General features: G+C 40.4%; 1 protein-coding gene across 3 annotated transcripts; it reads left to right on the top strand.

The window, feature by feature from the left end:
- Positions 1-558: 558 nt before the first annotated feature.
- On the top strand, positions 559-48,894 carry stac (SH3 and cysteine rich domain). 3 transcript variants are annotated; one of them, XM_012857750.3, is made up of 12 exons: positions 568-1,064; positions 3,180-3,212; positions 10,640-10,973; positions 19,824-19,957; positions 28,781-28,862; positions 29,333-29,439; positions 31,473-31,554; positions 31,676-31,743; positions 37,747-37,844; positions 42,520-42,571; positions 43,003-43,140; positions 48,039-48,894. In XM_012857750.3, the coding sequence occupies exons 1-12, from the start codon at positions 951-953 to the stop codon at positions 48,135-48,137; spliced, it is 1,341 nt and encodes a 446-aa protein (XP_012713204.1). In that variant the 5' UTR covers positions 568-950; the 3' UTR covers positions 48,138-48,894. The 3 variants fall into 3 exon arrangements, with proteins under 3 accessions (XP_036006709.1, XP_012713204.1, XP_012713205.1); XM_036150816.1 differs by lacking the exon at positions 48,039-48,894 and having other exon boundaries at positions 559-1,064; positions 42,520-42,575; positions 43,003-43,131; XM_012857751.3 differs by lacking the exon at positions 3,180-3,212.
- The last annotated feature ends 10,557 nt before the right edge of the window (positions 48,895-59,451 follow it).

Raw genomic sequence — 59,451 nt, 5'->3', positions numbered from 1 at the left:
GACTATCAGGTTAATTAGTTGCTTTAATCTGCCCTTGGCTGTCCCTTGTGTTTCTGTAGTTGCCCTTTGATGGACGGTCTCTCTCCCAATGACCGCTGGAGAAAGGCACCAGCTGCACCGATCAGCGGACAGACGTTGGATGAACTTTGACAGGTATTGACAGACAATCAAACAAACAGGTTTCCACCAGGACAGCAAATTACGGCCTTAGAGATCCTCTTATTAAAGGTCTGAGACTGTGGACATCATCTGTGGGACAGGAAGTTGATCTGTCCAGACCTACAGCTGTTTTGAAAACTTGTATGAAAGTGATTAACTGAGTGAAAGCTCAGATCTGAGGTGTTTGCAACCATAAAAAACACGCCTGCAGTGCAATAAGACCGATTTCTAAAATTATTATTATTTTTTTTTATTTGTTTACAGAAGGGTAAAGCAGACGAACTGCAGGTCTGCGTTGATTGACAGTTTATCTCCTTGACAATACGAACGTGTCCTTCTGAGAAAGTAGTTTGTTCTAGAAAGGAGACACGCGTGGAGTGGACTCACCATGTTTGTACTTGTGGGCGTTCTGCCTCGGTGTTCTGGAAGTCTAAATTTTGACAACACGCAGTGACGGTGTTGTGTTTCTCCTCCTTCTCAGTCCCGTCGCTCCTTAAAGCCGGCGGAGCAGGCGCTGCGAGGCGCAAAGCGCACAGCGTGTTCTTGGAGACGTCCTGGGAGGTTTTACGCACGACGCCACGGCAGAGGCTGGAACAGAAAGCGGGACGCTGTTTACTTCACTTTGGGATCCCCGCCACCAGCCGCATCTTTCTGGTTGTACCTCGTCGGTTTCTCCCCCCTCGGATCTTGCCCTCTCTCGTTCGGCTCTGGGTGACTTCGGCGCGGCTTGAACGGTCTCAGGCTGGGGGGAGTGGAAACGCGCTTTTTCAACCCGAGCACAGAAAGAGAGGATGATCCCGCCGGCAAACGCAGTTCAGGACGACAGCGGGGGGAAAGAGGACGAAAGGGACCAGGATGAGGCTCCGAAATCCCCGACGATGAGCGCCAGCCAGCAGGAGACAAAGGTCTGCCCTAAAATCCGATTGTTTCCTATTCAGAAAACGGGGTTTACAGCAGCATGTCTTAGAAAGTGCGCAGAGAACAGAAACTTCCTGCAGCAGAGCCAGTTCAGCTGCGACCAACTCTTAAAACATGTTTGTCTTCGGTTTCAATTCTAAACAGCAACAGTAGCTTAAAGGTCATTTTGTAACCAAGCGATAAAATACGTGGAAACCTTTTTTATTTTTATTTTTTACAGTTTTAACCATGGTTGACAGGGATTTATTTACACCCTCGGAATATTCTGCAATAACTAATAGATTGGGATTTTATCCAAATATATGATGAAATCAAACCAACACTTTACATCAGGGTAAATAATATTATAACATGTAATTGTTTATCATTATTTATCATGTTAGAGTTGATTGGATTATTTTGTAATGATGCGATGACTTCGAGAGAAAAAGTGCACCACCTTTTAGTTTTGGGGTTTAAGGATGTTGAATAAAAGGAAATTTGTTTCAAAATATATATTTAAAACTAATTTAAGTGTGCAAACAACAGATTCCATGCTGCCATTTTTAATGAAAGAAACGAGAAGCCAAGCTGGAGAGAATGTGTTTGTAAAACTGAGTCCATCCAATGATCCGACTTTCAAAAGCACTTTTAGCTCAAAATCTCACTTTAGCTTTTCTCTGCTTGTCTTTCTCAGTCCCTCACGTCATTGTGGGACAATCCGGGTCCACTCTTCTTTCTAACCTTGCTTCCTGCACAACTTTCCTCAGGTCCCACCATTTACGTTTGCATTTTTGCACCACAGCATTTCCTACGAGTTAAAGTCTCTAACTGGGTTGTGGCGGCATTTTGATTCCTAGTTTTTCCTCTGCTCTGTTATAGATTGGCATCTGTGTTTGGTCTCATTGTCCCCATGCTGACCCAGTTTGGATCAAGCCTCAGCTTTCAGACAGCTGGCCTCACATTTGTCTCTAAAATATGTTGGTATTCAGAGAAGGTCATGCTGGACTAGTGTCTGGAAAACAAGCCCAAATCAACCGCCCTCCACCGCCGTGCTTAACAGCTGGTGCTTGAGCTCAGAAACTGGGTGGATTTCTCCAAACATGGTTAAAATCCTAATTAGGGTCTAATTTGTCCAAATTAACTCTTTCAAAGGATTATTTAGACGGGCCTTTGCAAAAGTGGCAGTTTCCTGGAGCGCCAACTCCAGTAAACTTGCTGATGATCTGCGAGTCGGTGCGTATAAACGGCAACACCTCGTTGATCCGCTCCTAATCTCGAAAGAAGCAGCAGGATGAACGTTCAAATTCATCTCTCTTTAATAAATTATGACAGTGTGGGATCTGTTGTGTGTGTGCGCGTGCGCGTGCTTTTGGGTAGATCTGATTTTAGAAACAGATCGTGTTTATTATCTCCTGTACACCCCTAGACCTGAAAGAGTGTGAGTTTTCTTTTTTTTTTTTTTAAAGGAACCGCAACATGAGGGCTTTATATCTCACAAACGTCTTCTAAAGACCCAGGAGAGGGAAGGCAAGGGGAAGAAAACAAAGTTAGAAGGACACTGCTATTAGTGCCCGTTTATTAAATGTCATGTTTTCTTAATCAACTGCTTACAAAGAACGCCTCAAAGCTCCTCATCACAGTAAAATCTGGTTATTTCTGTGTCAGACGATGTCCGAGTAATTTGTGTCCGGTCGAAAGAGATAGTTTGTACGTTCTGCTTGTGCCTGATGGAAGCGGAGCAGCAGAGATTTATAGCTGCCTCCGGCATTCTCCATTTGGGTCACATGTTGGCCAGCCTCCTCCAATTAGCAGCACATTATTGGACTGTAGTCGTCAGTGTGGCAGCAGCCGTCCGCTCTTCTTCTCTGCTGTCCCAAAAAACTCCCACACAGGACCCAACAGGTCTGCTCTCGCTCCAGATGACGGTAAGGGGTCGGCCCGGTTCAGTTTCCCCCCCACCGTAGGGACGGAGGCAGGTTTTAAAACCAGTTTGAAGCTCCGACCAAATGGCCACGCTGAGTTAAAACGCCGAAAAGGTTTTGCTTTTAGGAAAAAAGTCGACTAAGTTCCCCACGAGCATCAAGTAAAGCTGTGTCTTTGTTTTCATTCCTCCTTTTAAGAATACTGTGAGACCTGAACATCACAAGCGCAAGGTGAGCCTCCACTCTTGTGTAAACTCAGCTGATTTTAGCCCTTCATCATAAAAGCATACCTGCATGCACATACAGATGAAAACCTGTTTCACGTGATTAACCTGCCGATGTTTAGCACTTTTGAAAGCAAAGCCACTTTTAAGGAATCCATCATCACCCATACTTTTAGATGGCACCTCTTCTGCATGCGGATATTTACATTTACAGATTTTTTTTATCTATAACGGCCTAAGTAGCTGCTGCGGTTTGTTTAGCGGCGCTCCACATGACCCCCATTAACCCTCCCTGCTTTATTATAGCTGCCATAAATCTGATGTCATGAAACTACGCATGAGCTGCATGCACACGTTTCCCCCTCGCTGCTCTGCATTCATCGCTGCAACAAAAAGAAGCCTGCTGTGATAACATTACACAAACAATGATTAGTCTAACGACTACATAGCTGGAAATTTGGGGAAATGTTAAAAATTAAAGGAAATTAGCACTTAAATCTGTTCCATCTTATAGAGCCCAGAAGAAATATCTAAACATGTACAACACCTTGCAAAAGTATCCTTCTTTAAGAAGGAAGGAAGGAAGTCTGTTTTCGGGTTTTTTATTAATAAAACCCCAAACCTCCGTGTTTTTGTTGGGGCAAATCAAGGAGAAAGGTGGAGAGAAGCTCTACAGCTCAGGAGGGAGAACATGTCCGGCTATTAGCTGTGTACTCCACAAAGTTTGGCCTGGGTGAAGGAGTAGCCAGGAGGAAGTCCCTGAGAGTGAGTCAGGTGAAGCCTGACGCTCTGTATGGCTGAAATCTAACCAATCAGATCACCCTGACACCGTCCCCACAGGCAAACATGGTGGTAGCAGCGTCATGCTACGGGGATTGTTCTCTTCACCATGCAGGGGCCAGACTTATATAGAGGGAACCCACTGAAAGGAACTGCCCCCAGGTTCTAATCTCCATTTTGATTTGGTTCCCCCTGGCCTGCATGTTTTAGATGTGTCTGTATCGCTGCATACCTGGTGCAAATGATCACATGACCTCCTCAGCAGCCAGCTTGATCACCTGTTCATTTACAGGACTGTCTCAGAAAATTAGAATATTGTGATAAAGTTCTTTATTTTCTGTAATGCAATTAAAAAACATGAAATGTCATACATTCTGGATTAATTACAAATCAACTGAAATATTGCAAGCCTTTTATTGTTTTATTATCGCTGATTATGGCCTACAGCTGAAGAAAACTCAAAAATCCTATCTCAAAATATTAGAATATTTCCTCAGACCAAGTAAAAAAACAAATTATAACAGCAAAACAAAATCAAACATTTGAAAATGTCCATTAATGCACTCAGTACTTGGTTGGGAATCCTTTTGCACAGATTACTGCATCAATGCGGCGTGGCATGGAGGCAATCAGCCTGTGGCATTGCTGAGGTGTTATGGATGCCCAGGATGCTTCAATAGCGGCCTTTAGCTCATTTGCATTGTTGGCTCTGGTGTCTTTGAGCTTCTTCTTCACAATAGCCCACAAATTCTCTATGTGGTTCAGGTCAGGGGAATTGGCAGGCCAATCAAGGACAGTAATGCCATGGTCAGTACACCAGTTACTGTGAGAATCTGATGTCGTCTCTTAACCACTACCATACTTGTGATTTAGTTTACTGAACCAAGCTGAGTGTTTTTCAAGGCTCAGGAAACCCTGCAATGTTTCCAGTTAATTAGACGATTCAAGTGATTAGCTGAATAGCATACTAGTATACTTTTTCACAATATTCTAATATTTTGAGATAGGATATTTGGGTTTCTTAAGCTGTACGCCATAATCAGCGATATTAAAACAATAAAAGGCTTGCAATATTTCAGTTGATTTGTAATGAATCCAGAATGTATGACATTTCATGTTTTTTAATTGCATTACAGAAAATAAAGAACTTTATCACAATATTCTAATTTTCTGAGACAGTCCTGTAAGTCAGGTGTGTGTCGGTTAGAAGGCACCTGAAACATGCAGGACAGGGCTACCTGAGGACCAGGGTAGGGGACGGCTGGGTTAGAGCAGGGCTCTCATGCCCTGGAGAGGATGCAAGTTCCCAGGTTCAAAACCCTGCAGACCACTGCTCTGGGTCCCTGAGCAAGACTCATAGCCCTAGGATGCCCACTGCTCCCTAAGGAATTGCTTAAATGCAGAGGGAGGAATCTGCAAGGTTGTTATGACAGCTAAAAAACGTGATTATATATCATTATCAAGCACAGGTAGGCCAGTCAGAGTTGATGGTTAGGTGGATGGAGCTAAATCCTGGAGGAAGACTTGAGACTGGGGTGGAGATTCACCGCCCAGCAGGGCGACCACCCTGAACACGCAGCCAGAGATGCTGGGATAAAAGCAAATCCATGCGTTAGAATGGCCTAGTCAAAGTTCAGCCATAAAGCCAACCCGAACTGTTTGAGCTTGTCTCATTTCACAAACAAATCCAGAGTTCTTTCTGCCGTGATTTCAGTAAAAGTTGGTTTTACAAAGTGTTGAGTCATGCTGACTCAATACAAACGTGAAGCCCACCTCCTGCATGACAACCACCTGGTTTTGGTCCGTCAGATGAAATCCCAGTAAATAAGGTTATAAAGTTTGTGGTTTTCAGGTGAGAAAATGTCAAAAAGTTCAAGAGATGTAAATATATCTGCAAGATGCTGTAACTTCTTGGCTTAACACCTTCTTAACTTGCCTAAATCAATAGTGGTACATCACTCTTAGATTTGAATTCACCTTTTAATTTAAAAAGTATTTAGAAACTCTATAAATTAAGATGTCCTTCTCTTAAAGATTCAGCCAGGACTTTGTGCTTATCGCTGTTTGAGTCTCATCTCTGAGATGCAGATTACGTTGCTAATATAGAGCAGATAGGAACATCCACGGAGCCGCGATCCTGTTACTTATGCAGGAGTTTTAGTCTCGTCCTGCTGAAACAACCAACGTCCACACAGGCGTTTCCAGTTCCTCTTTAACAATAACTACTTCTAAAGTCCACTTTATCTGGTTAAACAGCAGTAATTTATAGTCACATTTTAACACTTAAAACTTTGAACTAAGTTTGCACAAGAAGAAGCTTTAGTTCATTGATCATTTTGAAAAAAAATGTCTTTAAATTGTCACGATCAACAGCCATGGGTCTAATATTGGTTATGTTTTGACACGGGATTGGCACCCTGCCTATATTTCTCTTATTTTCTCTTTGCTCAAACCTGTTGTATTATAATTTTTTGCCTGTTTTTGGGTCAGAATGCAAAATCCCACCCAAGTTGCTGCAGCTGATGAAATCCACACTCAGGTAAACTAAAGACGGCCTCTTTGCCGTCATTTCATCCATAGCGACCTCTAAGGTGGTTGGAGAGGAAGCGAAAGATGTGAATTTATGCAGTAAGCTGCAGCTTCGTTCCTCCTGGGGCAGCGGCTACAGAGATGGGGCGCAGAACCATCGCAGCACCATTCATCAGTTCTGATTGTAATTCATTTCAACGCAAAGTAGAGAGTTATCTCTATGTGTGGGCATAATGTAGGTGTCATAAAGACTCCTACATGATGCCCACACAGGCTCTGGGCTTTAAAGAGAAATGTTACAACTTTTTATTCTGAGGAAAAAAAAAAACAGGTTTACCCAGAATATTTCTTAGCTTAGAAGCTTTGGGTTAGATCAAGTCAGGAAAGTAAAAACCAAACATTAAGATGTTAACAGCTCGCCTGATGCCTTGATTCATGGGCGGTTCTGTAGAACTGGCCCCTATTATGGCCCCTGGACTGAAGACACAATGCTAAATCAATTTCTTATGGTGATATGAGCCGGCACAGATTGTTACTTTAACAAGCATTTAAAAATGAAGGTGTTGCCCTTTTAGCTTCGGCCGTATTGAGATCAGGATGTAAATCTCGTCTCCTCGACCAACCTGATGTTCCAGGGCCGCAAGTGGCTCTGGCTCACTGAATATATTAAGCGATAAAACATTGCCATGTTATTTTCATTCTTTTGTTCTGTGCCCCCATAAAAAGACCCTGCCCCCCTGGTAAATTTGGTTTTGGTATCTTGCAAATAAAACTTTTTAAGTGGAGATCCCTGAAGTTTAATTGGGCCCCGCTCACGCAGGTGGCAGCAGAAGGCTCTCCAAAAATGCAATGTTTGCATCTGCATCAGCAACACGTTCACAAGTAGAAAAATAGCTTTTAGGGACCAATGCATGGCTTTTGCACTTGCACATTTTTTCTTTCTGGAGCAGATTAAGTTCTCTTGAGATCAAGCTGAAAGCTGCGTGTCTGTAAAAATATTCATGAACAAAGTTTGCATGGATAGATGTGCTCTTCAGTCAGAGTACTCCAAAGCCCATGTGACTCTACTAATCTGTGTCGTAATAGTTTCTTAGCACTGCTTGAGAGCTCAATGGTCACGCTTATGCAATATTAGTCTGTGGCTTTTGTTTTTGCATGCTAATATTAAGCAGCTACAGTTTTGTATTGACAGATATGCAAAGTGGTGAGCCGAGGGGTGCTGCTTTTTATGGTGAAAAAATGTCCTGACTGTCAAAAAAATAGTTTTTCTTGTATAAAATCTAACATTTTCAGTCTTTCTTTGCCTCTCTTTACTGTTTTGTTTGTCACTGAAACCAAATTTGGAATAATTTCTATTTTCTAAATACAACAGAAGCGAAACGGCTTTGAGGTTTTGTAACATTTCAACAATCCTCCCAATTTTTCTGCACATGAGGTTTATTTTTAGAATTAATTAGTGTTTGAACGCCATGTGCAACATTCATGCACCAGTGGTTTGCAGTGGGAGGTATTTTTTGTTGTAGATTTATGTTTGTTTGCGAAAGTGTATGCATGTGTGTGTGTGTGTGTGTGTGTGTGTGTGTGTGTGTGTGTGGGTGGTAATGGCAGAGAAAGGCTCTAGATTGATTGTTTCCAGAGTGACCCAGGGAATTGATTCACTATGGCCCAGCTGCAGTGACTCAGAACGATTTGCACCGCCGCGTTCTGAAAACGACAAGCAAAAACGGTGTGCGTGCAACGTGTTAATTCAGCTAACAGCACTGCAGGGTTAGTCTTTAAACCGTGTCGCAGTTAACCTGCATCTGCCTGGCAAATGTATTCATACCCTTTAAACGTTTGGCCATGATGCAACCACAGACCTCAGTCTATCTCACTGGGATCTAGAGTGATCACAGTTGAAAAATAGGATGAACATCTTTACATCGTTAGTCGTGCATTTGTGTTTGTCTCGCCTCTCACTGCGAGTACCTTTTTTTTTTTGGGTGGTCTCTGCCAGTTTTGCACATGTGGAGAATTTTTTGGAACTTAAAAACACTGTCCTACATGACAAAATACATCAAACAGATAAAAATTAAGAAAATATTAAAATTTTTCCACACCTGAAGCTTAATCTGCTAATTAAACCACAGCGCCCCTCGTGGACAATATAGGAACCGCAGATTTTCAATTAAACGAAGTACACGGTTTTTTTTTCAATAATTGTTTTATCATTCTCTTCCTTTTATCTCCTCTTTCTTTTTTTTCTTGTTCTTCCTTTCCTCTCCTACTTTCCCATTGTAGTGTCCATATCATTTGAGATATTACCCGCATGAATAATAATAAAACTATTCACATTCATAAATCAAGCGGAGCACTATGGCAAAAGCAGTACTGCTCCACTTGTGAAAGTCAAATCTGATGAGCTTTTTTTTTTTTTTTTTTTTTATAATGATAATGCATTTAGCCCCCGGGCCGGACTAAATTGTTCGGCGGGCCGAATCCGGCCCGCAGGCCGTATGTTTGACACCCCTGCTCTAAACGATCCCCTTGTGTTCAGGGTGGTTCTCCTGCTGGAAGCTGAACCTCTGCACCAGTTTCAGGTCTTCTGCAGCCTCTAACAGATTTTCTTGTCCTGGTTTTCGCTCCATCTGTCTTCCCATCAACGTACTATTAAAGAAAAGCCTCCCCACAGCATGCTGCTGCCACCGCTATGTTAGCTTCCCATCACAGGCTGAATGTGTTGGAAATATTTGCTGTGTCCACCATCATGGCACATCTTTCTTTCAACAATGACCCTCTTCATGCCACTCTTCCATGTCCTCGACTGGTAGTTTCCCTGTGGACAGATTCTCCCACCTGAGCGGTGGGTCTCTGCAGCTCCTCCATATTCACCAGTTTATGTTGGCCTGTCACCTAAAAGCCCCAATGACATACATTGAAGTTTGTAAGGTGAGAAAATGTGAAAAAGTTCATGGGGTATGAATACTTTTGCAAAGTCAGCCTCAAGGTGACACATTTTTGTCTAGAATATCATAGTTTCTTCCTAACACCAGTATTTTGTACAATATTCTGCTCTTTTAACGTACAATTAAAAAAAACAAAACAAAAAAAAACAATGTTTAGACCTCTCTGAGATGCCATTTTGTCTCCGTTTTTACCTCCAATGGTTAGAGTATGCTCTTGTTTGGGCATTTAACAGAGCCTTATTTGTGTAGGAATATTATATTTAGTGTGTTTTTGTTAGCTCAGGCATGTTAATGAATGATTAATGTCCACGGAGCGAAGGAGTGGGCTTTAGGCTGAGAGAGATTCTTGCTCCACAGAAAACAGTTTGTAATGTTGGTTTAAAGCTGCCTCTAAAGGAGATTTTACTCTGTTAAGAACTTTACGTGGTGAGCTTCAATAGAAACAAACATTAATATTATCTGTAACACAAGTAATCTTAAAAAATCACCAGTTACAGGAAGCCATGGCAAATACTTAATAAATAAAACCCAGCTGGCTGAAATGAACGCCAGTAAAATATAGTGAAGTTTATCTTTGTAACATATTGGAAAACTAAAGAAAATGTGTGAATATTGTAAATCCCTGCAGGTTTTTTTTTTTTTTTTTACATCTGTGGGGCTCAATTGACAAAGTTTACGTTATTTGAAAGCATCTACAGGATAATTAAGAGTCCGCTCCTTTAGTCTCTTGCCATCTAATAAAAGCAGAGCATAAAATCAGTTTGGTTCCTGCCTGATCGTCGGCGTGAATATCCCAGGACAGGAAGAGCATGCTGGGAGGTGGAATGAGAACGAGAAAGTTGGCCATTATCCGTCATTTGAGGCAGAAGCCTGACGAGGTTGATGCCGTCTGCAGCCATAAATGGCAACATCTCGTGTAAGCGGCAGTTTAAATTTAATGCCACGACCCAAGCTGGAAATCACATTACATTCCAGGTAGGAAGCATTGAATCTCCCCCTCTGAGCGGTAATAAGTTGACCCTGTGGGAGGCTTTTTACTGCCCGCTGTGCTCTGAGTCAGTGACGGTCTCAGAGACTACACTTGTCGTTTATTGGGGTTATAATGAACTGATTCCCTTCACATCTCAGTGAGTTGCTCTCCATTGTCCTCCCCTCTTCATCTCCTCCTCTCTGCTTCCAGCTGCAGAGACTCAAACGCTCGCTTTCCTTCAAGACCAAGAGCATCCGCAGCAAGAGCGCCGACAACTTCTTCCGGACCAGCAGCGAGAACAAGACGGAGCTCCTCTCGGATGTGAGCAGCAGCACGGGCCATCTCTGCAACATCGGGATGGCCCCGCCGCACACCACCAGCCTCCCCATCCCTCCGGTGCCTCCGGCCATTCCCTGCGCGCCTCCCCCCACGTCCCGCTCCCAGGCCCGCAACCCGCTGCAGGTGGACTCCGCCGGACACTGCTTCATGGAGCACATCTTCAAGAAGCCCACCTTCTGCGACGTCTGCAACCACATGATAGTAGGTATGGTTCCAGCGCCACCCTCCGCTGACGTGGTCAAAGCTTCAGGCAACGTAAAGCTGAGGCTGCACTCCTGTAACTGTGTAGCAAGTCAAACAATGTTTCTGTCGTGATAGGGAGATAGGAAGAGAAATGCCTTTGCTGTGTAGATGCAATCTGAGTGCAATGTGCTGAAAGAAACAACTCAAGAAATAAGGAAGCAGTTGGCAAATTATGATTTGATTTGTTTAAAAACAAAATCAGATCCAAACCAACTTCACCCTATTTGAGAATAAAAGCTGCCCCCTTTTTTAAAATCAAGAATTAGTTGTGATTAACCACCTTTTCTAAAACACATAATTCAAATTCAGTAGCCAGATTACTGTCAGACATGTTGAATCAGAACCTGTCAACATGAAGTAGGCTGAAAATTCTTATCCCTTTAAGAAGAGCTTCAAAGACAGATTAGTAGTGAAACCATTTGTCAGTCTGGAAAGAACCACAAAGCTATCTCTGAGATCTTGGGATCAGTGAACCAAACTGAAAGCCATCTTCCACAGAACAGTGGAGAACCTTCCCAGGAACGGCCAACCCACCAACCTCGCTCCAGGACTGCGTCAACGACTTACGTGTCTAGGAGCGTCTAACGAGCTTCAGACCTCGCCTGCTTCAGTTTGGTTCAGAATTCATGATTCAGGAATCCGGGGGAGAGCTCCAAGGCCGAGACCACTGCCGACCGAAAAGAGCTTAAAGCTCCGTCTCACATTTTCTAAAAATATCTTAATGATCCTCCAGAGTTTTTGGAAACTGACGAGCATAAAGTGGAACATCCTGCCACGTGTGCGCTTCGTTTCCTCATGGTGTAAAACTAACAAAGCACTCCAGAAAGAAAACCCCGTACGGTTAGTGAAGCACGGCGGCGGCGGTGTGATGGTCTGGGGCTGCTTCTCTGCTCTCTTCCAGAAAATGTCCAGACAAAACTTTACATTCTTCATCTTAAGCACACCTGAGTTACAGAGCAGGAAAATAGTCTGAAACCCACCAGCAGGTCCACCTGCTGTCCACCACTCCATAAGAAAGGAAAGGTTTTGGATTTATCTATTTAAAGTCTGGACTTAAATCTGACTGGGATCTGTGGCGTGATCACAAACGTTCACACTGAAAAATTCATTCTAATGTGGCTAAATTAAAACGACTCCACAAATCAGAGTGGGTTAAAGTTTCTCCACAGCGCTGTAAAGGTTGCCACTTACTCCAAGTACTTGATGGAAGTTGTTGCGGCCCTGGAAAGTAAAAAAACAATTACCCTAGACCAGGTTGGCTTGGGTAGCCTCTGTGCTTGATAACGCCTTTGTACTTTATTTAGTCTAATATTAAAATTAGTTTGATGAACTGAAACATTTAAGTTTAACTCATTAGAAAAATGGCCAATTCAATTTCAATTCAATTCAATTTTATTTATATAAAAAATCTCGAGGCACTTTACAAAGTCAAATTCAATCATATTATACAGATTGGTCAATAATTTCCTATATAATGGAACCAGTTGATTGCATCAAAGTCCCGACAAGCAGCATTCACCCCTGGGGAACCGTAGAGCTACAGGGAGAGTCGTCTGCATTGTACATGGCTTTGCTGCAATCCCTCATACTGAGCAAGCATAAAGCGACAGTGGAAAGAAAAAACACCCATTAGCGGGAAGGAAAAACCTCCAGCAGAACCAGAACCGGGCTCAGTATGAACGGTCATCTGCCTCGACCCACTGGGGGTTACAGAAGACAGAGAATTCATATTTATGGATAAATATAGCTGAGTGTCATCAGCATAACAGTGGAAATTAATCCCATGCTGTCTGATAATTTTGCCAATCGGAAGCATATATATATAGCAAAGAGACCAACACTTGTCCAGCGCATAATCAAGTCCCAAACGGCTTCACACTGCATTCATTCATTCACTCACATGTTCACACCGTGACAGTGGTGAGCTACGTTACACGCCACAGCTGCCCTGCGGCAGACTGACAGAAAAATGGCTGCCTTACAACCAGCTGACCACCGCTGCCGGTCTGAGCGTGGGTTTGAACCGGCAACCCACCAATTAAAGGATAAACTCCTAGCTCCTGACCACACAAAAGAAAACGCTAGTCTAAATATTAGCAGGTTCAAACGTACAGTTAATATTTAGGCTGGAGGACCATTTTTTAATGAGCTGCATTGGCACAATGACAAAGATCCACATGTTGCATGGAGCTCAACGGAGAACTGGATAAGCTTTAAAGTGATATGTTGTTAACTGCATGGCAGCAAAAGCTGTGGACGGCAGCAGAGTGGGTGATGTCATCAGGTGCTAAAAAAAAGAAGAAGCTATATTTGTTTTAAAAAAAAGTAAAGGTCATGAAAATACGGATTATTTTACCATTAGCCTAATGCCATCTGTTTAAAAGTCAAATGATTTTGTTAGTGAAAGTAGAAGAAAGTAGTTGGCTTAAACCATTTAAAAGCTCTCATTCATTTTCTATTGGAAAATCTATTTCAAAGAGTTTTAAACGAGTTTAGATAATTCATGAGTACCAGTTGCCACGTATGTCCTCGCCTTCATTCATTTTCTACTAGAAGACAGAGTTGATAAAACGTGAGGGGAATGCAGACTGGCACCGTTTGATGAATCCGACACGGATCGTTCGACTAAACTCGACCAAAGTCTTTGTTGTCGGTGGAGTCCAGTTCCTCCATCTGTCTGCTGAGGCGTAAGGAGGCCAAAAGTCACAGAACAAGCTCCTCTAGCTGTCTTCCCTCGCCAGATAGTCCAGGTTCTCTGGCAGCAGATCTACTTGTTCTCCATGAATATTGATGGACCTTATGGCAGCGACACACGACTGCACAATACAAGCACTGAAAAGGTAGAGCAACACATGTAAATGCGGCCCTTTAATCAACTCACACACCACTCTGACTACAGCCCACAATGAGCCTTGTGCAATTTTTTATTTTTTTTTAATATTTTACATTTCATGGCAATAATCAGGGCTGTACGATTTTGGCAAACATCGAAATCGCGATATATTTCAACCATAATTGTGATTTAATTTTGACTTTTCTCTGCATTAACCACAAGCAACAAAAATGGCCTCAGCAACAAAAGCAACTAAAATGAGAAATTTAACAGTTTTTATTAATCAGAATATTACTATTCAAGATAATAGCTTGTTGAGTTGGACGTCCATCCTTGTTGAACATAAAGTGCAACCAACAAACAAGTCTATGTATTAAACAGTCTGACCGCTACTTAATGCTATGGGGAGATTTCTGAAAGTTTCTGGTAAAAAGTACTGATTATATTAAATAAATAATTAAATTAGATTATCTCACTGCTGCAACTCTCTTTCCTTCCATGTGGAGGCAAACCCGATTTAAACATTTTACCGACACCTAAAGGACACCTCTGATCCATTAATTGTTACATAACATAACCAAAAATTGCAGGGCTCTGCTATTTGGAAATTACATTTTTAAAAATTGTGATTATATTGAAAATGCGATTAATTGTCTGGATGAAATGTTTGTATTTGTTCATACTCTGTATTCTAATGCCAAGGTCATAATATTAAAGGACATAGTGTTTATCTCAATTTTCACAAGTTTTTCTTTTTAGCTGTTCAGGCCTGGAGTTTGCCATAGCTTGAATTATTTCTTTAAATCAAAAAATATTTACTATAACTGAAAAAAGGCTGACAAGAAAGCTGTGAAAAGCAGAACATGTCACAGTCTGACCGAGAAAATAAGAACCAAGCACCGTCTCTGTTTTTTTTTATTTGTGTGAAGGAGAATTGAGATCTAGGTGCAGTACTTTGGAGACCTAACAAACTGCCACTCTACCCCAACGGTTAAAAGCACTCTGTGGGGAACTTATTCTGTCTGTAATTCACCACAGGTAATAATGACTAAAACTATGTTTAAAAAAAATTAAAACAGTGGCAGCATTCAGGTACATGATGTAATATCTGCTCCAGTTCTGACTGGCATTGTTACTCCGATAAGTCAGCATTTCTCCAATTAAATGTGTTCCCAGGATACTTCCTATCAGGGATCCATGCAGTATTAATGCCCTCCTCCTCTCATCATTAGGCCACGTTTTACTTTACTCAGGGTTAAACTGCATCTGCCAACACATTATTCTGAGGATCCTATAAAACTCTACAAGTCCATCTACAGTATGTACGATGTCTTTGTCTATCTTCTAGACACTCTAGAAGATCCAGCACTTTAGAAAGCCTCTTCCCTATCCCCTCATCTGCATTATCTCTGCACTTTCCCTCTATGCACTCTATTTCTATGCTGTCACCACTTTTCCCTCCAATATAACCTATTAGCCTTCTTTCTAAGTACATTATTAACGTTAATATTAGCTGCATTGTTACGTCCTCATTTTTAAGTTGCTTTGAATGAAAGCGTTTTCCACATGCACAAACGTAAACACATTAGCATCTCCTACATTTTGCTCAGACACAGACAAAAAAAAAAAAAAACAATGCAGCTCCAGCTCCATGCTAAAAGAAATAATTTGTATTTCCAACAAACCTTAAGCTCATTAACAGCAACTCTCTTTATTCTACTGATCATTTTTTTTCTTGATCCTCACTACCTGTTTACTTCCACCTCTTTAACGCTGATGTGGAAAAATGAGGGAACTGAGAGTATTGTGACCATTAAACTGTAAAGGCTACAGGGTAATGAACATCATTGTAATTCCTCTTAAACAGATTGAGCAGAATATCTTAAAGTGAAACTATTTACAAATAAGGTAGGACTTTCCTACAGATTAGTAAAAGAATAAGAACTGTCCCAGTCTGTCAGCCCATTTCTTTTTTTATATTATTACACAGACAGACAATTATGTATGACATGAGACGCCACATCTGCATATTTCAATAGTTATTCACAATAACAAAAGCTTTACGCATTTTCTACTCTTTAATCGTGATTTTATGCTTTGATACATGACAAACCCTCAACTCTCCAGCACCAATGCTGCAATCTTTCTTTCTTGCTTGTCACGTCAGCGAAGGAGCAACTTTGTTTGCAAAGTGAGAACAAAACAGGAGCATAAACTGTATTTAAAGAAAACTAACTAACGATCAAAAAGCATTTTTTGATCACTGTGTTGAGGACATTGAGGGCAGCATACCCAATGAAGCTGCCATGAACACAGCATTTTAGAAAAGTCATCAACCAAACCAACACTTTTGGCGTGAACAGAGACTTATTCTCTTATCAGGTTAACGTCATAATGTTTCCTAACGAGAGCAAATCTCACCTCCTGGTCCTTCGTTTCCTCAGAGACAGACCAGCAGCTTTGAGGCAGCTTCCTAAAAGGTTCCCTTTGTTGAACGTCTGCTGACCTGTGGGGGTGTGAAACATGAGGTGCTCGTTAAAGGACATAATTACTTGATCCAATTTATAGTGAACTAAAAAAATGCTGCAGGTTGTGTGCATTGCCTCCTCTGGTGCTGCTGTTGTTGTGGTGATTAGAGGCTGACGGCCGAAGGTCTCAGTTTTCTCTAAGACGAGGAGAAGAAGTCTCATCAGACCTAACTTCACCTCCATGTCGGCGAAGATTTAAATGACGACCTTGTTGCTGCCCAGCAGCGCCTCAAGTTCCAGCAAGTGGAAACCAAGCAACAAAAAATGCTCTTCCTCATTTAAAAAAATAATGAGGTGACAGTTTGCATTGGCTTTTTATATAGTTCAACTTTACAGCCAATAGGATATCAATATTTACCATAATTATATTTTAGGTTGCTAGACAAATTAAAATTAAGAGCTAAAATGTTAAAAGTAATGTTTTTGCTTTGAAGATTGCGTCAGCCTCGCTGATTCTCTCTCTTGTTTATTTGTTTGTTCTGCTCTCTGCCTCCATTCTGGGATCACTTTTACTGGAGAGGAACTCATAAACACCAAACAGGCCTTTCTTGTTATTATCTCATCGACCTGAACTTCACTGAGATGTTAGTTGGTGCTGCAGACGAGCTAAATGGGCAGGTCTGTCCGTGAAGCTTTGGCAGCGGGGGACTCCGCACAGCCTTGTCCTTAATCTACCTCACTAATGTCGACTCGCTGGCGAACAAAGTGAACAAAACTGCTGCTTCAACTGCACAAACCTGGACTTTAGTGGATCTGCTGCCCTCAGTCCACACCTGGCTCAGTGAATATACTAAGGGCAGCGCTCCTCTGATGCTGGGCTTCCAGCTGTTTAATGCAGACCGTAGCCCAGAGGTCTTCAGGAAAAAGAGAGGAGGTGGTATCTGCTTTTACATAAACAAAGGTTGGTGTTCTGTGATAGGCCCCCCCGTCTGGATTTAAGGAAGATGTTAGTGGGCTCTTTCAGTGTCAGAAGGTCGTCTTCACTGGGATCTTAAACAAGTCTCTGGAGCTCGTGCTTCAAATGCTTCACCTTCATCCCAGTCCCCAAGAAATGCACCAAGACAGGGATCAATCAAGACTCAAGAAGCTTTATTAATGATGTTTTGATGAGACAGACATCAGCTCAGAATGCACATAAATACACAAAACAGGCAGACACATTTTTTTTGTGGGCATTAGGTCTCTATGTATGTATGTATGTATGTATGTATGTATGTATGTATGTATGTATGTATGTACATACATACACATACCGTATATATATGTGTGTGTATCTATCTATCTATCTATCTATCTATCTATCTATCTATCTATCTATCTATCTATCTATCTATCTATCTATCTATCTATCTATCTATCTATCTATCTATCTATCTATCTATCTATCTATCTATCTATCTATCTATCTATCTATCTATCTATCTATCTATATATATGACTTAGACTTAGACTTTCTTTATTGTCATTTTGTATGCACAGAGTGCATACAGAACGAAATTTCGTTTTCATACAGCTCAGAAAAAAAAAAAAAAAAAAATATATATATATATATATATATATATATATATATATATATATATATATATATGTATATATATATATATATATATATGTATATGTGTATGTGTGTGTGTGTGTGTGTGTATATATATATATGTATGTGTTCGCTTCACCCCAAATAAATAGATTATTTGGTACAATGTGAAAAAACACAGCATCACAAAATGCAGCTTATACAATTTCAGATCTCATTTACCTGTTTTTGAGTTCCTTAATGATGAAGCAGAGCATCCTTGCTCCTTTTTGCAGCAACAAAAAGTGTTCTCATTGCTTGTTAGTTAAGATACTAGCAAACTGGTCTGTGATCAATGTATTAGCAATATTATGACCTTTTACAAAGTTTTAACATAGACTTTAAAGTCAATCTTGGTAGTTTAAAAAAAGTATGCGTAGAAGTAAAGTTTTGCCTTTTTTTTAGTGTGCATTTTATCATCTTTATGGATCTTCATGATCAGTTGAGACTTTGTTTGGGTTACAATGTGCAGTATTTGCTGTTTTATTTGCGTCTCATTTACAACATAGAATTACATGTGCCGTTTAACTATTATATCTAGTGATGTCCTGTTTGCCAGTAAAAAATAAATCTACAGAACCTGACACTGTAACATTGATACATATTTGAAGAGATCATCTTGATTCCTCTCTGCTCTTCCAGTGTTCACCAGTGCAGATCAATTGTCCTTTTGCACAACTGCATTTTCACACACAAACGTACGGAGTGTGTGCCTTAGCAGGTCACGAGTTTATGGATTATTCTGTGAAGAGGCTGTACCATAGAGACTGTGGTAGTTTGACAAAGAGGTGCTATCTACTCCGTTTTAACTTTGTATTTTAGGGTAATACTTGTGTGAAGCCTTTAATCACTTCCAGACAGGTTTATATGAAGTGCACATATAACAAAAAATGAAGATTTATTTATTTAAAATGTGTATTGTAGCTGTGTTATCATTTTATCAGTCCAACTCCTGCTCTTTGTTCTGGCCTGAGTGAGATAAAAGTCCACAATGTGTTAATAGGACCTGCTTGCTTAAAGGTTTTGGCACTTTGAATTAACATCAATTATTTAAAAGTATAGAAAACAGTTGATCAAATCATCACAAAGAGAACCTATTATTCTAACTTAATAGCTATAAATCTTTAACAGGCTGAAGAGATTCAGACTCCATTATTATTTGTCTCAGCTGTGCAGCAATAACTGCAGCAAGACGGGTTTCACCTTCAGATTAACTGCAAACCGTGAAGTTGCGGCAGATCATGTTTCACGCTTCAAAATCATCAAATATTAGATTTAGATTTTTTACAATGGCACTTTAAGCACTCAATATATATATATATATATATATATATATATATATATATATATATATATATATATATATATATATATATATATATATATATATATATATATATTTATTTATTTATTTATTTATTTATTTATTTATTTATTTATTTATTTTATTTTTTCAACCATAATGTTTTTTGAGGCTAGACGTTTTTCAGTACATTTATCCCCATCTCTTCTCAATTGTATAGATACACATGAAAAGAGCCAATTAACTTGAGTTTTTGCAGGCTGAACTGATTTATTTTCATGGCAGAGGTAGTTCAACCAGTTTTTTTTTTTTTTTGTGGTCCAACTGGCTTACACAAGTTCAAATCAAAAGTTCAATTAAAACTTTTTCCCAGCTCACAGTTTGTTGTTGCTGCTCATACGTACTAGGAACTGATCCAGAACCGCTCGCTCAGAGGAACTGTGCAGGGATAATGAATGCATGAATGACGCAGCGTCGTGACAAATCTTTTCTCCGCCTTTAGTGTGGAGTTTTCAGTTACCTTAGCAGGATCATTTGATGTCCAAACCTTTTCCCTCCTTTCTCTTGTGTATCAGGAACAACAGCCAAGCACGTGGTGTTCCTGGCAGGAAACACAGCAAAGCATGGCCTGCGGTGCAAAGCCTGCAAGATGAGCCTGCACCACAAATGTGAGAGCGGAGTCGGGCAGCAGCGCTGCATGGGGAAACTGGTGAGATACATGACACAGACATAATGCTGGATGCACTTTTGCCAGTTTGGGAGTCTCTGAGGCGCAGGACTGTAGTCATCACAGTGTCACAGCAACAGCGACCAAAACAGACACATTCAAATATGAAAACTGGCAGTGTGACCATTTCCCACCAGAATGTGCTTATTCAGAAATCACACATTATGTGTCAGTGTGCCAGCGCATCTGTGACCACCATCCGCTCTCGTCATCCTCCTCATCATCGTTATATCATCGCCGCCGCCGTGTTAGATAAGAGCGACACAGCTCCCTGTCTGAAAACACTGAGCTCTTCATCTCCATCATGTCCAGCCTGCGGCAGCGTCAGCTTCGACCGTAAATAAAGACAAACGAGACCGCCCTCGGGCCACTTGCTCAATGTCACGGGGGCAGTTCTAAGTGTGTGGTTTCTAGTTTAACATGCAACATTCAACTTTTATATTTACAGTCTACAGGAGACGTCACAAATAGACCAAGTATGTCCACCTGTAGGATTGTCAAGGTTTAAGTTGCCAAAAGCATGCAGGTGGAAAACATGCAGCTACTTCAAAAGTGTTCATATTCCTTAAGCTTCTTCACTTTTATTGCTCACTGACACAAACTTTATTTTATTTTATTGAGTTTTAATACGACAGCGTAGATAAGCAAGTGCATTGCTGTGAAATGGAAGGAAAAACATACAAGCCTTTCAAAAATGTTTGTTTCAAAAATGATAATTATAAACCTGAATGTTATAATTCCAAGTCATCTGCTTCTGGCCTCGGAGGATTTTTAGGAAGCATTAGAGAACAACAAGCGTTATGAACACTGCAAAAACTGAACTAGAAATAAGTCAAATCTTCTCAAAATGAGTGTATCTGTCCTTGATTTGAGCAGGCAAATAAGATGATCTGCCAATGGAATAAGATTTTTGCACTTAAAATAAGAACAACTCATCTCCATCGTCTTATTTGAAGTGCAGGATGTCTAATTATCTTATTTTAGGGGTCAAAATACTCATTCCATTGGCAGATAATCTTATTTACCTGCTCAAAGCCAGGGTAAATACACTAACTTTAAGAATATTTTACTTATTTTTACATTCGTTTTTGCAGTGAAGTCCAGGGAACCCAGCAAACGGGTCAGAGAAGAAGTTCTGGTCCAGTTTACAGCAGGGTCAGGTTCTGAAACAACATCGCAGAGCTCTGATTATCATCTGGACCTGGAGAGAGGATGGACCACCTGCAGACCTACCAGGACATGGAGGAGTATTAATCTGAGAAGCAGCCAGGAGGACCATGGTAACTCTGGAGGAGCTGTAGAGCTGCAGAGATTTGTTGTGCTCCCCACAAATCTGGCCTAAATGAGAGAATGGCCAGAAGAAAAACCATTGTTGGAAAAACATCAATCAGAATCCAGGCAGGAGACATAGCAAACATACTAACACTCCATATAACGTAAAACACACCATTTTCTTCAGCTTACACAGGGAAGCTGGTCAGAGTTAATTGGAAGATGGATGTACTTAAATGTGTGAAAATCCTTTTTTATGTGCCCTGTCTGGCAGTGTAGCGGTCAGAGTTGCCTTCTTAGTGCCACAGAGAGTCCACAGAGTGGAGCATTGCTGCTTTTGCTATTATTCAACTTGATTGAATATTATTTTGGGATTATTCAATAGAGGAAGAATCAGAGAGAGAAAGGTGAGGCAAAATGTTCAACTTTAGAAATGGTGACAACAATAGAGTAGAGGAAAAAAGAGAGAACAATATAACATCCTCTGAGTCCGCTTTTACACCTGCAGAGAGAGATATAAAAAGAACAGCAGAACCAACAGAAAAAGTATCACAGATACAAACAACCAGCGCCTTTGATAACATCACTGAAAAATATGCAGTATTATCTAATACAAAATGTATAAAGTGACAGCTAAAGCTAATAACTGGGGAAGCTGCAAAAAATTTAATGTTCAACGTTCATAAGGACAGCACTTATTATACAGCCAGAGCTACAATGGAATAGTTTAGATCAAAGCTCGTTCACATGTTAGAATGGCCTAGTCAAAGCACAGACTCGGATCAAATGGAGAATCTAATGTTAACAAGCAACACAAAAGCTTTGTTGCTGTAGCTGCAGCAAAAGGTGCTTCTGCAAAAATATTCATTCAGCGTGGCTGTATATAAATGCAGCACATGTTGCATTTCTACTTATAAAAGAATTTGAAACATGTATAATTGTCCTTCCACTTCATAACTCTGCACTCGTTTGTGTTGCTCTGTCTCATAAAATCCCAATAGAACATCTTGAGGTTTGTGGCTGGAATGTGACGAAACATAACCTGACAACAGCCAGCTGCATGTATCGCTCCGCCTAGCTCCACTCACATACATCTGGGACACCGCTGATTGAAAGTGATTTCCCCAACCAAATTTTTGGTCTGGCCAATCAGGACGCAGGGCGGGTGTTTCATGGATGTGACGTAGTGGAGAAGCCACCGTGAGATTCCAACAACAATGGCGGCTCGCATCGAGGAAGCAAGCGTTAGCATTGATGCTGCTATTTCTTCCGTGTTGTCCAATCTACCTAATATTGTTTCATTAAAAGAACATCAGAGAACGGCTCTGAAGGCTTTTGTTGGTGGAAACCATGTTTTCGCCCTTCTCCCGACCGGATTTGTCAAGTTTTGTTTTCCGGGGCGCGGACGCGCAACGCGGACGCGTCCCCGGAGCGGTTAGCGCGAACCATATAAGGAGACCTTTAGTCCTCAACGCGGTCGGCCCGGGATCGACTCCGACCCGGAGACCGGGATTGGACGACACGTTTTCCGCGGAGCGGGGGGGAGAGGGACGACACGTTTTCCGCGGAGCGGGGGGGAGAGGGACGACACGTTTTCCGCAGAGCGGGGGGGGTGGACGACACGTTTTCCGCGGCCGCCTCGCCAAGATAGCGCTGCGGGAAACCCTGCACTAGAGCCGCAAACACATAAAAAAAAAGGTTTTTTTTTCCTGCGTCGGTCTCATCAGCGTCACAGGTTAGCTTCGGTGTGAGTGGTTGAAATAGCACGTCGATAAAGATGACAGACAAGTGGCTTATCCAATCATATGCAAGGAGTTTTGATAAGGCCCAGCCTTCAGTAAAGGCAATCCCTATGGCCGTGTCCCAGATGTATGTGAGTGGAGCTAGGCGGAGCGATACATACAGCTGGCTGTTGTCAGGTTAGACGAAACATGGAGGGGAATTAATACTTTTGCCAGGCAGTGTATGACAACAAGCTGTTCGAGTTCTGCTTTGAAATGTAATTAGTTGATTTATTTAAACCATGCTTAACTACCTGGAGTAAAGCGTCGGTCATGTCCTCCGGGATGCAGAAGATTGATGAGTTTTGTCAAATTTGAGCTCCTTTTATTTTTGCAAATGTGTAAACACTCCCCAGTTGAGACGGAAAATCAGCATTGCATTGTCATCTGACTCTAAATGCCTTAAAGGAGTGGTATGTTAAAACTCTCTATTCAACAATCTTACTCCCAGGAAATAAATCTTAGGCATTGTTATTTTAGGCCTGAATGTGATTCTCCTTGTAGGCCATTTTCTTAAGGGTAAAGAACGAGAAGCGGGATTTAATGTGTCACATCTCTTAACATTACTCATAAACTGCATTAAAATAAGATCTGATTAATAAACGAGTCTGTCAGGGTGGTCCTGCTGTTTTTACAAAGCAGGATTCGGCCACACTGGTGAAGGCCAGGAAGCAGCAAATCAGCAGATAGGGCTAAACCGGGACATGCACATCAGACTCTCAAGGCCTTTAAGGTTGTATGATTTATGATCACCTCCTCCCCTTTAATGGTCCGTCGTTGCCTCTATTATGCAACAATAACTGGAACTAGTTAGGAAAATTTGGAATAGGCTGAGTTGGTGTCAAGCAAGATAAAAGAGAACAAATGTCATGTGGAAACGATGTAGCAGTAAAGTCAACAATACAGCCAGGCTTTCTCCTTTTTCCCCCTGTTATGTTTTTTTCCCCCCCGGGTCGCCGGTGGGAGGAGGCTCGCAGATATGACCGGCTCTCAGGAGTGGAAAATCAGGTTGAGAGGTCAAGCATATAAAGGGAAGTTTCCCCAGAGGAGTACGGCTCTAAATTCAACAAACTCTAAACTTGGATGCTTCTGCTGCCATGCTTGTTTCTCTTGGCTAACTGAACGCCCCCAGTATGAAAGCTGAAAGTGACTTCATGCTCCAAAGCTGTATTAAAGCTGCAGCTTGTTTTTTTTGTTTTTTTTTTCCAATCAGCTTCTGAACTCTACACAAAAAACAACAACAATCACTTTAAAAAGCTGTGAAGATTTGACAACTTCAGAATCACCGTTGCTTTTTGGATCAAAGTTTCAGTGGCAGATGTCATCATCATTTTTGCAAATTTAGTTTTTCAGCTATGTTAAGGCGTGTAGAACAGGATTTATTTATCTGTCCAACAGGAATAAATATTTTGAATTGAAAAAATGCCCTAGGATGCCAAGAATGCATTCAAAAGCTGCTTGTGATTTATGGTGCTGCATGTGGAGCGCTGAAATGTGGCATCCATGTGTAACGCAATAGAATTGAATTGAATTGAATTGAATATATATATATATATATATATATATATATATATATAGATAGATAGATAGATAGATAGATAGATAGATAGATAGATAGATAAAGTGAGCTTTAGCCTGGAGACCTACCAGCCTGGTACCCTGCCCAGAGGTGTAAAAGCTTCCTTTGGTGGGCCCAGTCTGCAGTTATGAATTACAGCTCTTGGCAAAAACTCATTAAGACTAATTAGAAACGATAAAATTCTCACACCATTCAAAAATGGGTTGTTAGTTGCTCCAGTTCTGACCAGCATTATTATTATTATTATTATTATTATTATTATTATTATTATTATTATTATTACTATATGTGCACAAAGCTTAGGCCCCACCATATATCACCAAATCAAGCCTCTTAAATTCTATCAGGCCATGTCGCTGTAGTTTCCCTTACTTCTAGCATACATCACTTCAAGATACCCCACATGATTAGATTGTAGTGTAAGTTAAACATACTGATCTACATGGTTTGCACACAGCCTAGAAAACTCTAGGCTGTGTTCAAACTCTAGAATTTTATTTAATCTCTAAATAAGTATTTTCAGGCCTTATTCCCTATCCCACTGTCTAAAAGTTGTGCCATTATTTCTGTTACATGTATCCTTCCTTTATTCCTTGCTTCCTATCTCTTTCTAAGATTTTGCAGATAGCTGTATTATAGAAATATCTGCCATATTCAGATGGATTCTTTATTTTTAAATTAGTAGTAGAGTTTGGAGAAGTATAAAAAAAATTGACAAAAGTATAGAAACCTTGTAAATGCTATCTGACAGCAGCTGTTGTGAAATGCTTTTTCCTTCATTTGGTTTCAAACACGGAGTAAAAATAGATTCCAGGTACAGCTTTGTACAGCTTATCATGGGTGTTTAATATTATTTGCAGACATCAGTAAATGTTTTGTGGTGATAGAGGACTTACAGTAAAAAAGTGGTAAAGGAAAACATTTTCTTACCTGCTGCAACTGTATATAATGTCATAAATACTATATGGAAAACTTAAGAGTCACCATGACGGTCTGGCTGCTGACTCCCTGCTGTAGATAATTTAAGTCCTCATCCTTAACTTGTTTCTACTTTTTATGCCCTGGAATCAAAGATTGCAACTGTTTTATCATCCTGGAACAAAAAGAGTTTCCAACAGAGAATCTCCATGTGTGCAATCCTCAGAGTGCTCACTCTGTCCTTTTTCTGTGTTGCAAACAAGCGGCCAAACATCCATTCCACTCATTTATCATTGTATTTACTGGCTTACAAACAACACAGGTGCAATCCGAGACACAATCCATACATGGAAGGCCATATCTGGATTTCCAAGTGTGACTCAAAAGGCTTTTTGTGTCTTAAAAGTCAGTTTTTAAATTATTATTTGCATTGAAAAACAATGAAAAGGCTGGTTGAGATTTATTTGTTTCAGACTTTCCGGGTTCTTTGATTTCCTTACTGTAAAACATGATGGTATTTGCTTTTTGTACAAACCGACATGTGTCAGTTACTCCGTGAGTCACGGCTTCAAACTCAGCTCACATCCTGACAGCCGTGCTCATGTTGGACAATATCTGCAGCGACAGGAATTAAAAAGGAATCAAATTGATTCACAGCATTGCTCATCATGAAATCAGTGATTCATTCTTCTGTTTTTTTTTGGTGAGGAATGTCTTGTCACAAGCACAAAGAAAAACTGCAACACCTCCTGCTCTTCCTAGCTTCTTTCCGTTTTTTTCTAAAGAGAGACAGGTGACTTCCTGTTGAGAACTGGTTTAAGCCAAGTATCTTTTAATAAGGTTTTAAAAATACTGACATAAGGCTGCTTAACATAAACAGCACAAGTGGAAATTGTACTCATCGAGGGCATGATCGTTACATTAATTTTAAATCACTTATTTGTGTCATTCTATTTTGCAGGTGCATAAAAACTAGAAAACAAAGATTTGGGTGAACAAACGTATTGTATTGAAAATCACGCATACGGTATGCGTACACTTTGCAGATTAGAGGTGTTTTCCTTCGTGTGGTTTGCCTCAGCTGCCGGCTTTGTTTATGACCATTCTTTTAATCACAAGGGGTCATTTTTATTTAGATGCATTGGTCCACTGGATCAGAACCGGCTTGTAAGCATAGGCCACACGTTTTCAACAAGGGTTGACTTTGGGGCCGTTGCACAAGCTTGTTTTACTCATTCTCAAACTAGCTTTATTAATGTTTGGGATCATTATTTTATTTATGTTGTGTCCAAGGTTCAACCATCCTGGTGTTTATTTAAAGCAGCACCATGTAACTTCTAGCCACTAGGGGCGCTAGACTTGTAATTTCCAGGTTTAAAGCCCCTGTCAGGCCAGTGGAAGCACTGCACTGTCGCAAAATTAAACCATTTCAATTTGTGTGTTGGAATGACCAGCAGATTGAGAAGTCGTGGAGTTATTTGTAAAGATAAGATCACATTCCACCCCTCCAGGTTAATTCCTACATGACCCATTCAGCGAAGGATCCCACCCTCTCAAGTGGCGAGTTTTTGAGACGGGCAGCCCGCACGGACCATCAATATATGCCAAGTATTGTATATTGATCTGAAAAATAATGCAACATATCTCAAATTAAGCTAATACTTGGGTCAAAACGTACACAGTGCTGCTTGAGCACTGTCTGTAGACCAAAACAACATCTGTGAGACACATCCCTGTCTTTTAGTTCTTTCTATCTACAACAAAACAATGACATTTTGCTTATTGCTCCTTTAAGCTAGAGTTGAAGAAATAGGAGGTAGTCCTCCCTTCTTCATTATTCCATCTGTCTCAATATCCAGAGGTGCTACATCAGTGGCAGGAATAATGCCTTATGGCATTAACTTTATTTTCAAAACCGACACCTAAGCTTGGCTGAACGGTCCGGCTGTTGACTTCAGATCCCTCTGTCGTCTCTATGGCATGTAGCGGGTTTTGTAATTATTGCTAAGCTTTAGGTTTTCTATTCCATGAAAGCAAAATCCTGGGAGAAAAAGCATCCCCAACCCAGGGACTGCTTCGGGGGGACTGGTAAGTGAGTAGAACTTTGTCCTCTTCTCATGGTTACTTTCATTATTCTCAGCCATGATTTGTGCACAAAGGATCTTTAGAGAAAGGAAAAGTGTTCACTCTGTCCATTTTCTGTGTTACCATCAAGAGTTTATGCATCTGATGTATATTTTAGCTAGAAAGAATTATAATTTAAGTAAAGAAAATAATCTGTTCTCCATTTACAGCAATAGTTGTTGTTGGTGTTCCAGACTATGCGGTTAGAGCTACATCTACATATCTCAGTGCCTCCTGTTTTAGAGAGGCACAGCTCCAACGTCTCTTTTAGTCTCACAAAAGTGCGTTTTAAAATGACTAATCTGCTTTCTGGCTCAAAAAGTTGATGATGTTTAAAATTGAAGGTTTTAGTTTCATAACTTGCAAAGCACATGCCCAATATTCCAACAAATTAAAAGAGACATCTCCAGTAAAATGCGCATGTTCATTTTTAGGGCAAACACCAGTCTGCAAGAGAATATATAAATTTAAAGGATTTCACAAGAATATTAAATTAATGTTTTACTTATTGTCATGCATGCTTGTCAACTTTTCAACCCTTGGAGTGGCAAAATAGATTTGCCTTTTAAACAAGCAAGCACATAATAAATCTGTAGTGACTGATATTTTTCCATACAACAGAATATTGTGCTAAAAGTGCCGCTTCGTGGAAATGACGGCGTGGGTTAGCCTCGGGCCGGCTCTGTGCTGAGTGTGACGTCTGAGTCTGACATCGTTTTGTTAACAGCATCCCTCCCTCCAGCATCTGTTGTTCACTTTGTCCTTGAAATGTGTTTTTTATTTGTGGCTGTCTCGCCGTTTCTATCATTTTGCACATTTATATGTGTGGATGAATAGTCACTAAGAGGTTTGATGAATTCAGTCCGTCTTTCTACTCTTATATTCTGAAGTGGGGAGACAGGCTGCATTTGCTGCACAAATATACACTTTTTTATGGATTAAAAAAACAACTATCTGAACATGTTTCCTCCCCAAGTTAATAAAAAAAATCTAAAGGTTTGCTAATTACTCCTTATTTTAAGAACTTTGGTGATTTGTTTCTTGTTTGTTTGGGTTGTGGTGGGGGTTTTAATTGCCCCAGAAGTATTTTTATTCACACTTTTTTCCTCTTTTGTGTCATTTTCTCTGCAGCCAAAAGGCTTTCGGCGATACTACAGCTCTCCATTGCTGAACCAGGAACAATATGGCTGCATTAAAGAAGTCATGCCCATTGGTGAGCTTAAACCATCCAATATGCATTTCAGCTTTGCAGTATTTTCCCAAGACTGTTTCATCCTTTGTACACAAAGGAGCGTCATCACAGATCCTTCCTACCTGCAGCTGTTAGACTTTATAACCATAACTGTTCCCAACAAACTTCATTTTATCGTCTCTGCTGCTATCTGCACAGTTTTCCCGTTTTTGTAAAGTCTGTTTTCTTATGCACAAGTATACATGCACATTTTGTACACTTTCAGAATCACCCTATTTAGGTGCATATTTTTATTTAGTATGCAATTTTTGATAACTGCACAGGATTTTTCCCTTATGTTGTTGATACACCTGAATTACTGCAATAAAGCAGTAAAGGATATTTCTATTCTCCTAATAGAACAGCGTTTGTTAAAAAAAACCCTCCTTGACTAGGACAAAAGCTTCATCTTTATTTGCTCATCTTATGTCTTGTGATGTTCTGCTCCATAGCCTGTGGGAATAAGGTGGACCCAGTGTACGAAGCCCTGAGGTTTGGGACATCACTGGCACAAAAGGCCAAGAGGGCCAGCGGCTCAGATTCTCCAAACAGAAACTCGGTAGGAACCCAATACTTGGCTTTATGTGATATCTCCAGCTTTGCTTTTGTTTGGGCTTCGTGTAAATTTTGTCCCGCGTTAGCAGACGCGATGCAGCTGATGGTTTAAATAGATACGGAGGCTGCAGGGCTGCAGACACTACCAATAAAGGCAGTGTGGCCCAGGCAGGCTTGCTGGAAGATGTCACCGCTAACTCCGGTGTCACAGCTCTGAAGATGAATCAGACTGCATGTGGAATCTGTTCTCATGCTGTACGATATCGTAATGTAAGGGGAACTGTATCTGGACGTGTGCCTCCGGACCATGACGTCTGAAAGATGTTGGGTTTGGGCCGTCATCTGCTGTCCTGTGCAGCTGTTAGAGGTGTGTGTGTGTGTGTGTGTGTGTGTGTGTGTGTGTGTGTGTGTGTGTGTGTGTGTGTGTGTGTGTGTGTGTGTGTGTGTGGAGGCTTTAGAGACAATGTGATCTCAGCAGGGGCCACATAATAGCTTCCAAATGCGGACTGTGAAACAACACGTTTGCTTCCATCTGCAGCTCCAGATAGAAAATAGATTTTTGTCTCAGCGCTGTTTCACGCTCTGAGACCTTGCTAGTTTACTTATGGTGCTTTGCAAAAGTATTCACACCCCTCGACCTTTTTCACATCTTGTCACATTACATACAAAAAGACCTCAATGCACTTAATTGAGATTGTGCGCGATAGAACAATGCAAAGGAGATCATAACTGGGAAGTGGGGGAAACCTTATCTGTTTTTGCAAGTTTTTAACAACTAAAGGTCTGAAAAGTTTTGTGCATATTTGTATTGATTCTTCTAGATATCGTCTAAACCAGGGGTCACCGATCTTTGTGAAACTGAGAGCTACTTCAATGGTGCTGTGTTACACGAAAGGCTGCCAGTACTGACCTTTTAACTGGAAGAGTCAGAGTTCAGCTTAACTTTATGTAAAATAAACACATTTTTCATTCTTTGTTGTAGATTATGTCATTTTTAAATCTATACCGATGCAAGTGTGAATAAACAGGAAGAGTAACGGAATAAAATAAAGTTTTAGATGCAGCTCACTGGTGGATTGGCCTTTTTTTTTAGAACAGGCTCCGTTGGCACCGCATGTGTTGATCCTGATCTAGTGCAACCAACTAACTGAGTTTGTGGCAGCTTTTTCAAATATTTGTGATCAAAGTTGCAAAGACTTTAATATCACTGCAAAAAGGAAACTAAAAGTAGGTAAAATCCTCTTGAAATTAGTGTATTTTTCATTGATTTGAGCTGGTAAATCAGACTATTTGCCAATGGAATTTTTGCACTTGAAATAAGATGATGGAGATGAATTGTTCTCATTTTAAGTGCAGGATGTCTAATTACCTTATTTTAGGGGTAGAATTTCTCATTCCATTGGCAAATAGTGTTATCTAGCTGCTGAAATCAAGGACAAATATTCAAATTTTAAATTTTAAATTTTACTTGCTTTTAGTTCCCTTTTTGTTGCCTGTTTTGTGGGTGAACGCTGTGATTCTACATGTGCTGCTGAAGAGCTTTCCACTGCTTCTGTGCTACACTTTAGGAAGCAGACGCACACAGACTTATTACAGCTGGCGCAGCACGTTTTAATGTTGCAGGTCCGGCATTAGAGATGTAAGTGACAGGAAGTGAAGTAACGCAGGGGGGGTAAGGGGACTGATCCAAATTGTAGCGCTAAGGTGAAATTTGCCAGAGATGCAGAAACTGGAGAAAATTAAACGTCTGTTCAAAATTTTCTAATTTCACTCCTTGATTAATGATCATTAATGACTGATTGATGTCTTAAAATCACCCAGTCAAAGTCTAGACCTTAAATGCGAATCTATTGCTCTCCATTGATGCTGATTGAGCTTGAGCTGTTATCATTCAGAGGAAACCAGAAAAAAAGGGTTTATTGATAAATGCATGCTTCAAGTATCAGAGTTTTATGTGACAAATCTTTTAAGTTTATCACCAACAATGCTTGCTGAGCTTTTTTTTTAATCACGTCTCTATCGATTTCTTGTTTTTAGGCCAGTGATTTGGATAATGTTCCAGAGGAGGTTGTGGCTCACAGCAGCAGGCAGGAGCTGTCGAGGAAACACAGCGATGACGGTAGGTCCCTGTTACGTTTCCCAACATGCATTTATTTCTACATCCATTCAAACCTCCAGTTTTCCACTGCGCTAAAAGTTCAGGCTTCTGCTGTGAGTCATTTCTCGGTTTGTTTTCTTAGTTTTCACAGTCATTCAGAACGGAGCGGAGTGTTTATACCTGCCAGAGAGAAACGCAGATGATTTGCCGGTGAGAAACTGCTTCCCCAAAATGTGTCTGCATCATTACTTTCCCTTGTTCCCCGAAACATCTTTTGTTTTCTGCGAATTGATTCCTGTTTCTTTTCACTTCCAAACCCAACTGCTAAACGAAACGGCTCTGGCTTTTTACCATTTTTGAGACGTCTGCAGCCTTCTCAACATTTCTGTTGCCTTTTCCCCTAAAGTTTCCGGTGTTTTGCATTCTGTGGCGTTTACTTTTTGTTTCCCAGAAAACCTCTTAGGCGCAGCTTCATCCACTGACCAGTGCTTGAACTTGGCTTGGTTTGTCTCAGGATTTATATTCAGCCATTAACCATCCTGCCCCCCCCCCCCCCCCATCCCTACTTCCATTTTCCCTGCTGAATGTCCCAGGACCTTGTGGAAAAATGCGGCTTTCCTCCGGCCTCAACAAATCAAAGTTAAGCTGAGGCGACCGCTGCCCTGTGAGAGTACAGACAAGCCCTGACGTTAACCTATCGATCCGCTGCCGAGCTTATGGTGCAGAATTCATGCTGCAGAAAGAGAAAAAAAAAAGGTTAAACATCTGTGAAGCACCTCCTGCAGCTCAGCCATGAATATTTCATGGACCACTTTCATTAGCGCTCCTGCGTCCTTTTTCTATCGTCTTCTTCGTGGTGGAAATCGTGGAAGGGGTGGTTTCAGAGACAAAAAAAACTCTCAAACAACAGGACAAACCCTGAATCACATCCAGGCTTGCAAAAAAATTAATCAATCAAAGTTTAATGTGTTTTTGAATTGAAAGGAAAGGGATGTGTCTTAAAGTTCAAACGTGTGTGGCACATTTTTTATTCACACTCCTGATGTTGTCTTTTTGGGTATACGTGTGCTTTGTACGCCTAGAAACTGAATATTTCCCTATTTATCTTTACAAAATAGCTCACGCTCAATCAAGTTAGTTGTATAATAGGTTGGGAACTTTAACTAGGCCATTGTAACACAGTAACACACTGATTTAAATATTGTACCTGAATGTTTGGTCATGTCCTGCTGGAAGCTCTCTAGTAGCTCCATCGGTATTCCCCTACAGGTCTGATCCATTTTCCAGTCCCCACTCATGAAACGTATTCCCACAGCATGATACTGCCACCACTGTGTTTCACAGTGGGGGTCGTACGTACGTTGGGGTGTGCTCTGTGGACTCAGGCCAAAACGTTTAGTCTGGATCTCATCTGAGCAGATGTTTGCTGTGTCCCACATGTCTTGTAGTAAACTGGCTACTCTTTGATCCAGGACAGATTTATACGTAATAGTAGTCCCGGCAACAGATTCAGTCTAACCCGTGGATCTCTGCACCTCCTCCAGAGTTACCATGGAACCAGAATAATGCTCTCTTTACTCGGTCCAGGTGGACGTCCATGTCCTGGTAGGTCTGCAGGTGGTCCATCCTCTCTCCAGGTCCAGATGATGGATGGATCAGAACTCTGGGATGTTCTTGTAGAACCTGATCCTGCTGTAAACTGGACCAGAACTTTCTCCCTGACCTTTTCTGCTGGGTTCCTTGGTCTTTGTGATGCTTTTTGTTCTCTAATAGTCTCTGAAGAACCAAACTTTTGAGGACTTCATAGGACAGGTGCATTAATGCTGTGATTAAAACAGACAGGTTGACTCCTTTTTACTAATTGGGTGAATTATGGAGCTTTATTGATATCAAGATATTGGAGAAAAGCTGTTTGAACACAAATGCACATCACATCTTTCATAATATTTGTAAAAAAAAAACCAACAACAACTGTAGAGACCATGACCAACTGTGTTAGTACTTGGTCCAACTCATGAAGTCCCGATAAAATACATTGACATTTATGGTTGTAAATTGATAAAATGTAGAAAAACTTAAAGGGACTTTTGTATGGAGCTATGTGCGGCTATGTTGTGTGATGCACTGTACCAGTTCAGTCATCCGTTACAGTGAGGTGGCTGGATGTGCGTTGTGCGGTGCCATCAGACTGGAGCGAGCACAGCTGGCAGCAGGCTGTTTATCAGCTGACAGGTCCATTAGCTCAGGCTGGCGGACAGACAGATGGAGGCTCTGCGGGGTAATGAGCAAAGAAAAATTCAGAGCTCATTCTTTGTCAGACAACAGGCTTCCATGCGGATCCAGAAGTGCGCAGAATCACACAGGAGCTGCACATCTTGTAGCTGGAGTCTAACAATCTGATGTGGTGAAGGGGTTCTTCATGGGTAGGCTCAGCTAGGACCTTAAGGCCTAAAGGCTGTTTCACACGGCAGGATTTTAAAATAGTCGGCTGATTTTATAACTCTAAGAGGCACCACACATAAAGATAAAAAATTGGAGATATCCCAGGTTTGCTTGTACAGACCAGATCACTCTTAATACTTCGCACATGGCAGGAATATCTCCTTAGATTATCTTTAGTGTCATACCGATAGTCGGGGCATGTCGGGGTTATTATTATTATTATTATTATACACTATTATTATACACTATTTTTAGTTTTACATTTTAAAGAAAAGTTTAGAATTTATCAAAAGACTGAATGCTGAGTGTTGTAATACTGTATGCTGAAGTTCTTTTTAATTAGCAGAATGGCTACACATTTAAAATTCTTTAATTGTGTAAAAGAAAAACACTAAAGCACACATTCTCTATTTCAATTAACATTAAAAGGTGTGTGTAAAAATCTCAAACTTCCCAGCATCTGAGGGAAGCTCTGAAGTTCGTTAAATTTTGGGTAATTCTGGGTAATTGTCCAGCTTCCCTGTAACGGACTGCCTGCATTACAGGAGGCATCGCTGCGTTTCATTGGTTGATCTGCCCTGGTTAGGCTAGTTTAGGCAAAAGTGCAAGTTTTGGTGTTGGAGCGGTCCAGAGAACGGAGCTGTCAGAAAGCTGATGTCCATCACAGTCAGGACCAGGATTGACCTGAACCTACTGTTATCATTATTTATTTACTTTTGCATCATAAGAAAATAACTTCCTGATATTAAAATTGAGATATAAATGTCCTGAAGGCGCTTTGTTGAGAATTTGGCAGTATGCGTAGGGTCAGCTTAGTCATTAATGCCAAACACTTCAGTCTTAGTCTTATTAGACTAGAGGACAATGCCTCTGCAAACGGTATTTAGGCTTTTTATGTTGCTTTAGGGGTTATGGCTTCTTCCTCTCTGAGTGGCCTTACAGGACTCATTTCCCTCCAGCTTCAGAAGTGTCTTCACAAGGCCTTTTACTTCTGTTCTGGGGTCAATCTGCACATTTCCCGCAAAATACAAATCATATATGAAACAAACTCTCCTTCCTAAACTGAATCATGGCTGTTTTAATTTATTATTGATTAAATCATTTAACATATGGAAATTGTGCCCAAGGCTGAATCAGACTTGTGGAGGTCTACATTGTGTCTTTTCTGAGTTTTTCAGCTAAAATTCTCACGATTTATATTTTATAGCTTTAATATAATGAAGCATGTGTTTGAGATAAAATAGACATTGTGGCTCTGATTAGGGCTGGGCAATATATTGAGATTCATAAAATATCAAGATTTTTCAAAAAGAGACATAAGATTAGGATGTATTGTTTAAATGGTCTGTGTTGTGTTAGAATTAAACTTTTATGTGTTCAGCTTGGTAATTTTTCAGCCGTTTCTCAGATTTAACTACAGCTGTTTTTTACAAAGATGTGCAAGTGATACATTTGGAACAAAGCTTTGATTAAGAGATGCCTTTTTATGATTACTTTATAACAAGAAAAATATATCAAGATAAATATCATATATCAGCATTCAGCCTAAAGATATTGTGATATTATTTTTGGTCCATATAACCCATCCCTACTTTCTATTTATCATCATAATCTGGGTAGAGGCATAGTAATCTCTATGTATGTAAACTTCTGAGTCTAATTTTTTAAAAATGGTAAAAAAATCTGCTCTTAAATCACATTTTGTTCAGCCAATAGAAATAATTTTGGTCTTGCTAGCTGAATTAAACAGGAAAGAGTTCATGTCAGACAATAAAAAAGGTAAAATGTCTTTTTATAGAGTAAACTTCTAGTGTCAACTCCATATCGCTCATAAAGGCAGAGTTGGCATTAATCTCTACATTTCTATATATAATATGCTCCAGAAAAGCTAATCTGATTTTAATTGCACTACAACAGAAGCACTGTTGTTCTCCTGGCTGTACGCTGTTCCAGCATATAGCGTCAGGAGCCCTTCCAAGGCCCCCGAGCAGCTTTTCATTGGCTGTAATGGATGCCTGCTATCATGGTTTGGACCCTGAGGCCATGGAGGCAGTTTACCCCGTGGCTTCGGTTAACTCAGGCCATCCATCAGCCACATTAGCAGCCTGTGTTGGTGTCACTTGTGGAGCCATTTCACTTTATTAGAGCCGTCTCTTGCTGTCCAACAAGAGAAAAGGGCAATTAAATTTCCAAAAAAAAAAAAAGTCCCTGCCATCTCTTTTTTGGAAGAGTTTCCCTGCTGTTGCCATGCAGCAGGAGCTTCCATCTGGATGGATTCAAGGGACGCAGCAGGTGGGACTCACACTCACAAGGTGATGAAGCGGGGGAGCACGCCCACCGCTTCCCTCAGCGGATGCTGGGAGTGCCAGAGTGGCGGCAGGGACAATCTTCCCTGCTAATGGAGCGGACGCTTCTGTGATAACTTCCTCCACCACCTGCAGCGACGCCTGTCCCTGTTTAACTTTAGGGAAACCTGCGCCCGCCTCTCCGTCTCACTTTAACAGATGATTTAAAGAAGGACAGTTCAGAAGTATTTATAGTTTTCATGCTTGTCTGTTTTTTTGCTGCACAGCCTGGAATTAAAATGCTGGTGTCTACAACTTTGAAGATGTTTTTAAATTTTATTATGTAGCAAAATAACAAACAAACAAAAAAAAAAAACAGGAGAAAAAACCCCTGAAAACTTTAAAGTCTGTACTTTGTAGAACCGTATTTTTGCAGCGATTCCAGCTGCAGGTGGCTTTGGATGCGTCCCTGTGAGCTCGCCACATCTGGCCACTGGGAGTTTTAACCATTCCTTCCTAACTCAAATCCACATTTTTACATCTGCCCACAGATTTTCTCTGGGTCTCATATCAGGGCTTTATGATTTCCACTCCAAAACACTGACTTTGTCATCTTTTAAGTCCCTAGGTAACTAATTTGGTGGTGTGGTTGATTTAATTGTCCTGCAGGAGGACTAGATTACCCCAATAGCTTTTATCTTAGTGGCTTACATCTTAAGATGCAGCTTTATAAACACAAAATGCTAATTGTCACACATAGCGTCTTAATGAAGTGCACCAGTCCCTCCTGCAGCAAAACACCCTCCCCACATCAAGATTAAAAACACTGTTTAAAATTGACTTTGACTGTTCTAGTTAAACAGTTTTACTGTTTTTAATGTTCTTTTTTGCTACTACATTCTATCCCTACTTGCTTTTATTCTATTTTCTATCTACATTTTATTATTTTGCTATATCTTAATCATGTAAAGCACTTTGTATTGTCTTGTACTGAATTGTGCTATATAAATAAATTTGCCTTGCCTTGCCTTGCCTTGCCCACATGGTGCTGCCTCCTCCATACGTCACATTTTGGATATGCAAATTTTTTTCTCCAGACGCATCAAGGCTCATTTTGGTCAAACTCTTCAATTTTACTTTCTTTAGACCACAGGACACTTCTTTAAAAATCAAGATCTTCATCCCCAAGGGCATTTTGCAAACTGTAATCTGGCTTTTTTATGTGACTTTTGGAGTTAAGGCCAGCCTCTCCACAAGGTCTTTAGCTTTGGTTCGGGACTTTCCTAAATAATTTATTGTCTTCTTAGTGTATTTAAAGTTCTGACACTGGAGAAAGTTTACAAAAATAATCTCTCTCATAGTTCTGATATAGAAATACGTTTAGTAATCCCAGTGAACCTAAAACTAAAAGTTTGCCGTCATTGAGGTTGTGTTTTTTTTTGTTGTAATAATTATTGGGTTTCAGCTGTATCTCTGTTCTGTTTATATGGAGCAGATCCAGCTGCAGAAAGACCCGCTCAAGCTCAACACTTTGGTGGCCTTGTACGATTTCAGCGCCCAGGAGAGCCATGACCTGGAGATGAGGTTCGCCTGCTCACAAGAACACGCACATAGAGACACACTCGTGTAAAAACACCACAGCGCCCAGCAGCCGCGCCTCTTCAGCCCCGCGGGTGAAATATTGCTGACTGATTGAGTCTGACGTCTCCTCAATGATTTTTCTTTGTTGTTCAAAATGTGAAATAAACACAGAGGGTGAGGCTCGCTGCGGGCGGCGGTCTCACCTAGACAGATCCACGATTCATCAGCACAGACTTTCTTTACAAAACCAGGAACTATCTGTTCCACTTCTTAAAAAAACGAAGTTTCAGGCTCAATTAATCAGGAGAAGACATTTTTTTTAAACCAACCATCTGCCTATTTTTCCTTGATCAACTCTCATTTGCAGGTCAAATTGTGGAAAATCCAATTTGTTTTTTCCTATTCGTCACAAGCATTAGCGCTGATAACTCCCAGCATGTCTATTTATTAAGGAGTTGATTAGCAGCGTGCACCTTGATGCAGTTTTCTGAGCTGAATAAGAATCAGATACAGGTTAGAGAAAAATATTTTAAAGCATAAATGAGAATCCTCTTAATCAAACTTTCTTCATTTTCGTTTGTTTCAATCTCTACCAATAAGTAAAAGTTATGATTATTGGTAGAGAACCAGTTTGTTTTAACCTCAGTGGTAAAATGCATAAACATAATTCAAAGCACAACTTTTAATATAATATTGAACATATTCCCAAATGAAACAAATGATGAGCTCCTAACTCCAACGATGCAGATCTGCAGCGGCCTCCTTAATGATACCTGTACGAGTGAGAGAGAAATGGGATTATCTATTAATATCTAATCAGTCTTTTTTTATATTTAACCTGAATGAGACGGATGATGTGAGGAAACTCCATTAATAGCTCCCATCAGGGTATTAGACTGTGTCAGTGGCAAAGATGGACTATACCGTGTTTGAGAGCTAATACAAACATGATTTATAGCCATTAAACAGACAGATGGTCACATATTTGAGCCCAGTGCGAAAGTAGATGCTGCTGTAATTTAGGATGTGGAGGAGAGACAAATGGAAGATCAATCACAGAAGAAAAGAAAGCGTCGCTGCCTGTAGATGCTTCTAAATCATTCTCAGTTCTGACAGAATATGTTTGGTATTACCGTGAAGGGAAAAAAAGCAACATTTCTTAAATAAAAAAAACCTTTATGCACAGGATTTGGAAGCTTTTGTCTTCAGGCTGAGCTGTTTTGCTGAAAAAAAAAAAAAAAAAAAAGAGGAAAAGCTTCAGTCTCTAGCTGGTAGAAACACCTTAAAAGACCTGAAGCAGCAACTAGTGTGAAGGTTGCTGTAGAAAGTGTTACTTTCAGGAGCTCTGAATACAAATGCGTGTCGTGTTTTAGATTTTTATTACCCTTAAAAAACAGAAAACAATTCTGTTCTTTCTATATTAAAGATTATGGTGGCAAGAAAATGTTCATATTGGGTGTGAATAGTTTTGGAAAGCGCAAATTGTACAGTGAAAACATCAGGAAGTCACACTACAAAAGGGAAGTAGGTGAAAATTTTCTTGGAATTAGTGTATTTATTCTTGATTTGAGCAGGTAAATCAGATTATCTGCCAATAGAATAAGCTTTTTGCACTTAAAATAAGAACAACTCATCTCTATTATCTTATTTCAAGTGCAGTATATCTAATTATATTATTTTAGGGGTTAATATACTCATTCCATTGGCAGATTATGTTAGTTACCTGCTCAAACCAAGGAGAAATACACTAATTTCAAGAAAACTGTACTCATTTTTAGTTCTGTTTTTGCAATGCAGGACGGGAATCACTTTAAAAGCATGAATTAGCAAAACAAGTAAAATATGATTGGAAAAGTTGTAGTAATCCCACTCATAGGAAATAAATATGTGTGGATCAGTGATGTCAAACTTCAGTTCTCGATGGCTGTTGTCCTACAACTTGTAATTTTGTCTGCGCTTCATCACACCTGGATCAAATAATTCCTTTATTAGCAGGAACCTGAGAAACTTTATGCTGAGGTGATCGTTTGGCCATTTTTTTGCAGGTTTATTGAAGCAGGGACACCTCTAAAAGTTACAGGGCATCAGCTTTTAAGGATTAGAAGTCCACAGCTGATAGACAGGTATCATGGATGAATCTGATTGGATGAAGAATGACACAAAAAGCGCTGATTGGCTACTGGCCCAGAGAGCTGTGGCCTGAGGAGAATCTTTAAAGGAGCAATACGTGATTTTTCACCACTAGGTGGAGCTTTAGCACTGTCAGTAGACCAAAACAAGATGTGTATCAAGCCACGCCTCTCTCTACCTCACTCCAGCAGTCGGCACCCATTTCCCCTCCTCCCCCATCGGCTCATGTGAAACTATTTGTAAAGGATAGCTTCACAGCAAAAAAGCATCACCTTTCGGAGAAACATGTCTGGTGAAGAAGTACCGCATTTGTCGGACCATAAGGCACACCAGATTATAAGGCGCAATAAGGCGATGTGAATTTCTCCAATGTGAGATCAATAAAGCCTATCTTATCTTATCTTAAATATTCTTCTGTGTAATATCACTCCGTCACTCCCTTGTACAAAGCTCTCTCCAGAGAGGGAGAAATATCCGTCTCTGTTGGGAGGACAGAGTAGCTGAACTACACTGCCCTGTTTCTAACATGAGGCCAAAATAAACCTTATACTAAATTAACTCAAAGGTTTATTGTTGCTAGCGCGTACTCTGGGTGCTGGCTGCCTTACAGGAATGCACTTCTAGTTTAGACATTACAGTCAGGCAGTCTTGTAGACAGCTCAGGGGTCCTAAGAGGTAGTGACATAGTGTACCGTAATGCTCCTAATATCCATTGAGAGGAACGTCTTTGTCATACTTACACATTTTAACAGATTTTTGAGTGCATTGTACCACATAAAATCAGTCAGTAAGCCCAACGGTAGTTATAAATAAGGCACATCATACATTTTTGAGAAGATTTAAGGATTTCAAGTGCGCCTTAAAGTCAGGAAAATACGGTAACTCGTAATTTTATAACGCTGTTAGCAAGAGAACGATGGACGTGCTCTTTACCATTTGAACAACACAGAGAGACGGTGTGTGTGACGTTTAACCATAATCCATAATCTTTAGTTCTTCAAAAAACAATTTTTAGTTCTTTCGATCTAAAATTACGAAATTTTGCTATTTGCTTCTTTAAGTACCCCACTAGAGACCAGCATGAAGTCACATGGTTTGTCAACAGATGCCTCTTAGCGTTGACACATTAAAACCAGGAGGTCTACAAAATGGAACAGGAAGGTTAAGGAATCAATAGTGAGACACATTTTTTGAGACATGAGATTTGATAATTAATTTTTATTTTTGTTTTGTAATTCATGTTTACTGTTGTGACATTTTGATGGGGACGGCTCACTTTGAGGGTCCTCTCACTGGTTGTTGTTGAACCTTTGAAGCTGCACATTTATAAGTCCAACGGCAAAAACTTATATTCTGAGCCTTAACTGATTGTTTTGGTGACTTTCAGATACAGTTGCTGGAGGACATTGTTACAGTACTTCTTGTTATCCCAGGACTTCTTATAGGGTCCAGATTTTATCCTCTGTCCAAGCCTTGGCTCGTTTATCATGATCTGCAGGATACTTTAAAATAGGCGCCCGGGAAAGATGAGTCCTTCAGCCTAAGTATCAATTTGTTTCCGGTTCTCACAGAAATCTCATGAGGAAACACGGATGAGATGCACTTGTCCTTCTCTTGTCTTCCTTAGGCACTCACCCATTTATTCTCTGTCGTCAGGAGACAAGAAAAAAAAAACTGGGATCCACAGACTTCATCTAAAACTTACTCTGTGCTCAAAGAGGCTAAAACTTTTTTTTTTCCTCCTGTGGAGCTTAGAAAGAAATCACTGCTTTAAATGAAAATCCAAAGAACATCCCCAATCAAACGGGTTCATTTTCATTCTCATTTAAAATAATTAGTTTGTGTAGTTTCAGCTGCCAACACAGACTCTAATTACATTATTGCCTCTTACAACATGTGATGATGACGCACTTTTATAATGGGAGCTAAATCTGTAAAGGTCTTCTAATCGGTTGACCAAAAAAAACTGTAAATCATCTATTCTGCCTTTGGGTTAGATGTTTTATAACTCATTTAAATTATTTTACTTGCACACTAAGTGTATTACAAAAGTGTTTTACAGCTTTTGAGCCTTCCCACATTTTCTCATGTAACAACCTATAATTTCATATTTTTATTCGAACACACAGTGGTGGATAATTATGAAGTGGAAGGAAATGTATAAATGGTTTCCTAATTTTTTAACGACAACAAAAATCAAACAATGTGTGACGTGGGCCGTTATTTAGAGGAAACAGGATCAAGGTGTTTATAATGTCATTTAAAACGGAGATCAGCTCAGTTAAACTCCCAAATGTCCCAATCAAAGAGCCGTGAGGCAGGAATGTTCTGCCTTAGAGGACCTGAAGGATTTTAATTCTGCCTTTATTTCACTCTGCCGTCCTGTTTACACTAACCTCTCACACATTTTACAGTAAAAACAGTAAAAACACTACTTTCAGCATGGGGATAGGTATTGCAACAGGGCCACCTAGTGGTTACTTATGCTCATGTGCATAAATATCATTTCCCCTATATACAATATTTATATATTTGCTTTTCCATACAGAGCAGGAGACAGAATACTGCTGACAGATGATTCCAATGACGACTGGTGGAAGGTAGGTATGAAATCGATAATTTTCCACACTTTTCGTTTTTGGTCTCCCTAATAAAGACAAACACAATTAAACTTTTATATGAAATTGTGGGAAACTGAGCTGGAAATTGTAGAGACAAGCTGCCACTTAAGAACAGGAGTGCATCACAGCTAAATTATGGAGAAATAGGGCCAAAACGTGACTTTGCACCAGATCCTACTGAAACTCATCATGCATTTAAACATCCTCTGCAGCAGGAAGATTAAAAAAACACATCTGTCCAAGTTTAGGCTTAGGCAACACAAAGCAGGTCAAGAAGCAGGCAGTAGGGCAGGTTTTCACGTTAGGGTCGTCTCCAGATATGCTTTCTGTAAGGTTTAGCCTTCTTTGATTCTGTTCTGCAGCGTCATGCAGATTTAGCTTGATGAATGTGTAACATTTTTTTTCTTTAGGGGCTGATTGAAGACAGGATTGGCTACTTCCCAGCAGCCTTTGCTCACGAGTTGCAGGACGGAGATCAGGTGTTCAGATGCAACAGGACGTTCATCGGCTGCAAAGAACAAGGGCAGCTCACTCTGAAGGAAGGGCAGGTACTACTCCCAACCCCCCCCCCCCCCGTCATGATTATAAAAGCACTAATTGTTTTATTATTCCATCCAGGGTACTGCTATGTTTTAAATATATCTGCTAGAGTTTGCTTTTAGACATTTCTATGCATTACCAGTCCATCTGGAGTGTATGTATGAATTTGTCCTGCATGCTGAAAGTGCTGCGTAATCTATATTGTGATGATCTGCAAAGGGTTCTGAGAGTGTCTTTTAACAAATGAGATGTCAAATTGTCCTAATTGTTGTTACCTGTTTTCAGCAGTATGCTTGCTTTACTTTTTAGCCCCTTGGTTCAAATCATAGAAACATGCAGAATCTTACAAACACGTTCTTGTTATTAGCCCTTTATTTTTTTCCCCTTCTTTTGTCATGACACAAGCACAAACATCAGTCCATCTTATTGGGATTTTATGTGATAAACCTGCACAAATTAAAAGCAAAACTGGATAATAAGTGGAAACAAACTGAAATAGATTTCTGTGTTTTTACAAATGACATTTAAAAAGTGTTACAGAAGTTTGCATTCTCCCTAGAGAAGAACCAGCTTTTGTTTGGAAAACCAGCTTGTTTCTACCAGCTTTGTGCATCTAGAGACTGAAGTATGCCGTTATTCTGCCACTACCGTGTTTCACTGTGGGACTGGTGTGTTCTGGGTGATATGCAGCGTTAGTTTTTACCCACAAATAGCTTTGCATTTTGTCCGAAAGGTTTTATTCTGGTCTAAACTGAGCAGATACAAGTCAAAACTGCCAACATGACAATAATGGATTTCTTTTAGCGACTTTTTATTTTAGGACACTACTGCTGCACGTCGTCCATATGGCTTTCTTATTTGTGTCATAAAAAAACTATGTTTATTAAGTAAAATCTAGATAAATGGTCTGTGGTTTGTGGTTATGAAAAACATAAAGCTCTACAGGTACATTTAGCTATACTCCACATCCACTTATTTGATGCACCGCACAGTTTATTCCACAGGTTTCATCTTTATTTTGTAATATATTAAAAATCTGCGAATTTCTGCTGCAGTAAATTAGTGCGTAGAGACTTAAAAAGATCAGACAGATGCTTGGTAATTGCTGTCTGCTCATGCAGTCGCAGAGCTCTAGATGTCAGAACTCAGGCTCCATTAGAGATACTTTAGGTTAGCCTCAATTTGAATCGGGGCTAATCATTCTCACAGACTGTTTTGGAAATGTTTTAAAGGCAAATTGTAGTTTGCATGATGTCAAGGTTTGCTTTGGTTGCAACACTGTCTGTTGCACACAGTTATATAGATCTCTTATGAGATGCTAAGGACTATTTGCAGGCTTTTATCTTCTCAGGAAGTGCTGTCGGTGGATTCAGCTGTTTGAACGTCCTGCCTTGTTTTGTGTCTGTGTGAACATATTTGAGCTCTAAGTCGATGTCTAACCAAAATTTGAAGACAACAAAGATTCTTGATGTTTTGATTCTACTGAAAGTTTACTCTACAGGGATGAAGGAGTAATATATTCTCGTGTATAAGCAGTCAGACCCAACATTAACGAGCTTGCACCAAAGCTTGGGGAAGCAATGACCTTTAATGGAGTTGCAAACATTACACACGTCTAATGCAAAATCACAGCTCACAGCTAAGGACCACAGCTTCAAATTGTCCAACAGTCCTTCGGTTAAATTATTGGCTTCCTCCAACTCCCTTGCATACACTTGTTTAGAGAAAAGTTCATCTGGAGTCAACAGATGATAAATCCTGAGAGTCCTCTCTGGAGTTATCATTAAAATAGCAGACCTCAGACCAGCCTCTCTTTTTCCACAACCCTTCCCGGGGCATGTTGTGTCGAAGACACTGAAGATGCCTAAAGTAAGCCGGGCCCCAGTGGGGATAAAACCAACCGAGCAAGATGAATCTGTGACCTGCTGACTCTCTTTTCCATTCACACAGACCCAGGGGAGAATGTGCTCAGAGCAGACATGCACATTCATGACTTCTGTCCTACTAAAGGGATCGATGCTTGAAACTAGTAGGTTCAAAGAGGGGAAAACTCTTAAAGTCTCTGATTCTGATCTGTGGAACAGAAAGTCTTTGCAACCATGATAAACTACATATGTTGTTTGTTATTATATATTCTAAATTATGCCATCACAGTTAGGAATGATAAATGTAAAGGAGTGAAAAGCCTAATTGCAGTGACCGCTTTTTTATATAAAACTAAAATGAATAAAGAAAAATAATCAAACAGAGTAAAAGTGATTTTTTTTTTTTTTTTTTTTTTTACGAGCTTCTGAGATCCAAATATTTGTTCAAAGTAGCCTGGCAGCAAAACCGATGTCTTCCATTGCAAGAAGTTTTAAACCAGTAATTCAACCAACACTGTAACTGATACAATAATAGATTTCATTATTCTGTTCAGAATTTATAACCTTTTCCTTTCATGATTTACGTTAGTTGTAAGTCCATCGCCTGGGACAACACACATGCATGATGGACTGTGTTTCTTTCAAGATAGCAAAGCTCTAGGGTAGCACAGTAGCGCAGTTGGTTGCACTGTTAACCTTGCAACAAAAACGCCCTAGTCAAATCCTAAGAAATTCTCTATGTACATGCGTGTGCTCTCTCTGGGTTCTCCAGCTTCCTCCCAATAGCTAAAGAACATGATGGTTTGTTCAATTAATTACTCTAAACTGCCCTTAGGTGTGCATGATTGTTCTGCATGACTCTGTGTTGCCCTGTGATTGGACTTGCAACCTCTCCAAGCTGTACCTGGATCTCACCACCTTACATGTTTCACATCAGCAGGCACACCAGAAACATATATACTAAGAAAAACATGTCGTCTCCATTGTATACATTTGCCATGTTTGGTCTTCCAAAGTAGAAGATATTTTTTTAAAAAGGAGGAAAATGGAGGGAAACAGCTTTGATTCCAAAAGTTTAAACAAAAATATTTGAAAATAGAGACTTTATATAAAAGAAAAAATTTTTTTTATTGTAAACAAATAAAGCCATGTTGGTTTAGAAGGGTTTTTTCTTGTTAAAGGTAGTTGTTCCTCTCCACTGTCACCTCATACTTTCTCGCAGAATTGTTGCAAAGTCAATGACTCAAAGCAATTACCTTTTTTTCATATATATATATATATATATATATATATATATATATATATATATATATATATAACCTTAGCGGTAAATTCATGATATATTATCACTAATTGCACTAATTGTAAACTGGATCTCAGTGTATCATACTATAACTAGTAGGGCTGTGCATAAAAATCGATACAAAGATTAATATTGATGTTTTTAAAAACGATTTAATATAGATATTCTGGCTTTCAATATCGATATACCTCCTAACCCCTAGGGGGCGTTATTACAGCACGCCATTACTGTTCAGTGATACAGTGAGGAAGTGCAAGTGAGTCAAGTTTGCGGAACGGCCGACAGGATTTTAGAAGCGACTTCATCCCTAAAATCAGACGTTTAGACACATTTTTGGTTTCTGTGATACGTTAAATGCATTGAACCAAATGCACTTTATTTTCCTGTTAATATATCAGTGTTCAATGAATTGAACATAAATATAATATTTGGTTGGTTTTGGTGATTGAATGACTTTGAGCATTAAATTTAAAGTAATAAATATCGATAATGGAGTCAAATCAAATCAAGCTGAGCTATGTATAGAGAATCGATTGTATCGTATCGAATCGGCTCATCCTAGATGATACCCAGCCCTAAGTGCGCCTTATTGTCCGAAAAATACCTGCATCTTAAAAGGGGGCTACTTTTAACTAGAAGGTTCTGACAATTTATATATATATATATATATATATATATATATATATATATATATATATATATATATATATATATATATATATATATATATATATTCCTGTTAATATATCAGTGTTCAATGAATTGAACATAAATATAATATTTGACTGGACTGTTGATTTGAGCATTCATTTGAAAGTAATAAATATTGATATTGGAGTCAAATCAAGCTGTGCTATATCGAGAATCGTATCGAATCGGCTCATCCTAGATGATACCCAGCCTTAATAAATAGTAATGAATTTGCCCATATGTAATTGAGTTTATATCTTTCTTTCAAAGTTTTCATTTGATTATCTACAGGTCTGGATGTTAATTACATAGTTTGTCTCGTAACGTGCTTTGATGTTGTGAATTGGCTCTGAAAACATCTGAAAATCTTTTCTTGGATGCCTTCGGGTTGCAGCAAACACCTGTCACTCATTTAAAACCCGAGACGTGTTCACTTATATACAGTAATCTTATAATTTATTTATTTATGTTCTTTCACTTTCTTTTTTCAAATATCACATTACACATGTCGGCTTACATAATAATATATATGATTTAGCAATGGCATCTAGGTGTTATTCGAGTGTATCTGTTGCTTTATGTCTGTTGGTTGTGCTGTTCTTTTTGTGTCTCTTTCCAGGTGATGGAGCAGACAGAGGAAGTTTTATCATTCTCTTCCTTTTATCTCTTCTTTCTTTCACCTCTACTCTTTTTTTTTCTTTTCTTTCACTTTTTGTTCTTCCTTTACTCTCCCATTGTCATGTCCATATAATTTGAAATTCTCCTTGCAGGAATCATAATAAAGCTATTTACAAGCATAAATCAAGTGGAGCACTATGGCGAAAGCCGTTTGCTCCACTTGTAAAAGCAAAATCTGTCGAGCTCTATCTGGCATTGAGACATCAATTCCTATTGCCATATTGCTAGACAGGACACTGGGAGAAAAAAAAAAAAAAAAAAAAAAACCCGAGACGTTGGTGTCAAGCACCTAGTACTTTAATTCAGACGCTAACTCCTTAGATTGTGTTCAGCCACTGATTGGCGGCTATCTCTCTCTCTCCTGCTGCAGATCTGTGTGAGCAGAGAGGGCGAGCGCGGCGGCTTCATCAGAGTGGCGTTTGGAAAGAAGCGAGGTTACGTGCCCTGCGACGTCCTTGAAGTCATCTGAGACAAAGACTGTTTAGGAAGAATTACACAGATAACGATGTGGCTTGATCGGCCACCAGGATGTTGGAGGTGGAGGACCCGACGGTGCAGGAGGAGAGGCGTTCACGTCGCCACGAGCAACGGTGGCTTTGGCACCAAAAAACTCCGAAAACCTCCAGTCCAGACAGTCCTGCTCAAGAGGATGCTGCAACAACAAACTGCTTTCTGATTGCAAGGAGACAGAAGATCACTGTGTCACTGTTTTATACTTTTAATTTATAGAGCCTGTGGTTTCTGTTTTCTTCTGCAGTTTATTTAACTATAAGCAGTTGTTCAAATGAAAGAAAGTAGCTTGAAGTGGAAAAGCATAGAATCTTACTCATTGAGATTAACATTTTTTACAGCTTTTACTACATACACAGAATTCCCCTCTGATACAGATTAGCTCTTAATGCTTTTGTACTATTGAATTTTCCACATGAATGTTGCATTTGTACAGCAGTAAGTAGTAATAGAAAGTGTAGTTTTGTATGGCAGAGTTAATGCCCACACACAGCAAGATTTAAATACATCTATTTACAATAAGAGAATAAGAAACCTTGACTTGTCCTAATTTGCTTTTTGTTTCTCATTTCATGTTTTTAGTTCTGCTCAGTTGTACACTTCCTGACACGCTAACCTTCAACAAATCCATGTGTTTTTCCAGTAATCGCTCAGAAACTGTAAAACAGAGAGAGCAAGATGAAGATATGTGGACATAAATTTAATAAATCCAAAAAGTCTCTTCTTTTTAACCTATGTTGCCGTCAGGGCTAATGTTAAATTAATTAGATTAAGGCCTTTTTAGATGTAACATTATATTTCATTTATTCAGAGTGTAATGGATTAAATAATATCTTGGACAACACCCCAAAACTATTAAAACACAAATTGTGTCATATGGCAATTCAGTTCTATCCAGTTAAATTTTATTTATATAGCATCAATTCACAACATGTCATCTCTACAGCTTTTTCCAAAGTCAGATTCCATCAGATCCTCCAGGTTGGTGAGAAAGTTTCCTCTCTAAGGAAACCCAGCAGGTTGCATCAAGTCTCTCCAAGCAGCATTCACTCCTCCTGAAAGAGCGTAGAGCCACAGTGGACAGTCGTCTGCATTGTTGATGGCTTTGCAGCAATCCCTCATACTGAGCATGCATGAAGCGACAGTGGAGAGGAAAACTCCCCTTTAACAGGGAGGAGAACCTCCAGCAGAACCAGAACCAGGCTCAGTGTGAACGCTCATCTGCCTCCACCCACTGGGGCTTAGAGAAGACAGAGCAGAGACACAGAAAGCACAGAAGCTCACATTGACCCAGGAGTACTTTCTATGTTAGATGGTAATAGAGGATGATCTGCCTCCCCTGGATGATGAGAAATAGACCTTGATGTCCTCCAGTAGCCTAAGCCTATAACAGCATAACTACACAGATAGCTCAGGGTAACCTAAGCCACTATAAACCAGAATCTGTCTAAAAAGTTATAAGCCTGGTCTTAAAAATAGACAGGGTGTCTGCAGAAACACAGAATCCAACTTCATTTTAAATATTTAATATAAAAGTAGTGGGAGAAGCTGCTGTGGTTTCATAATTACCATAATTGAAGTACATGAGAATAAACATGTTTTTTAAGATGCTCTTATCAAACGGTGCCAAGAACAGACATAGATCTGACCTAAGCCACTCAAATAAAATTCAGCCCATATGTGGATCCCTAGAATGAATACATTTATAACGGATTGCTAGTAATAAATAAATAGGCTGCATAGAGATTGCCAATTTAATTAAGCCTACGTAAACTTGTTTACAGGCACATTTAAATAATAGTAAACAAAGTCAATCTGAGAAAGTCATCTTGAATTGAATTCCTGAAATAAAACTTTCGGTTGATATTCTTATTTATTTAAATGCCTCTGAGCATGATCACTGAAAAATTTAAACTTTCAAGCTTTTTTGAGACATTTTGAACTGCTGCCTGCAACTTGATCTAGCATTTTGTAAACGCAGCAGGATGGTTGCAAGAAAAAACAAAACAAGAAAACTGATTCAGTCTCTGTGTTTGGAATAATTTGAGTGGAAAAGGACTTTGTATGAGCGGGTAATGAAACTATGCATTGTGACATGTAAACAAGTCAGTACAATAACTTATTTGTAATTAATGTAAAGAACACAACTGTAACGCTGTCTTTTATAAGTAATAGTCATAGTATAGCTGGGCATTTAAACATTGACCACCATCATTGGCTTTATTTTATTCTGATATACTGAGCCGAAACCTTGAGCTACAATTGGTTCTAATCAGCTTGTCCTCCAGGAACCTGTTTTTTTTAACGTAATGTCAACTTTTTTCAATTTTCAGTGTACTCTTTGTCCTGAAGATTGGTTTTAGAAGCATAAAGTTATAACAAAAGAGTGTTTTCTGTAAAACTGAACAAATGGCCAACCTAAAAAAAACAAGCACACTGGATGAGAAGGCTTTCATTTAAAAAATATAAGAAAAAAATCACCACATCTGATCAATTAATTAAATTCTGTTTCAGTTAGGTTTTGTTGGAAATAACCTTGGTGCAAAAACAATATGCACGTCATACTAGTATTTTTAGTTAGTTTTAGTGTTAGTTTAGTTTTTCAATGCAAGAAATGGGAGAAGACTTTTTGTGGAAAAAAATGCCACCCATTGTGTAAAATTGGTTCTTTGAGTTTTTTGCTTCGCTCAGTATACGATCCAAAAAGACCAAAAAAAGTGTGATTTATCCAAAGAAAAAAATGTGAAACACCTGTAGCCTGCTTGAAGAAATGTTTGTCAAAATTTAGAATAAAACAGCCCGAAATCCATGAAAAACATGTAGCTCAAGATGAGTACATCCAGTCATAGAGAATAAAATCCTCTTTACCTAATTTTCCAATGTAAAGTCTTGCAATATCAACATTCTAAAGCAAATAGAGAGCAAAACATTGGGTCTGACGCATTATTTTACCGATCCATTGTGTTAATTGTTTTAATTTTCAAATGCAGATAAGAAGACTTAAGGTAAACTACAAAGTTATGAGAAGTATTTTCCTCTTGCAGAATACCATCGGCTACTTGGGAAGAACAACTGAAAGCTGGTTTGTTTTATAGCTGAAGGTTAGATATAAAACAAGAGCAAAGAGGACAGAAACAAGCCACAGAAGATACTCAGGAAATGAATAATCATGATTAAAAGCACGGACACAAAACCAGAGTGAATGTCTTATCAGTCAGAAACAGACATAATAAAACCACAAGAAGTCATAAACCACAACATTATCTAGACAGAATGAACGAACGTTTGATTTTGCTACTCTTCTCAGACTCAGAAAACCTCTCCTGTACCAAGAGATTCTAGTGAATTTACAGATTTTTTTTTTTTCAATTTAACCTATTTTATCATGCTTACATATAAATATTACAGAAAAATAAGCCTTGTGTTTAAACTTAAACATGGCAGCATGTTCCCCCTCAGGATTTTTTTCACCAATTATAGCAAAGAAGACCCGTAGACCACCACCACCCTGTTTGACTGTCGGTATGATGTCCTGTTTCTGAAACGCTATGTCGGGTTTACACCACATCTAACCTTCTAAATACTTTCACTTTTGTCTCGTGGGTCAACAGAATATTTTTTCCCATAAGCTCGGGGGTCAACAACAGGTTCTGGTCTCCCCATGACTGTCACACAGGTCCTGTAGAGCACAGCGGGTCAGTACCATAGATTCTACCAGTTTGACATCACAGTCTTTCCTTTTCAGAATGCAATCACCATCTGCCTTTCTGCCTTTCTGCTTGCCAAAAGCATTTTCAGCGACTAACCTGGACAGACTGAATGTACGGTTAAACCTATGCTGTCCTGTAGTTAGTCAGCCGGTGTTTTGAAAAGGTTTAAGTAGCCAGTGTTGTTAGGGGTAAGCTGAGTCACCAAGTTTCTAATAGCTTGTTGAAACCCCAGCGGAGGTTCTTGTGGGAGGTGCAAATGGAGACTCTGGGTCGCTAGGTCCCACGATGCTGATAGTTTCAGAACCTTTGCATCACGCAGGCTTCCTGGTAATCCAGCAAACACATTCCAGATATGTTGGGGATATGGTAATAGACTGTGGGAGACTCCACCTGTTTTCAGTGTAGACGGCCATTTTTTTTTCTGACTTGAATATTAAAATCTCATCCGATGCTAAGGAACATTTGCACGTTCTTTAACTTCTCAGGAGATGTTGTCATCAGTGCATTCAACTTGCACACTCTCTTTTGTTGTTTTCAATTCAATTCAGTCTTATTTACATGGCACCAATTTCGCAACACATATCAACTCAAGGCGCTTTAGAAAGTGAAATTCTATCAACTGAGCTGCATTTTGTAGACATCCTGATAGTAAAGAATTGCAATAGTCCAGCCTTGAAGTAACAAATGCATGAACTATGCAACATTTCTATTTATTCTTTTATGTATCATGTCTGGCAGTGTAAGAATTGCTGTCTTAAAACCAAAGAGATCCCAACAAATTTACTTTCACAAGTGGAGCGTTACTGCTTTCGCCATAGTGCTCCACTTGATTTATATGCAAAGAACTTTTTTAGATTTAATGTTGGAGACTATTTCACACTCAATAGACACAAAAACAGAAAGGTAAAGGAGCAAAATATGAGACAAAATGCTAAAAGGGAGAAAAGGTGAAAAAAAAATGGAGTAGAGGTAAAAAACAGAGAACAGGATAACATCCTCTGAGTCTGCTTCTACACCTGCAGAGAGAGATATAAAAAGAACAGCAGAACTAACTGATAAAGTATAACAGGTACAAACAACCAATGCCTTGATACCATCACTAAAGAATATACAGTATTATTTAATACGACATATATAAAGTGAAAGCTGAAGCTAATAATAGGGGTTTTCTATATAGAAGTGAATCTGTGAGCACCTGAATCCGAGCACCTGTAGGTGTTTGTGAGAGTGTGCTTGTGTGTGTAAGGTTTATCCATGAGAAAAATGCTCAATAGTGCTTGTGAGGATCTAAAGAGTCTCCCAGAGCACCGAGGCAGAAAGGGCCCCAAGAGCAAAGGGGCCCAAGAGGGCCAACACAGGGATAGCTACTTCTCTCATCCCAGAGAAGAGCAGAGAGGAGGCCCAGGAAACCCCCCGGCAGCCACAGTGCCGCAGCCCCCTGGGAGCTGCGGCACTGAGCCCGTGGGTTCCGCTGGCAGGGCCCCCAGCAGGGCCACAAACAGAACCACGGGGCCCTGGCTCCCCAAAGCAGCCGCTAGGAGTGAGTCAGCACTGTTCAAGAAAACACTTTGATATTAATTGATGTGCCAGGGTACATTATCTTCCTAGAAGTAGACATCAGGGTGCCCTAAAGTCATGAAGAGGTGGACATGGTCAGTAGAGGTCCCACCACCCCCATCACCCTGAACCGGTGAAACAAGGCAGGGTGTAACCATCGTTTTATCTTGTTTCCACCTAATTCTGACCCGACCAACTGAACGTTGCAGCTCAAATCGACACTCATCAGACCACACAACATTTTTCCAATCTGTTACTGCCCAATCTTGGTGAGCCTCTTTGAACTGTTGTCTCACTTTCTTGTTCTTACCTGAAAGGAGCTACAGCTAGTGTGGTTATTTGGTAATATAGCCTTCAAGATTAAACTTGTTATACGTTAAGCGATGGGATATCAGTAAAGGTACGTTCAGCTTGTGCAACCAGTGCATTGGTTTTGTGGTTACCAAACCAGTCTGCCTTTTCTGCACTGATGTCTGACCAGTCAACAGGTCATTATTATCCAGACAACCGCTACTTTTCTGACGACTGACTGTAAATCTAAGACATGCTTTTGTGGGGAAAATTCCCAAGTAATTGAACATGTGTACCTAATAACGTGGCTGACGACTGTTTTCACACATGTAATCATTTCCCAGCATATCGGCAGCTTCACATTCAGTATTATGAGGTAATGAACATTCAGTATTGAGCTTTACAATGTCTGAACCACTTTGACAAGCAGGAAATAAGATTATTAACCTCTACGGTATCTTTTTGTCTTCTACAAGACTCCGATGCAAGTGCAGATGGCTCTCATTTAAATATCAAGAAAACATGCATGATTTGGATATAGATGTTTTCCAATTAAGAGGTTTTATGTTTGCTTAACTCATAAAATAAAACTGCTGAGCTCAAGAAGGCAGGAGTCTCTCTGAAAAGGAAAAGCAGAACTGAAGGTAAGTTTTATTTTACATTTATGTTTGAAATGATGGGATTTACTGAAACTGATGCTGAAATACTACATCAGTTAATGCTGTTTAAATATTCAAATATAAGGAAGGCGTGTTTGTAGTAAAACTACATCCATTTACCCTCTTTTCACACATTAAAAGGTGAGGGTTTCAGTTTGAATGGTTTCTGATCAGAGGCGCCGATCGTCTGCAGAGAAAAGAGGTGATGCATCACAAATTTTTTATCACGGCTGTTTGGCACCATGCTCAATACGTTGACAATAAGAAATACATTGTTGATCTTTCCAACTGCAAACCGTTGTATACATGCACTGCATCACTTACCAACTTGTTCTGTTGTTTAAGTTGCACATAATGTTGATTTGGAAAGCTTATTTTTAGTTTCCGTCAGCTTTTCTCAGCTCGGAAAGGACATTCATACCTAAATAAAGCAAGCAATTTTTTTTTAACGGAAAAGATTAATTGGAAAATTTTTACCTTACGACAGCCAGAAAATGAATGATTTACTATTGTGGGCGACTGTGGCTTGATGGGTTGAGTAGTTGTCTGGCAATCAGAAGGTTGTGGGTTTGATTTCAGCTTCCCCTTGCCACATGTTGATGTGCCCCTGGGTGAAGCACTTAACCCCAGTTTGCCTACTGAGCTGCGTCTCGGTGTATAAATGTGTGCGCGTTAGTGAGAACGACTGGGTGAATGTGGCTATAGTGTACAGCGCTTTGGGTTGACAGCATGACTGGAAAAGCGCTATATAAGTTCAGTCCATTCAAGAGACTTGTTAATGCTCTAGTAGAGAATCCACTTTGTTACTGGTGTGAACCAAATAATTATTTCTCATATTCATACAGTAATTGTTTTACTGTGTGCAAAAGGCCACCCCTTATTTTAACGAAAGGCTAGATGGGCCAGAAATAGAGATCTGAGTCAACTGTAATAAAAACAGTAAAAAAGTAAAAATAGCATGAATTCATTCTCAAGAAGACGGTTGAAGACGCGTTCTCAGAACTTCTCATACCAGCTCCCTTTGTTGTGATGTGGTGTTGTGGGTGTTGCAGATTGTGTGATTACCTCTGCACCACTCTGCACCTAACCCTTCAGTTTAGAAATGTTATATTTCATTTTGTCAGAACAAATTTAATTGAGTGTACCGTTAGACTTGTCGGTAACTAAAAGAAGAGAGCACGCAGTGAGTCAGCATCTGCTGCCCTTTGTTTCTATGGGGCTCAGCATTGCCCCCATTAGTGCGGCAAGGTACTTCTTGTCTTATTCTGTGAATTCTAATTGCACATTTATAGACGATTATAAAGACTAAATATTTCACACATTTATGTGTGTGTGAGGGAAGGCACAGCTCCTCACTGCCGTACCTTGCCATTCTCCCATGTAAGTATTTTTCGAACCATAAGGAGCACCAGATTATAAGGTGCATTACATATTCTTCCCAATGTCTCATTGGTTCAAGAACCTCTGGAACCAGCAGCATGTGTGTAAACATGTTACAGACTACGAACTGGGCTGGATATTTATTTTATTCTGAGCAGGGGGTGATAGCCTTCACAGCTTTGAGAAAGCAGCTGTTTTTAAGACTATTAGTTTTTGATTAATGTTTTCTGAATCACTTACCCAAACAGTGCATTGGCCAGGTGAGTGAGTACTGTCTGTGGCAATGTCTGGCCCTTTTCTACACTTGTGCAGCAAATACCAAGTCTATATCTTGCAGACGGCATCCCATAATCCCCGAGGCTCTCCTCACCAATGATGCTAAATCCTTCTGCCCTTTACCATGCAGCTCTCATACATGCTGCCATGCTGAGACACATAATACTTTCAATTGTGACTCTATAGAAGTTTATCCTAACCAGAATTCTGGTTAGGATAGAGAAGACGCCTCCCTGGTGAGGTGTTCTGGGCACGTCCCACCGGGAGGAGACCCAGAGGGAGACCCAGGACACGCCGGAGGGACTATGTTTCTCCGCTGGCCTGGGAACACCTTGGGACTCCCCTGGAGGAGCTGGCCCAAGTGGCTGGGGAGAGGGACGTCTGGTTTTTCCTACTGAAGCTGTTACCCCTGCGACCCGACCCCGGATTAAGCGGAAGATGGATGGATGGATGGATGGATGGATGGATGGATGGATGGATGGATGGATGGATGGATGGATGGATGGATGGATGGATGGATGGATGAATGAAGTTTTTGAGCAGTACCCCTGGACTGGCAGACTGGGGTGGTGGGCCCCCTATTTAAAAAGGAGACGGTGTGTTCCAAGTACAGAGGAATCACACTCTTAAGCCTCCCTGGTAAGTTCTATTCCGGGGTTCTGGAAAGGAGGCTCCGGATTTGAATTCCGGATTCAGGAAGAGCAGTGTGGTTTTCGTCCTGGCCGTGGAACACTGGATCAGCTCTACACCCTCAGCAGGACCACGGAGGGTGTATGGGAGTTTGCCCAACCAGTCTACATGTGCTTTGTGGATCTGGAGAAGGCATCCGACTGTGTCCCCCGAGGGATCCTGTGGGGGGTACTCCGGGAGTATGGTGTACCAGGCCCTTTAATAAGGGCTGTCAGGTCTCTGTACGACCGGTGTCAGAGTCTGGTCCGCATTGCCGGTAGTAAGTCGGACTCGTTTCCGGTGAGAGTTGGACTCCGCCAAGGCTGCCCTTTGTCACCGATTCTGTTCATAACATTTATGGACAGAATTTCTAGGCGCAGCCAAGGTGTTGAGGGGATCCGTTTTGGTGGCCTTAGGATTGCGTCTCTGCTATTTGCGGATGACGTGGTCCTATTGGCTTCATCAGGGCGTGATCTACAGCTCTCACTGGAGCGGTTCGCAGCCAAGTGCAAAGCGGCCGGGATGAGAATCAGTGCCTCCAAATCCGAGACCATCGTCTTGAGCCGGAAAAGGGTAGAGTGCCTTCTCCGGGTTGGGGAGGATGTGCTGCCCCTAGTGGAGGAGTTCAAGTATCTTGGGGTCTTGTTCACGAATGAGGGGAAGATGGAGCGGGAGATCGACAGGCGGATTGGTGCAGCGTCTGCTGTGAAGCGGGCGCTGTACCGATCCGTTGTGGTGAAGAGAGAGCTGAGCCAAAAGGCGAAGCTCTCGATTTACCGGTCGATCTACGTTCCTACCCTCATCTATGGGCATGAGCTTTGGGTCGTGACCGAAAGAACGAGATCCCAGATACAATCGGCCGAAATTAGTTAGAGATTGGGTGAGGAGCTCAGTCATCCGGGGAGGACTCAGAGTAGAGCCGCTGCTCCTCCACGTCAAGGGGAGCCAGTTGAGGTGGCTCGGACATCTGGTTAGGACGCCTCCCTGGTGAGGTGTTCCGGGCACGTCCCACCAGGAGGAGACCCAGAGGGAGACCCAGTACACGCTGGAGGGACTATGTCTCTCGGCTGGCCTGGGAACACCTTGGGATTACCCCGGAGGAGCTGGGCCAAGTGGCCGGGGAGAGGGACGTTTCTTCCTCCCTACTGAAGCTGCTACCCCCGCAACCTGACACTGTATAAGCAGAAGACGATGGATGGATAGAAGGTTATGAGCAGCTGAGTAGAAAGTCCAGTCCGTTTCACTTTCCTGAGAAAGAAGAGCCGATGTTGGGCCCTCTTCACCAGGTAGGAGGTCTTCACAGTCTAGGAGAGTTCAGCAGAAATTTTCACTGTCCATATGTTTCACTTCCTCCCCATGTATGCAGATAGGAGCTACCAACACAGACATTAACTATTGTAGTACAATCTGCATAAACACTTTTAGAACGACTTATTCAAATTCAGTCTCTCCAGTTAATTTTTCACTTGATGTCTAAAGACATAAAAGAGTAAAGAGGAGGCAAAGGGGCATTACCATCTTCCGAATTAGTTGTGAACAAATGTCCAGAAGCAGAAGAAAGGTCTATAGCTGAGGTGGAAGATAAAAACATCTGAGGTGTGACATGGAAGCTTTGGGTCAAAGAAGGTATCCGTCCATATCTCCATCTGTCCGATTACCCTTCAGCTTGAAGCCTGTGATCTTCTTCAGCCCTGACCACACATCTTTGATATTGTTCTGCTGGGGCTTGCTCTCCAGCTTTTCCTGTACATCTCAATGGTTTCTCTTATCTTGAGCTGCTTTTTTATACTTCTGTATGATTCCCTGTCCTCCTTCCTAAATGATCTTTTTATCTTGTTTAGCAGTCCCTTCAAGCCATGATCCAGGGTGGCCTGTTGGGGAAGCATCTCACTGTTTTGGTGGGGGTGGTGTTGTCCACATAGAAATTTATATAACCAGTCACACCCTCAGCCATGGCATTGATGTCCTCTCCATGTGGCTGGCACAGTGCATCCTAATCTGTTGGCTCAAAACAACCCTTAAAAGCCTCTCCCTGTGTCCATCTCCTCATAGTTCTCTTTATTGCAGGTTGCCTGCTTAAAAACAGGCTTGTATTCTGAGCAGAGAAAAACTAGATCTGATTTGCCAAGGGGAGGTTTTAGAGATGTATGAGTCCTTGACATTTGCATATAACAAGTCAAGAGAAATCAAAACAAGACTTTTGATTTCTCTCACAGAGCAGGTGGCAAGCTGTTGAAAAGTTGTAAGTAAGCACATTTTCCTACAAACACATTGGAACGGTGTGTTTGTAGCTTATCCACAACTGAGCTGTTAACTTCACATGCAGTGTCAGCAACTGCAGTTAGTGGAATGTAGGCTGTTCCCAAAATATCATTGATTAAATATATAAATATAAATAATATGGGCAGAAACTCACTGCTAACACTCCAATGTCCGGGCTGCAGCGACAAAACTTCGCAGAAACATGTCCTGGATGACACCATCTATTGTTCACCAGCACTGCCAATCCACCACTTTTGCTTTTGCCACTCCTCTTTAAATCTGTTTGCGCTCGTATAGTCAGAAAGCCTGGCAGAGAGATGCTGGAGTCCGGAATATGTTCCGGCAGCCATGTTTCAGTGAAACACATAATACTGCATTCAAATATTTTGTCTGGGTCCTTGTTAAGGCTTGGAGTTCCTCCAACTTGTTTCCCAAAGATCTCAGATTGCCCATAATAATCGATGGAAGA

Source organism: Fundulus heteroclitus, chromosome 19, assembly GCF_011125445.2.
Source record: "Fundulus heteroclitus isolate FHET01 chromosome 19, MU-UCD_Fhet_4.1, whole genome shotgun sequence".
NCBI classification, from domain to species: Eukaryota; Metazoa; Chordata; class Actinopteri; order Cyprinodontiformes; family Fundulidae; genus Fundulus; species Fundulus heteroclitus.
This window is presented reverse-complemented; position numbering and strand designations above follow the sequence as displayed.

Bases quoted from the DNA above. Each gene is read 5' to 3' on its own strand.
- stac (XM_012857750.3), top strand. From the start codon at position 951: ATGATCCCGCCGGCAAACGCAGTTCAGGACGACAGCGGGGGGAAAGAG. The intron at 19,958-28,780 runs GTGAGATACATG...TTTTCTCTGCAG, and splicing joins AGCGCTGCATGGGGAAACTG to CCAAAAGGCTTTCGGCGATA. The intron at 28,863-29,332 runs GTGAGCTTAAAC...TCTGCTCCATAG, and splicing joins TAAAGAAGTCATGCCCATTG to CCTGTGGGAATAAGGTGGAC.